This window comes from Lolium rigidum, chromosome 3, assembly GCF_022539505.1.
Source record: "Lolium rigidum isolate FL_2022 chromosome 3, APGP_CSIRO_Lrig_0.1, whole genome shotgun sequence".
Taxonomy (NCBI): Eukaryota; Viridiplantae; Streptophyta; class Magnoliopsida; order Poales; family Poaceae; genus Lolium; species Lolium rigidum.
In genome coordinates, this window is record NC_061510.1 from 239,894,205 (window position 1) to 239,965,642 (window position 71,438).

General features: G+C 47.0%; 4 protein-coding genes and 2 pseudogenes across 4 annotated transcripts in view; 5 read left to right on the top strand and 1 right to left on the bottom strand.

Annotated features, from left to right (window-relative positions):
- The first annotated feature begins 17,548 nt into the window (after window positions 1–17,548).
- Window positions 17,549–18,189, top strand: LOC124699187 (annotated as a pseudogene).
- Window positions 18,190–21,317: 3,128 nt separating this feature from the next.
- LOC124699188 (probable calcium-binding protein CML25/26) lies at window positions 21,318–21,869 on the top strand. Its single transcript, XM_047231528.1, has one exon. The coding sequence runs from the start codon at window positions 21,411–21,413 to the stop codon at window positions 21,867–21,869; it is 459 nt and encodes a 152-aa protein (XP_047087484.1). The 5' UTR covers window positions 21,318–21,410.
- Window positions 21,870–30,087: 8,218 nt separating this feature from the next.
- On the top strand, window positions 30,088–30,733 carry LOC124699189 (probable calcium-binding protein CML25/26). Its single transcript, XM_047231529.1, has one exon. The coding sequence runs from the start codon at window positions 30,150–30,152 to the stop codon at window positions 30,570–30,572; it is 423 nt and encodes a 140-aa protein (XP_047087485.1). The 5' UTR covers window positions 30,088–30,149; the 3' UTR covers window positions 30,573–30,733.
- A 17,879-nt stretch (window positions 30,734–48,612) lies between these two features.
- Window positions 48,613–51,332, top strand: LOC124696244 (annotated as a pseudogene).
- A 10,946-nt stretch (window positions 51,333–62,278) lies between these two features.
- Window positions 62,279–62,990, top strand: LOC124699190 (probable calcium-binding protein CML25/26). Its single transcript, XM_047231530.1, has one exon. It carries the CDS (start codon window positions 62,368–62,370, stop codon window positions 62,803–62,805), a length of 438 nt encoding a protein of 145 aa, XP_047087486.1. The 5' UTR covers window positions 62,279–62,367; the 3' UTR covers window positions 62,806–62,990.
- A 1,248-nt stretch (window positions 62,991–64,238) lies between these two features.
- The window catches only part of LOC124703192 (clathrin heavy chain 1), a 10,718-nt gene continuing 3,518 nt past the window's right edge, over window positions 64,239–71,438 (bottom strand). Inside the window, exons 11-30 of the mRNA XM_047235416.1 lie at window positions 71,063–71,179; window positions 70,241–70,438; window positions 70,014–70,130; window positions 69,847–69,906; window positions 69,670–69,756; window positions 69,475–69,558; window positions 69,243–69,377; window positions 69,105–69,167; window positions 68,929–69,033; window positions 68,724–68,836; window positions 68,389–68,641; window positions 68,160–68,296; window positions 67,792–68,070; window positions 66,675–67,677; window positions 66,075–66,560; window positions 65,797–65,967; window positions 65,525–65,710; window positions 65,116–65,238; window positions 64,925–65,035; window positions 64,239–64,834 (exon numbers count right to left, since the gene is read on the bottom strand). Coding sequence (XP_047091372.1) covers window positions 64,643–64,834; window positions 64,925–65,035; window positions 65,116–65,238; window positions 65,525–65,710; window positions 65,797–65,967; window positions 66,075–66,560; window positions 66,675–67,677; window positions 67,792–68,070; window positions 68,160–68,296; window positions 68,389–68,641; window positions 68,724–68,836; window positions 68,929–69,033; window positions 69,105–69,167; window positions 69,243–69,377; window positions 69,475–69,558; window positions 69,670–69,756; window positions 69,847–69,906; window positions 70,014–70,130; window positions 70,241–70,438; window positions 71,063–71,179 — 4,020 coding nt within the window. The 3' untranslated portion in view covers window positions 64,239–64,642. The remainder of the gene's footprint in view (window positions 64,835–64,924; window positions 65,036–65,115; window positions 65,239–65,524; window positions 65,711–65,796; window positions 65,968–66,074; window positions 66,561–66,674; window positions 67,678–67,791; window positions 68,071–68,159; window positions 68,297–68,388; window positions 68,642–68,723; window positions 68,837–68,928; window positions 69,034–69,104; window positions 69,168–69,242; window positions 69,378–69,474; window positions 69,559–69,669; window positions 69,757–69,846; window positions 69,907–70,013; window positions 70,131–70,240; window positions 70,439–71,062; window positions 71,180–71,438) is intronic.

The following is a 71,438-nucleotide window of genomic DNA, read 5'->3' on the forward strand; positions in this document are numbered from 1 at the left end:
CCGTCACCAATGGGCCTTTTGAGCCTGTCACTGATAGCCTATTCTGCAGTAGTGTCTGTCTTAATGATATTTTAATCCTATCAATTGCCCGACTGTAATTTGTTCACCCAACGCTTGTTATTGGAGAGTTACCACTAGTGTAGATAGCTGGGAACCCCGGTCCATCTTTCATCATCATATACTCGTTCTACATGTCAACTGTTTTCTGGTGCCATTGCTCTCATATTACTATTACTGCTGCTGTGTTACTTTTACTACTGCTCTCATATCACTGCTACTTTCACATCACCCCTGTTGCTAGTGCTTTTCCAGGTGCAGCTGAATTGACAACTCAGTTGTTAAGACTTATAAGTATTCTTTACCTCCCCTTGTGTCGAATCAATAAATTTGGGTTTTACTTCCCTCGAAGACCTGTTGCGATCCCCTATACTTGTGGGTCATCAAGACTATTTTCACGGCGCCGTTGCCGGGGAGGCATAGCTCTACTCATAAGTTCACCTGGGGAGTACACTCTACATTTCTCTCTGTTTTATTTTATTTTGTTTTGCTTAGTTTACTTTTGTCTAGTTTATTTGTGCTTAGTTTATTTCTGTCTAGTATTAGTTTGCTTAGTTTACTTTTGTCTAGTTTATTTCAGTTTTGTTTTACTTTTCCTATATATCCAAAAATCCATAAAAATTTGAAAAACCAAAAAATTAAAAACTGCTGTTATGGGAGAACCTACAACCTACTTGGAGCTTATAGAATGTTATAATTGTTATAGAGAATCAAGAACTGGTAAAATAATGAGTGCTATGATAGAAAAATTGAATACAATTGCTAAAATCTTGCTTGAACGCCATGATATAAACTGTTGCTCTCAACAGGATACTAAACATCTTAAATTTCAATGTGGCTTTAGTGAGGAATTTTTAATTAAGAACTATAATCGGAATTGCTATATTCATTATGGGTTCGAGGAGGTAGAACAATTTGTCTTATTTATGGGAGCCTCCGAGATAGAATCCTTCATGGTTGAGAATTATGAAACTTGTGTTGTTTGTAAGGGCCTTAAAGATTATGTCTCTACTATCCTTAATTCTTGCATAGAATGCTACAATAGGAATCCTTATATCCTTGATTATAAAGAGAGACACATTAATGCACAAGAATGCACTCACAATTTGCGGGAACCGGTGGAAGAAGAAATTGATGAACACTGAAAGCTCATTGGATGAAAAAGAGGAGGAAATTGATGAACCTGAAAGCTCATTGGATGAAAAAGAAGAGGAGAGCGACGAACAAAAGGAGGAAGAATGGATTAGCTACCCATGTCAACCTTCTAATGAGAGTAACTCTTTATCTCTTACACTATTTGATTGTCCTCCATGCTTACCGGAAGAGGTTGAATGTTATGTTCCTGTGGATTCTCTTGAAATAGTACCTATGAGTAATACTTGTGAGAATGATTATGCTACAGTTATCTATTATAATCCATGCTACTTTGATAAATCTTATGATAATGCTTTGTTTGTGCCTGATGTCGAAATGCATGGTACTAAAGAATTTTGCTTGGCAAATGTTTATGATAAAGCTCTAGATGATGGTCCTATGTTACTTGATAATATTAATTGTACTACTAATGAAAACGGGATTGGAGAGTTCTTGACTTATTCTATGAGTCCCATATCTATTGAGATTGATCAACTACCTTATTATATTATTAATAAAAGTAAGTTTGAAAGTTTTAATTCCACTATTCTTAAACTTGATAAAAATTATGTGTTTGGAAATCATGAAAAGTATGCTGCATGTGATAGCTATATTGTTGAGTTTGTTCATGAAGCTACTGAAAATTATTATGAGAGAGGAAAATATGGTTGTAGAAATTTTCATGGTACTAATACACCTCTCTATATGCTGAAATTTTTGAAGTTATCCTTGTTTTATCTTCTTATGCTTATCACTTTGTTCTTCATGAATTTATTTGTGTACAAGATTCCTATGCATAGGAAGCATGTTAGGCTTAAACTTGTTTTGGATTTGCCTCTTGATGCTCTCTTTTGTTTCGAATACTATTTCTTGCGAGTGCATCATTAAAACTGCTGAGCCTATCTTAATGGCTATAAAGGAAAGAACTTCTTGGGAGATAACCCATGTGTTATTTTGCTACAGTACTTCGTTTTATATTTGTGTCTTGGAAGTTGTTTACTACTGTAGCAACCTCTCCTTATCTTAGTTTTGTGTTTTGTTGTGCCAAGTGAAGCCTCTAATCGAAGGTTGATACTAGATTTGGATTACTTGCGCAGAAACAGATTTCTTTGCTTGTCACGAATCTGGGTCTAATTCTCTGTAGGTAACTCATAAAATTATGCCAATTTACGTGAGTGATCCTCAGATATGTACGCAACTTTCATTAGTTCTGAGTTTTCTGATTTGAGCAACGGAAGTATTTTATTAAAATTCGTCTTTATTGACTGTTCTGTTTTGGCAGATTCTGTCTCTGTTTTTTGCATTGTCTCTTGTGGACTTTAAGCGAGGTTTTCTAGACGTAGAGGGCTGTAGCTAATGTTTTATTGAGTTCTTGCAATGTGCCACTACAGGACCAAGGTGGATTCAAATTTTTTGAGTACTAACCCCTCTAATGAAGTTTATGAGAAGTTTGGTGTGAAGAAAGTTTTCAAGGGTCAAGAGAGGAGGATGATATATGATCGAGAAGAGTGAAAAGTCTAAGCTTGGGGATGCCCCCGTGGTTCATCCCTGCATATTTCAAGAAGACTCAAGCGTCTAAGCTTGGGGATGCCCAAGGCATCCCCTTCTTCATCAACTTATCAGGTTCCTCCCCTGAAACTATATTTTTATTCGGTCACATCATATGTGTTTTACTTGGAGCGTATGTATGTTTTATTTTTGTTTGTGTTTGAATAAGATCGGATCCTAGAAATCCTTGATTGGGAGAGAGACACGCTCCGCTTTTTCATATGAACACTCGTGTTCTTCGTTTTACTTTTAATGTTCAATGATAAAAGTTGGAAGCTATTGCACTTATTTATATTTGGTTGAAAACAGAAAATGCCTCATATGTCTTGGATAATTTGACACTTGGCAATTGTTTTGAGCTCTCAAGTAGATCATGATTAAGTTTTTTCATGTAGTTTAAGCCTATTAGTGGAGAACTACTGTAGAGCTTGTTGAAATTGGTTTGCATAATTGGTCTCTCTTAAGGTCTAGATATTTTCTGGTAAAAGTGTTTGAGCAACAAGGAAGACAGTGTAGAGTATTATAATGCTTGCAATATGTTCTTATGTAAGTTTTGATGTACCAGTTCATACTTGTGTTTGCTTCAAATAACCTTGCTAGCCCAAAGCCTTGTACTGAGAGGGAATGCTTCTCGTGCATCCAAAACCTTGAGCCAAAACCTATGCCATTTGTGTCCACCATACCTACCTACTATGTGGTATTTCCTGCCATTCCAAAGTAAATTGCTTGAGTGCTACCTTTAAACAATTCAAAATTTATTACCTCTGATTTGTGTCAATGTTTTATAGCTCATGAGGAAGTATGTGGTGTTTATCTTTCAATCTTGTTGGGCAACTTTCACCAATGGACTAGTGGCTTCATCCGCTTATCCAATAATTTTGCAAAAAGAGCTGGCAATGGGATTCCCATTCCCAAATTAATTAACCAAAATAGACACTCCTCCATGGTATGTGATTGTTGGACGGCACCCGAGGATTCGGTTAGCCATGGCTTGTGTAAGCAAAGGTTGGGAGGAGTGTCATCATCATAATGAAACTAAAATAAAAAGGCACTCCTTCATGGTATGAGATTGTTGGCGGGCACCCGAGGATTCGGTTAGCCATGGTTTGTGAAAGAAAGGTTGGAAGGAGTGCCACCCAAAAATAAAAATAATTCATGGGAGCCGCTCTTTGAAGGTTTGTCCGGCAAGGGGGTTAGAGTGCCCACTACCATTCGTTGACAACAACAAACACCTCTCAAAACTTTACTTTTATGCTCTCTTTATGTTTTCAAAACCAAAGCTCTAGCACAAATATAGCAATCGATGCTTTCCTCTTTGAAGGGCCATTCTTTTACTTTATGTTGAGTCAGTTTACCTACTTCCTTCCATCTTAGAAGCAAACACTTGTGTCAAGCTGTGCATTGATTCTTACATACTTGCATATTTGCATTCATCATATTACTTTGTGTTGACAATTATCCATGAGATATGCATGTTACAAGTTGAAAGCAACCGCTGAAACTTATATCTTCCTTTGTGTTGTTTCGATGCCTTTACTTTGAACTTATTGCTTTATGAGTTAACTCTTATGCAAGACTTTTGATACTTGTCTTGAAAGTACTCTTCATTAAAAGTTTTGCTATATGTTATCTATTTGTTAGCAACTATAGATCATTGCCTTGAGTCACTTCATTCATTTCATATGCTTTGTAATAGTTTGATCAAGGTTATGTAAGTAGCATGTCACTACAGAAATTATTCTTTTTATCGTTTACCTGCTCGGGACGAGCAGGAACTAAGCTTGGGGATGCTGATACGTCCCCGACGTATCCATAATTTCTGTCGTTCCATGCTTGTTTTATGACAATACTTACATGTTTTGCTTGCACTTTACAATGTTTTTATGCGTTTTTCGGAACTAACCTATTAACAAGATGCCACAGTGCCAGTTCTGTTTTACGATGTTTTTGGTTCCGAAAAGGCTGTTCGGGCAATATTCTCGGAATTCGACGAAACGAAGACCAAACCTCCTATTTTTCCGGAAGCGTCCGAACACCGAAGAAGAGTCGGAGAGGGGCCGGAGGGCCACCACACCATAGGGCGGCGCGGCCTGGCCTGGGCCCGCGCCGGCACGTGGTGTGGCGCCCTGAGTGCCCCCTGCGCCGCCTCTTCGCCTATAAAACCCCTTTCGACCTAAAAACACCTTACCTTTTGACGAAACTCCGAGAAAGACTCCGGGGCGCCGCCACCATCGCGAAACTCCAATTCGGGGGACAGAAGTCTCGTCCCGGCACCTGCCGGGACGGGGAAGTGCCCCGGAAGCCATCTCCATCAACGCCATCGCCTCCATCATGCTCCGTGAGTAGTTCCCCCATGGACTACGGGTTCTAGCTGTAGCTAGTTGGTATTCTCTCCCCCATGTACTTCAATACAATGATCTCATGAGCTGCCTTACATGATTGAGATTCATCCGATGTAATCGGTGTTGTGTTTGTCGGGATCCGATGGATTGTTACGTTATGATTGTCTATCTACAAAGTTTATGAAGTTATTGTTGCTGCAATCTTGTTGTGTTTAATGCTTGTCACTAGGGCCCGAGTGGCATGATCTTAGATTTGAGCTTTATAATTATTGCTTAGATTGTATCTACAAGTTGTATGCACATGTCATCGTCCGGAACCAATGGCCCCGAAGTGACAGAAATCGGGACAACCGGAGGGATGGCGGTGATGTGAGGGACACATGTTTTCACGGAGTGTTAATGCTTTGCTCCGGTGCTCTATTAAAAGGAGTACCTTAATATACCAGTAGTTTCCCTTGAGGCCCGGCTGCCACCGGCTGGTAGGACAAAAGATGTTGTGCAAGTTTCTCATTGCGAGCACGTACGACTATTATTGGAAAACATGCCTACATGATTAATGATCTTGATATTCTGTCTTAATGATATTTTAATCCTATCAATTGCCCGACTGTAATTTGTTCACCCAACGCTTGTTATTGGAGAGTTACCACTAGTGTAGATAGCTGGGAACCCCGGTCCATCTTTCATCATCATATACTCGTTCTACATGTCAAGCTGTTTTACGGTGCCATTGCTCTCATATTACTATTACTGCTTCGCTGTGTTACTTTTACTACTGCTCTCATATCACTTGCTACTTTCACATCACCCCTGTTGCTAGTGCTTTTCCAGTGCAGCTGAATTGACAACTCAGTTGTTAAGACTTATAAGTATTCTTTACCTCCCCTTGTGTCGAATCAATAAATTTGGGTTTTACTTCCCTCGAAGACTGTTGCGATCCCCTATACTTGTGGGTCATCACTATCTCATCAAGAGGTTGCACTTTCTCCCAATACAAGTACTACATGTAAAAAAATATAAAGGATAGTTAGTATATGTTGCAACAAATACAAAAAAAAAAACATTAAAGGACATGTACCTCTAAAATTGCAACATTGCCTTTCGGCCACTGCCTAACATATATTCCTCTCCGGCAAGGGCTGATCTGGTCACTGACATATGCAAGTGTGAATTGGTTCCAATTCAAGTTGTGTAACTTGTACATTGTTTCCACAAATGCATAGAACGGCTTGTAAACCGTAGCTGTCGAAGTAGGAGCTAGAACAAGCCCTATAAGAATTAAGACAGCTCTTCGAAGGAAGTCGTCATTTGTGGCTTTTGATGTAATGATTTCATTAATCATATCTTTCATGACTAAATTGCCAGTTTTTTTACTAAGAAATCTAGTAGGTATGTTTGTTTTCCATTCTTCTCCTTCCTCTTCCAAAATATCAGCAGACGACAAGCCTTCATCCTGTAATCCTAGCAAGCATTCCACATCCTCATTTGTTGCCGATATTTCACCCACCCTAGGTTCAATGATGAACCTACCCTTTTCCTCGTCATAAACCTGCATCATGTATTTGACCAATAGTGGCCGTATCTTTCTGGATGGAATTTGGATCATGCATCGGCCAACAGCACAAGTGCGTAATTTGTCTCGTTGCTCGTCGGTCATTGCTGGCAACGACTTTACGCCACCTAATTATGTCACGGAAAATCTCCCCATCCGGGTCTTGCATCCTGCAGACCAATTGAACAACATGAAATTAATACGAGGTAGGAAATAAAATTGTACAAGCTGCATCACATGAAACTAATACACTATACCCTCGGGTTTAATTACGTAATAACAGATTTCAACATCATGTGACGACAGATTCGAACTTCACGTGATAACAGATTTGAACTTCATGTCATATCATATATGAACTTCCTGTGAAAACACATCTGTACTTCGTCTGCTAACATGTATGAACTTCATGTGATAACAATGATGTATTCCGTCTTCTAACATATATGAAGTGCAAGCTAGCAATATGAATCACGTCGTAAGTACCTGAGGCTGGGTAAATACAAATAAATTAACGACTCAGTTACATAGACAAACATGCATGATTTCGTGGAGATACATGACTATCGGGATCGTTCATTTGTGTTGCATGTGATGAGGACTATCTATACCGCATGTGGTGAGGAAATTAGGGTTGAGGGAGGAGGATGCGACCGTGAGAGAGAGTATGGTCGCGTCACAGATGATGGTGGCCGCGGCATACCTGCGTTTGTCGAGGCAGAGACGGTAGCCGCCCTAGATACGAGGATGTCCACGGCAGAGACGATGATGGCCGCAGCAGACACCCACGGTGGCCGCGGGAGAGATCTTGATGTCGATGCACAGACGACGGTGGCCGCCACAGAGATGTGCGTCCCAGGGTCGGTGATGTGCGGGGTGCCGGACGGTGGTTCAGCTCGGGGGCGGCGGACGGTGGTTCAGGTGGGGGGCGGCGGACGTGGGAAGATGGAGGTTGAGAACTAGGTCAACGAGTCCACGACCGGCACTATTTCTACCCAATCACCCCGCACTACTCGCACGTAATGTACCTGTCAACGCATTCATGAATCATTAAATGGGCCGAAAGCCCATTAAGTTGTCCCAACTCATAATAATGCAATTTAAGTCCCATATTTGTAATTATTATTTTCAATGCAAAGTTTCAAATTGCATTCTGGTTTTTACAAATAATAATTTCCAAATTTTATTTCATGCACATTACATCTATGTCTGTAAACTAAGATCTATCAAATATGAAGAAAGTTACCCCCTCTTTTCGTCCGGAAACCCCTGTCTCGACACATCTACACCATGGGGCCACCATGGAGCCAACTCCAAAATGGGAAAACACTGAGCAACCAAGGTTTCACATCACAAGGTTCACAAGTGTTCCAAATCTTGGCCCAATCCATGGTGGTTTGGTCATTTTTCATGAACTTCCCCCTCTTTTCGTCCGGAAACCCCGTCTCGACACATCTACACCATGGGGCCACCATGGAGCCAACTCCAAAATGGGAAAACACTGAGCAACCAAGGTTTCACATCACAAGGTTCACAAGTGTGCCAAATCTTGGCCCAATCCATGGTGGTTTGGTCATTTTTCATGAACTTCCCCCTCTTTTCGTCCGGAAACCCTGTCTCGACACATCTACACCATGGGCCCACCATGGAGCCAACTCCAAAATGGGAAAACACTGAGCAACCAAGGTTTCACATCACAAGGTTCACAAGTGTGCCAAATCTTGGCCCAATCCATGGTGGTTTGGTCATTTTTCATGAATTTCCCCCTCTTTTCGTCCGGAAACCCCTGTCTCGACACATCTACACCATGGGGCCACCATGGAGCCAACTCCAAAATGGGAAAACACTGAGCAACCAAGGTTTCACATCACAAGGTTCACAAGTGTGCCAAATCTTGGCCCATTCCATGGTGGTTTGGTCATTTTTCATGAATTTCCCCCTCTTTTCGTCCGGAAACCCCTGTCTCGACACATCTACACCATGGGGCCACCATGGAGCCAACTCCAAAATGGGAAAACACTGAGCAACCAAGGTTTCACATCACAAGGTTCACAAGTGTGCCAAATCTTGGCCCAATCCATGGTGGTTTGGTCATTTTTCATGAACTTCCCCCTCTTTTCGTCCGGAAACCCTGTCTCGACACATCTACACCATGGGGCCACCATGGAGCCAACTCCAAAATGGGAAAAAACTTAGCAACCAAGGTTTCACATCACAAGGTTCACAAGTGTGCCAAATCTTGGCCCAATCCATGGTGGTTTGGTCATTTTTCATGAACTTCCCCCTCTTTTCGTCCAGAAAACCCCTGTCTCGACACATCTACACCATGGGCCCACCATGGAGCCAACTCCAAAATGGGAAAACACTGAGCAACCAAGGTTTCACATCACAAGGTTCACAAGTGTGCCAAATCTTGGCCCATTCCATGGTGGTTTGGTCATTTTTCATGAATTTCCCCCTCTTTTCGTCCGGAAACCCCTGTCTCGACACATCTACACCATGGGGCCACCATGGAGCCAACTCCAAAATGGGAAAACACTGAGCAACCAAGGTTTCACATCACAAGGTTCACAAGTGTGCCAAATATTGGCCCAATCCATGGTGGTTTGGTCATTTTTCATGAATTTCCCCCTCTTTTCGTCGGAAACCCCTCGTCTCGACACATCTACACCATGGGGCCACCATGGAGCCAACTCCAAAATGGGAAAACACTGAGCAACCAAGGTTTCACATCACAAGGTTCACAAGTGTGCCAAATCTTGGCCCATTCCATGGTGGTTTGGTCATTTTTCATGAATTTCCCCCTCTTTTCGTCCGGAAACCCCTGTCTCGACACATCTACACCATGGGGCCACCATGGAGCCAACTCCAAAATGGGAAAACACTGAGCAACCAAGGTTTCACATCACAAGGTTCACAAGTGTGCCAAATCTTGGCCCAATCCATGGTGGTTTGGTCATTTTTCATGAATTTCCCCCTCTTTTCGTCCAGGAAACCCCTGTCTCGACACATCTACACCATGGGGCCACCATGGAGCCAACTCCAAAATGGGAAAACACTGAGCAACCAAGGTTTCACATCACAAGCTTCACAATTGTGCCAAATCATGCCCCATTCCATGGTGGTTTGGTCATTTTTCATGAATTTCCCCCTCTTTTCGTCCAGGAAACCCCTGTCTCGACACATCTAGACCATGGGGCCACCATGGAGCCAACTCCAAAATGGGAAAACACTAAGCAACCAAGGTTTCACATCACAAGGTTCACAAGTGTGCCAAATCTTGGCCCATTCCATGGTGGTTTGGTCATTTTTCATGAACTTCCCCCTCTTTTCGTCCGGAAACCCCTGTCTCGACACATCTACACCATGGGCCCACCATGGAGCCAACTCCAAAATGGGAAAACACTTAGCACCAAGGTTTCACATCACAAGGTTCACAAGTGTGCCAAATCTTGGCCCAATCCATGGTGGTTTGGTCATTTTTCATGAATTTCCCCCTCTTTTCGTCCGGAAACCCCTGTCTCGACACATCTACACCATGGGGCCACCATGGAGCCAACTCCAAAATGGGAAAACACTAAGCAACCAAGGTTTCACATCACAAGGTTCACAAGTGTGCCAAATCTTGGCCCATTCCATGGTGGTTTGGTCATTTTTCATGAATTTCCCCCTCTTTTCGTCCGGAAACCCCTGTCTCGACACATCTACACCATGGGGCCACCATGGAGCCAACTCCAAAATGGGAAAAAACTTAGCAACCAAGGTTTCACATCACAAGGTTCACAAGTGTGCCAAATATTGGCCCAATCCATGGTGGTTTGGTCATTTTTCATGAACTTCCCCCTCTTTTCGTCCGAAAACCCCTGTCTCGACACATCTACACCATGGGCCCACCATGGAGCCAACTCCAAAATGGGAAAACACTGAGCAACCAAGGTTTCACATCACAAGGTTCACAAGTGTGCCAAATCTTGGCCCATTCCATGGTGGTTTGGTCATTTTTCATGAATTTCCCCCTCTTTTCGTCGGAAACCCCTGTCTCGACACATCTACACCATGGGGCCACCATGGAGCCAACTCCAAAATGGGAAAACACTGAGCAACCAAGGTTTCACATCACAAGGTTCACAAGTGTGCCAAATATTGGCCCAATCCATGGTGGTTTGGTCATTTTTCATGAATTTCCCCCTCTTTTCGTCCGGAAACCCCTGTCTCGACACATCTACACCATGGGGCCACCATGGAGCCAACTCCAAAATGGGAAAACACTGAGCAACCAAGGTTTCACATCACAAGGTTCACAAGTGTGCCAAATCTTGGCCCATTCCATGGTGGTTTGGTCATTTTTCATGAATTTCCCCCTCTTTTCGTCCGGAAACCCCTGTCTCGACACATCTACACCATGGGGCCACCATGGAGCCAACTCCAAAATGGGAAACCACTGAGCAACCAAGGTTTCACATCACAAGGTTCACAAGTGTGCCAAATCTTGGCCCAATCCATGGTGGTTTGGTCATTTTTCATGAATTTCCCCCTCTTTTCGTCCGGAAACCCCTGTCTCGACACATCTACACCATGGGGCCACCATGGAGCCAACTCCAAAATGGGAAAACACTGAGCAACCAAGGTTTCACATCACAAGCTTCACAATTGTGCCAAATCATGCCCCATTCCATGGTGGTTTGGTCATTTTTCATGAATTTCCCCCTCTTTTCGTCCGGAAACCCCTGTCTCGACACATCTAGACCATGGGGCCACCATGGAGCCAACTCCAAAATGGGAAAACACTGAGCAACCAAGGTTTCACATCACAAGGTTCACAAGTGTGCCAAATCTTGGCCCATTCCATGGTGGTTTGGTCATTTTTCATGAACTTCCCCCTCTTTTCGTCGGGAAACCCCTGTCTCGACACATCTACACCATGGGCCCACCATGGAGCCAACTCCAAAATGGGAAAACACTTAGCACCAAGGTTTCACATCACAAGGTTCACAAGTGTGCCAAATCTTGGCCCAATCCATGGTGGTTTGGTCATTTTTCATGAATTTCCCCCTCTTTTCGTCGGAAACCCCTGTCTCGACACATCTACACCATGGGGCCACCATGGAGCCAACTCCAAAATGGGAAAACACTAAGCAACCAAGGTTTCACATCACAAGGTTCACAAGTGTGCCAAATCTTGGCCCATTCCATGGTGGTTTGGTCATTTTTCATGAATTTCCCCCTCTTTTCGTCCGGAAACCCCTGTCTCGACACATCTACACCATGGGGCCACCATGGAGCCAACTCCAAAATGGGAAAACACTAAGCAACCAAGGTTTCACATCACAAGGTTCACAAGTGTGCCAAATCTTGGCCCATTCCATGGTGGTTTGGTCATTTTTCATGAATTTCCCCCTCTTTTCGTCGGAAACCCCTGTCTCGACACATCTACACCATGGGGCCACCATGGAGCCAACTCCAAAATGGGAAAACACTAAGCAACCAAGGTTTCACATCACAAGGTTCACAAGTGTGCCAAATCTTGGCCCAATCCATGGTGGTTTGGTCATTTTTCATGAACTTCCCCCTCTTTTCGTCCGGAAACCCTGTCTCGACACATCTACACCATGGGGCCACCATGGAGCCAACTCCAAAATGGGAAAACACTGAGCAACCAAGGTTTCACATCACAAGGTTCACAAGTGTGCCAAATCTTGGCCCATTCCATGGTGGTTTGGTCATTTTTCATGAATTTCCCCCTCTTTTCGTCCAGGAAACCCCTGTCTCGACACATCTACACCATGGGGCCACCATGGAGCCAACTCCAAAATGGGAAAACACTGAGCAACCAAGGTTTCACATCACAAGGTTCACAAGTGTGCCAAATCTTGGCCCATTCCATGGTGGTTTGGTCATTTTTCATGAATTTCCCCCTCTTTTCGTCCGGAAACCCCTGTCTCGACACATCTACACCATGGGGCCACCATGGAGCCAACTCCAAAATGGGAAAACACTGAGCAACCAAGGTTTCACATCACAAGGTTCACAAGTGTGCCAAATCTTGGCCCATTCCATGGTGGTTTGGTCATTTTTCATGAATTTCCCCCTCTTTTCGTCCGGAAACCCCTATCTCGACACATCTACACCATGGGACCACCATGGAGCCAACTCCAAAATGGGAAAACACTGAGCAACCAAGGTTTCACATCACAAGCTTCACAAGTGTGCCAAATCATGCCCCATTCCATGGTGGTTTGGTCATTTTTTGGACATTCCCCCTCTTTTCGTCCGGAAACCCCTCCGTCCAAACACTTCCCTTTGCTCTACTATATTTACAGGCAAGGACTGTTGCTGATCTGCTCTAATATTTGGATGATTTCTTGCTGATGTGCTCCAATATTTCTATGATTTGTTGTAATATTTAACTTGGATTAAATTTAAATTTGCATTACTCATAGTGTGCTAGCATATCAGTAAATCCACAGCCATGTTACCTAACCATCTATATGCAAATTTGTCACTACTAATACACTAGGATTCAGAAACGCCCTCATCATGTTAATGAAAGACATGCATATTTTTGTTTTCAATTATGGATTACGTTTTTTTGTTTATGTTTCAAACTTGTGCTAAACTTGAGCTGTGCTTCCATTCACAAATTAATGCAACATGCAACCACCATCATTCCAAATGAAACACAGAGCTAAGCATCATAACCTACATAATAATTCAACACACAACATAGATCCACACAGATTCAGTAATTAAGACCATCACTATAGTAGATGGTCTGACAACTCAGTTCAAAAGCAAACCAAACATTGTTCAACACAACATGCAGCAGTTGTTCCAACATCATAAACCAAAAGCATATCTACAAAAGCAACCAGAGCAACCACCATCCACGGGAGCTAGGCTTCAAGCATCCTCCATAGCAAGCACCAAGAGAAGCCCATGATGCTCCGCCCTAATCCGCTTGGAGGTGCCGGTCCGGGCTAGCTCTCGCGGTCGCTGCCTCGAGCTATTAAGCTTCCCATCCCTGGGCTTCACCTTGTGCCATGGACAGAAGTACTTCCCCTCTTCTTGAAAGGGAAGGCCCCGACATCCGGCTTCTGCAGCAGACTTGGTCTTGAAGGATCCAATGTTCCTGCTGTCCATGGACTCGGCTGAATCTCGGGAGTCATCTTGCACAACAACAAAATGTACAAGTTATGATTACAGATACAAACCAAACACAATGAAATACATGCAATGGTACAGAACAACTTGTATAGCTCACCTCCAGGGAGCCATCTGAATCCTGCAACTCCTCATATGGAGCAGGGACAGGTGGAGCAGGCACTGGTGGAGCAGGCACTGGTGGAGCTGGCACTGGTGGAGCTGGCACTGGTGGAGCTGGCACTGATGGAGCTGGCACAGGTTCTTCCTCCTCCTGGATTGGAGGAGGGACAGGCTCTAGCTCCTGGATTGGAGGAGGCACATGCTGCTCCTCCTCGCGCTTCCGCTTCCTGGAACCTTCACCAGCCTTCATAGAAATAAGATAAGTCACCACAGTAATCACCTTAAGGAAAATAACATCCAAATACTATGCATACCAAATAGATCATCTTAATTATTCTTTCATTATATCTTATGTATACTCCAAACTACCTGATCATGCATATAAGGGAATTATATTTATAGTTACATTATGCTAGCACCTAGCCCGATCATGCTTTGACAAGGGAATTATATTGTCTGCCTCATCATGCAAAGTTATCATTGACAAGGGAATTATATTGTCTGCTCTGTTAAGCAATGCATCAGAACTACCTGATCATGCAAACTTACATTATACTCCAAACTACATGATCATGCAAAGTTATCATTGACAAGGGAATTATATTGTCTGCTCTGTTAAGCAATGCATCACAACTGCAATAAGTCAACAAGCTTCATTTTGCTAATTGGTAGTGCCCCATCAGTGCTAAAATTTCCCTTGTCAAATAAGAAAGGAATTTGTTCTTATTGGTAGTGGCCCATCAGTGCTAAAATTTGCTACAGAGTAGCATCACTTTGTCAATGATAACTTTGCAAACATGTATGCTCATACAAGCAAGTTATCTATCACTAATTTTTCTAATTTCAAGCTATTTGTACCAGGCAACATATGAATATCAAGCTTTAAAATGTAGTTAATGATATCTTAATCTAGATAGGAGTTGACAAAGCATTGAATAGATCAATTTAATATTTCTGTCTCAATAATTGTGAGTCTACTAAAATTTAAGTTAATTCTTATGTCACCAAATGTTACTTGTAACCCACATTGCAACTCATAACTAGCATAAATCAGGAAACAAATCAACAATACTGGTTTTTCTCACTTACAACCCATATTGCAATTCATATCCACCATCAATCACGAATCAATACAACGGGCTAGGTTATTTATTGCATTCACAACCCAATATAAACCTACAAAAATCTCTGTTGCAACAAAAATCCGATCATAGGTACCAACTATTTCTTTCTTACATATTAACCGGCATAGCAAGATATCTCTACAGCAAAATGACTACGCCCAAGATCCATCGATGTCCAGCATTTAAAAAACATACAAAAATCAATCGTTCTTCCTAGGTCATTCTCATCTCCAAGGCACTCCCCCATGCATCTCGTAGACCCGCAATCGAAAGCAAAAACAAGGGACGAGAGAACTTACCTCCATCTGCATGTCCGCCTGCACCTCACTGACGTCGCCGGCAGCCGGCGCAGCCACCAGATCCGCCACCGTCTTCACCGCCGCGGAGGATGAAGCCTCCTCCACAAGATCCGACGCCACCTTCACGGCTGCGGCAGCATCTCCGCCCGCATCCACATCGGCCGTTGCCGCCACCACCGTGCCGACGACCACCGACCCGATGATGGAGGACTCCACGGCGGTGGTCCTCGCAGCGACCGCCGACCCTCCGAGCACCGCTTTCCCTCCAACCGCTCGCGCCGATGGATCAACTTCCACCACCGCCACCGTCTTCACATCCTCCGCCGCAGCTCCCCCGAGCATCCATCGCGTACGGATCTACTGGATCGCCGACGATCTAATACCTAATCTACCGGCGGGCGGAGTGAGGGAGAGGGAGGCGGGTTTTTTGGCGGAGTGAGCGAGAGGGAGAAGATGGGGAACGGGGGGAAATGGCAGCGGGCGTGCCAGACGGAAGGCTTTTATATTCCCCGACGATTACGCTCCCTAGCCACGTCTGACTACACGTCACCGACGCCTCCTCTTCCTTGCCACGTTGCTGGCCACGTCGCAAACCGTATACGTACAGAATACCGTACAAATGCATCCGCGCGGCCCGCTATACACAACGCCGAAGGGGTATCGGGTAATCTTGACCGTCAATGTGTTTTTCACCCCAACGTCGTTCGCCAGGGGGGGGACACCGGAGCACAGGCGGTTCAGCCATCAGTGTAGGCCCAGATAGACTGACGGCAGCCATCAGCGTACAAAAAACCCTCGACGCAACACTAGCCAAGCGGTCGCCGTAGACTTAGCCGTCATGGCGAAGTGACAGCATCACACCTACGCCGCCGACGGCCTAGTTATAAAAAAAGTTTTTGTCCCACGCACCCCCATAGGATCGCCTTTCTAGTTTTTTAAAAAATAAAAAAGAATTGATAAAAATGCAAAAAAAAAAATCCTTCGACATGTCTATGTGTTATGTCATCTAGTTGCAAGGGAAATTAACAAATATGAATTTTAACTTGTTTTGCAAAATGGCGTCATGTTTCGGTAAAACGGCTTTTCTGGTTACATACGACCTTCGATGAAAACGTTTTTTATATAAAAATGTATCTACAGAAATTTATATCAGATTTCCACCGTCTACGGACATTTTAATATTTTTTAGATTCCTCAGAATAAAAGATAGGATATTATTCAGGTTTTGGATTTCGGTAAAAAAATTAAAGTCATTTTATTGTTATTTGAATTCAAGATTATTATCACTTATTCATTGTTGCTTAGTTAAATAATTTTTTGGAATCAAAATAATAAAGAAGGTGACATCGTGGTCCAAGGATTAATAGGATTGCTAGGGTACTATTATCAACAAAATATAACTTCTCTGCCGAAAGCTCACCCGGAAAGAAAGTGTGCTGCGATGGGAGCAGTTTGAAGATAGATGACTGAGTGGGAAGTTTAACTATTAATAAGTAATCCGACCTTATATTAAACATTCTTAGAGATAAAATTATTAAACAATTCAGAAAAATAAAAAAAAATAACTTTTTTGGAAAAACTGACAAACGGCCGTTATCCTCTACGACGACGGCTTTTTCTACGCTGACGGCCAGCCTGATGATATGCCAACGTTTTTTTCTATGCCAACGACAAACTCGCCTATACCGATGTCGTGAGATGTAAATGGGCCGTCGGCATAACCCTACGCCGACGGCCAAATGGGCCTATGCCGAAAGCTTCTGGCCGTCGGTACATTGAGTCATTGACTGTTTCGTGTAGTGTGTGGCGCGCGGTGACGCATCGCCGACCGGCCATTGACACCGCGTATATATCAGCTTCATTTCCATCTCATATCCATCCTTCCACGGGCTGTCATTCATAATTATATTGGGTTTATTTCACTTCCATCTCATCTCCTAACACTTGGCTATAAATTAGTCTTCTGGTGCTTAACTTATTGATACAAGATAAGGAATTAAGGTCGACGGAAAGCACGATACCACCATCGTCAAGGTCCTTATACGCGGAGAAAACACGGAAGATCGAAAAATATGCATGTGCTGTGGAAAATGACACGGAAACTAAGTTGTCGTCGCTGACGCATTCCTTACATCGATCCCAACTAACTTTCATATCGCCTCCATGTTCGCCTCTATATATATAAACCACCACACACGCCGTATCATCAATCCATTCAAGGTAGACAAATCAAGTTGCCCGCTTACAAGTCAGCTAGCTGCAAAGTTTAGTGAAAAGCAAAGCAAGATCCCCGTGACCATGGAGGCAACCTCGGTGTTCGCCGCCTTCGACGAGGACGGCGACGGTAAGTTATCTGCATCCGAGCTGCGTCGCGGCATGGCTGCTACCCCGGGAGAGGACGTGTCAGAGGAGGAAGCGGAGGCAATCCTAACGGCGGCGGACGCCGACTGCGACGGGCTGCTGAGCCAAGAAGAGTTCTCGAGGCTAGCCGCCGGCGCCCATAAAGATGACGACGACGTCGTCATCAGACAAAGGTGCCTAAAGGAGGCGTTCGGTATGTATGCATGCTCGTCGACAAAAGACACGGCGACGACGACGATCACGCCGGCGAGCCTGAGGCGGACGTTGAGCAGACTGGGGTCGCACGAGCTGGGCGTGGAGGACTGCAGGGCCATGATCTGCAGGTTACGGCGCACTCTCATTCGACGAGTTCAGGGTCATGATGATGGCCTGATCGATCGACTCTCACATATCATCATTTTTTCTAAGGCTCGCTTCGTCGATCATATATGTACAGTGCGGTGATGTGTTCATTCTTTCATTGTTTCACTTTCTCGACATTTGTTATGTTATGGTAGATTTAGGTTGAATGGTTTTTTTGTCTAAGTGATGGGACATGTATATATCCAAAGCTCGACGAACAACTGCATCTAGAATTGCTACTCCCTTCGTCCCAGTTCATAGGGCTTACGCGTGTTCCTAGGTTTTAAATTCTACAATGATAATGCAATATATGTATTACAAAATATATATCATTAGAAAGCTTAGATGTTCTACTTTCTAATGATATAATTTTTATATTATATAAATAATATTATGTTAGTCAAATTGACAACCTAGGAATACGCTGCAAGCCCTATGAATTGGGAGGAAGTAGTATATAATTAGAGGTAAACCAGGTGAAAACGAAAATGGAGTAGAATCAGGACTGAAGGCAGGAATAAATAATCGAGGGCAAAGCACAAAATTCAAAAATTGGGGGAGGCAAAGCACAAAAATATGTAGCACTTAAGGTAAATAAGAGAGGACCAAAGAGAAAATATTAGAACTTAGGGGGGAGGCTAGGCCCTGCTGGTCCCCTGCCTCCGCCACCGAATAGAATGGGAAACAATAGTCTCACACACCTACCCATGCCTCGTTGCATTCCTCCAACATTGTTGTCTCGCCGAGGGAACTATCTTACGGCATGGCCACTACAGTGGCGGCCTTGATTGGTGGATGTTAGGGCACCATGGCCATCAGAGCAATGCGCCGACGCATTGAGGTCCTTTAACCGGTTTCAGCAAGCTACTTGATAGTCGATGCTCCTTGCACGGCTTGAAGCAATCACCTAAGAAATGATATGAGAAGATGACTCTAGGCAAAATCTTATCCCCCACTACCTCCCCTCCCCTCCTTTAGCCATCCCTCCTTGCCACCGCCAATGGTGCTCCTGGGCAAACTCGTGCAACATCGGTTGAAGGTGGCGGAGGGGACATCACCACTTTGCCTCGTGTGGAGGTCTTTGGGAGATAGGGTGGGGGATTCAAGCAAACAAGGTGGTGTCGATCATTCTGTGGGAAACTTAGGTGGTCCTTGATGCCTACTTCACAACCACATGGGTGGCGAGGTGACGGCGGATGGAGGCCATGGACTGGAGGATGCTCTGCTGGTACTAGCTCTAGATCCAAAGAAAAAGATTAAGCTCCCTCTCCCTGTTACTTATGCTCATTCCCGTGCTAGATCTAGATCCTACAAGTCTTTCCTCACCACATCTGGGTACTTCGCAGCCACATGGGGAAACTCTTGGTTGACGGTGACGGACAAGACGGTGATGATGTGGGTGTCGTTTTTCTTCTTGAGACTTCATCCGATTATCTCCCAATTACAACCCCTCCTCTGCTTGAATAATAACCCTTTGTCCTCCAGTCGCACGGTGGTGGAATTTTGGCAGTACTCCCCTTCCTAGAGATGCGGCCTTGGTACTGTAGAGGCAGTAGACAAGCAGTGGTATGACTATAGGTGGTTGTTGTAGCTCGATGTGTTCTGCGACGACAATACCTCGTACATGTTTGTTGGGTTCCTGGTCTGGTGCCCTCGAGCCTGGGCGAAAGGGGATAGGGTTCCCTCTAAGGGAGCATCCCCGTGTGATGTTTCTAGTTCTTTGGTTTTCCCTGATAATCTGCAATGGTGCAGTTGTTCTCTTTCGCCTGTTCTTCTTCGTTGTGTCTTTGTCTAACAACTTTTTTCTGGCGATATGGGGTGAGACATGGGTGGCGGTTGTCATCATGTGGATCTCTCTGGGCATTCATGTTGTCTCTTCCCCATGGTACTCAATGTTCTTTTGTGTTCCAGGGTGAACTTCTTTGCCTTTCGACGATGTGACACCCTTCGAACTAGGGTGAGAGGGCAGGGTCCTTTTTCGGAGGAGAAGACCACGGGATTTGGCCATTTGGGCCTAGGTGTTGTCTTGACGCAGCAGACGAGAGGGCGAGATGATTCGGTGGTGCCTCCCTAAGACCTCAATTGCCTTGTTGGTTTTGGCCGCGGCGGTTGACGATGGCCTCCCTATCTCAAGCTGTGTTTTTTATGTTTTATCTTATGTGTGTTTATCTTGTACGTTGAGTCTAAGCTGATCGTAAGCACAATGTATCTACCATTTGGGCTATATTTAATCAAAGTTAGGTGTAGTGTTTTTTTTTTTTGTCTAAAAAGAGAATTGGCCCGGTTGGAAGCTATACACAAAAGCCTCGTATACACATGTGAGATTATGGGAATCTGCCCATGAATTTACCGTTTCAGGTTGACGAAAAAGGCATGGAAATAATATGTTTGTCCTTGCCAGGAAGGACATGCTTCGAAATAGCGGCAGCGAAGAAAGAAAGACTAGGCTCATGTACATCGATCACACTCGCACACGGATTTTACATTGACCATGTTTTCTTCGTCACATGCATAGGGAAACAAGATATTGATCCATTCGCAAGTCTAATGTGCTGACGCGCAATGCATGATCGACCAATCTCCATATGGGACAATATTGATTAGTAGTATGGAGTAATTCTCTAGAAGCTTATTACTGGAGTAATTGGCAGTTGACGTGCAAGTCTAATGGGCTTCGATCGCTAGCTAACCGTTCACGCCTCCTTTGGCCAGCTCCATCGCCATCTCATATCGATCGATCCTCTGCTGCCATTAACACGGTTATTAATCTTGGGTTATGGCTATTTTTCTTGCGCCACATGCATGCATGAGCTAGTATTTGACTTTTTTTCCTTTTCTTTTTCGGGTAGCTGGTATTTGATCTTTAGTTTTGGCTATTAATATTAAGGGTGTGCCTATGTCTAAGTTGACTGAGATTTTCTTAAGTCTCAGTCAACTCAGAAAAGTGCAAAGAAAAGTGCAACTCGGTTTAGTTGCACATTTCTATCAGAAAAGTGCAATTGCACTTTTTAACAGAAAAGTGCAACTCAAAGCATATTTTTGTAATTGACTTAGACTTAAGATACATAGCAAAACCTTAATATTAATGCAATGATTGATAAATCCAAGGGTGTAGAGGTGATCCAGAATAGTTTACGCGTAACTGAACATGGCATGTGTTGTTCGTACAAGACGCGGAAACTAAGGTGTCGTTGCTGACGAATTTGCTCCATCAATGCCAACGTATTACCTCATATAAATACCTCAACACGCGCGCCATATTATCATCCTCAATCGGTTCAAGGCACACATTAAGTTGGCAACTCCAAATACGGTTACGTGCCTGCAAAATTTACGGAGCAGCAAGCAAGATCGAATAGTACTCCTAGTCTCCTACACTCAATCGATCATGCTGGTAATGGAGGCATCGTCGGTGTTCACCGCCTTCGACAAGGACGGGGACGGCAAAGTGTCCGCCTCCGAGCTGCGGTGCGGCCTGGAGTCGATCCTGGGCGAGGACGTGGCGGAGGAGGATGCGGCGGCGATCCTCGCTGCAGCGGACGCCGACGGCGACGGGCTGCTGAACCAAGAAGAGTTCTCGAGGCTAGCCGCCGACGCCCACGAGAACGACGACGACGTTGCCAAACGAAGGTGCTTGATGGAGGCGTTCGGGATGTACGCAGCGTCCTCGTCCACGGAAGACATGGCGACGACAATGATCACGCCGGCGAGCCTGGGGCGGACGCTGAGCAGGCTGGGTTCGCACGAGCTGGGCGTGGAGGAGTGCAGAGCCATGATCTGCAGGTTCGATCTCGACGGCGACGGCGCCCTCTCATTCGACGAGTTCAGGGTCATGATGATGGCATAATCGATAGAGTCTCGCATCTCATCACAATTTTTTCTAGATTAATGTTCACTTCATCGACCGCATATGTACAGTACGGCTATGCCTTCATTGATTCATTCCTTCGTTCATTGTTTCACTCTCTCACGAAGTCACGATCGTTATTATGTTACTATATGGTAAGCTAGTTTGAATGGGTTCAGTTGTCTAAATGGTGAATATATATAGTGAATCACATGTTGCACTTTGAGCTCTTCCTTATGATGGCCGTGATAATGAAATAGGTTTTCGAAACATACACACAAAAAAAGCGAAAAAAAACACACCCGCTTGACCCGCGTCATCCTCGTGGGGGTGATAGGGTTGTAGGCCTGGAATTAAAACTCGCGAGCTAAACGAGTAACTCGCAACTCGCCTCGACTCGAACTCGGCGTATAACGAGCCAAACCGAGTTTGATATTTTATCGTTAAACGAGTTCAAACTAAACGACTAATTCGTTTAGCTCGATAAAACAAACAATATGTTGTATGATATGACCAAACTAGTTAATCCAGCCCAAATAGCAAGTTCGTGTCGGCCCAACTGCCCAAGCCCACCAAACCCAGCGCCTGATTTACACTAATTAACTTCGTAACCCTAACTCCCTAAGGCCTAAGCGATTCCCCAAAATCCTAATCCTCTCTCATGCCGTACTGAACAGAGGAAGGCAAAGAGAGGAGGCGGCGGCGGCACCCACCGCTCGGCGCTCGCGCTCCTCCCACCACGACACGCGCCACCCCGTCCCCGACTACCCCGTCCTGGCCGCCAGCCCGCCACACCATGGGGAGGCAGCCCAGCCTGGAGTCCAAGGCAACGGCGAAGAAGAGGCGGAATATATTTGTGGTTCTTGACTTAGCTTGAATGTTGCTGGTTAAGGTTAATCGAATGTGTGAATTATGCCCTGTCAAATGAGTTGACACGGACAAAGTTATTCTCCTGATATACTACTTCTTAAATATTTATGAAAAGTGTATTGTACATGTTTCATTTGACTGTTTTAAACGAGCTACTTGTGAGTTGCTCGCGAGCTTTGCGAGTCGAACGAGTTTTAAATCTAGACTCGATTGTTAAACGAGTCGAGTCGAGCTAACTTGACTCGTTGACCGAGCTTTCGCGAGCGGCTCGAATTCCAGCCCTATAGGGTTGCCACCGCCAGACCACTCCCTCGTCATTGTCGTCGGCAGCTAGCGGACGGCTTGTGGTGCCGACGGTGGCCTCGGTCTCCTGTTCGGGTGTTGAGGTGTGGTCAACCTGGTATAGGCCGGCGAGGTCTGCCACGTCATCATCTCCCTCGGTGTTCAACTTGGTTCTCAGTCTCAATGGGTGGATATCTGGGCGGCGAGCAAGGCTGGTTCTTGCGTTATATCGTGGTGTCGGCCCCAAGCGATGGACATGGCGGGAGGCCTGTCTAGTGTTGGCTAGCAACCTCGGTGTGTGGAAGTTTGAGTTGACCATCCCGAGTCGGTCGTGCTCGGGGGCTGCCCTGATGTTGTCCAGATGGTCCTGGACCTTGATGTTTTAGACGATGAGCTAGCCGGACCGGGGATATCATATGAAAAACCGTTTCACTCTCCTCGCGTCGCCTCCTCCAGGCGACCAAGGAGGCGAAACCCTAGGTCCGCCACCACCGCTCCTCCCTCCGCCCCCCACCCTCCTCGTCGCCCCTAGAGACGCCGTCGTCCAAGCTCGCGACACCGATGAAGGGGTGGCGGGGATCTGATCTCTCGGCTCCCCGCGTGGTGTCTAGATGGAGGCCCTCCGCGCCGGGCTCGCCGCGGCCGTAGCTGCCGCTCGATGGGATCCCCTGCTCCGATGGCTGGCCTCGGCTCAGCCTTAGGTAAGGGTGGTCTCTTCCGGCAGTTCCCCGGTGGGGGCTCTCTCGGGCGACGAGGCGGCGGCCTCGTGTGGTGAGGCAACGTTAACCGTGCGGCCGGTGACGCTCACGGATGTAACCGGTGCTTTGGTCGTGCGGACGGCGGGGCAACGGCGGGTGCGAGCTGGGCGTGGGCGGCTCCGTCTGCTCAGGTCAGATCTCGAAGGTCAGATTTCCTCCTCCCTTTTGGGATCTCTCCTCCCCGCGGATCTTGGTTGTCGGTGGCTTCGGCGCCGGCGCAGATGCTGGCTAGGGAGCCGGTGGGGTGCACTGGGGCCGGGAGAAATCCTTGGTCATGGACCATAGCGATGGCGACGCTGTGGGCACCGTTCACCTTTCTGGAGGCACCGCTGAGGCCCTACCTCCCCACCCTACCTCCGTCCCGGGTGAAAGCTCAAAATCCGTCGGATTGGAAGGCGGCGGCGTCACGGCATCGCACCCTCCCTGGAGGCGCCGTCTGGGGTCGTTGGTAGCTGGTGAGTGCTGCCCTGTTTGGAGGGATCTATGGCTGCTGCTGTAGCTGGTAGGGATGCTGGGCTTGGGGCCTTCCGTCCTCGCTCGACTTCCCTGCACCTCCGTATTCAGTGGCTACCCCCAAGCTTTCCCTTTTCTTCTCGGCTATCCCGGTTGAGCTGTTGTTGCAGGTGCGTGCTCATCGCTGCGAGAAGGCCTGCGAGATCGAGCCTCATGTGACTATCTCTTGGACAACAACTCTCCTTGTTCAAGGGTGAACAGATCCTTGTCTGACGGTGCGGCGCTCTTCGATCCAGGGCAGGGGCCCTCTGCAGCAAGGGAGGAGATTTGTGCTCTGCCGGAGTATCCTTGGCGTTGATCTTGTGGTGTTGCGATCAAGGTCGATTGGCTGGTCTTCTGCTGCTGTTTGTTTCTTCCAGAAATCGAGCGTGAAGGTCTTCGCCTGTTTCAAGCTGGGCTTGTTTCATATATATGTGTGCTTGTGACGTGCGTGGTGTTGTAAGCTGTTATCAACATCCTTGGTGAAAAGCTTGCCCGGCGGTTGCTGGTACGGGGGACGGCAACACCTTTGCACGTTGTGCATCTCCTTGGAGGCATCGTCGTAGGTACTAGTCTATTTGGTCGCTTGACGTTCATCGGTGGTGCTCTCTAGTTGTGGATTTGGCTCCGGTTGGGCAGTTGTGCTCACCGTCTCTCCTGTCTTGACAGTCTTGTTGTCTCCTATCTATTCATTCTCACGGTATGGCGCTCTTTGAGGCAGAGCGTGGGGGCAGGCCTCTCTTCCAAAGTGGAGGCGAATGGTGTCGGGATTTCATGAAGCCATTGTTGCAGTAGTCGTGGACCTCCTCCAAGCTCCAACAGCTCGTCTTCTCTGAAGTTCTTGCTTCCGCTCCTTCTTCAACCAAGCAATTGTTGCGGCTGGCAAGGCTCTAAAGCATTTTCAAGCGGAGGCTCTACTTTTTATCTTATATTTGTTTGTTTTTGTTCTTTCTTGTAAGATGATTTCCTCATCACCGGGAAACTCTGGTAGCATATGGATTTAGTAATTTAAAAACGGGTGTTATCCCTTTTATTTCAAAAAAAAAAAGGGGGGGAAAATTACACATGCGCAGTATAGCCGGGTCGACCGCTTGGAAGCCCGAAGTCTGTAATATTTATCTGGAAACACCTGACGATATTTACTCAGCCTTTCGAGAAGAAACTTTTACTCCCTCCATTCTTGAATACACGGTCACTATCAAAAATATACATTTTGTATATATACAACTATACAAGACCACTAATACCAATCGAGAAAAACTAATTGTATTTTTACTTTCTAGGATGGTTTCTAGGATGGTGCTCATCAATGTGAACATTGCATGTAGATTTAGAAAAGAGTCATCGCATACAATATATTTAATTAACCTGAAACACAAGAATAATTCCATAGAAATAAGAAATAATTGTGTTATTTATCACTTTGTTTTATTTCTTTTTTTTATAAAGAGAAAATATTAATATCAGGAAGATACAAAATACACTCCATCTCTACAACAACGTAATACCATAATAGTAGTACAGATGCAAATAGTCAAAAAAGATAAAAACAAACTAAGAAATAAATGTCCCGCTACAGTATTCCGTCCCTATCAACAACTACACATCCACCACGAAGATAAAACCTAAACTTCAGGCTCTCTAAAAGCGACGCTTGTAACCTGGAATATGTCTTCGTAACCTTGTATACAACAACAGGTGGAGTATAATTTGTAGTCTACATCATTCACGAGTGGTGCAGCACCAATGTTCTCAAACGACCTACTTGCATACCTTTGTCAAGTGGAGAGCGTGGAACAACCGAACAAGGATGATATTGGATAAGACCACATGAGACGCACGTTCCGTCCAAAGAAAAGATGATAATAGGACAATGCTGGAGGTGGGTTTTTTTGGCTCATAGATACATATGAATCTAATTTATAATTCATAAAAACAGAATTTAAAATGTCCAGAAATATTGTAATAAAATTTCGCATGCGCATGCAGACATGCTACGTACGTACAAAAGTTTCAGAAAAAAGTAACATTTTATTTGCCTATGTAGAAAAGGATAAAGAAAATGTTCTGTGAATAGTCGCGGTGCAGCATCAAAATTTGTCCTTTTTATTTGGGATACAAAAAATGTTATTTCTTTCCGAAAATTTCGCAAGGATATAGAATGCCTTGATGTACATGCGGAATTTTATTTCAGAATTTTTGAAAATTTAAAAATATGCTTTTACATAATGGGTTCATATGCATGTATTAGCTAAATTTAATTTTCCCCGAAATCAGCACCTCAAACTTCTGTTCACGGGCTTCGTCCTCGGGTCGCTCCCCCGCGGGCGACTCCAGGATGCCAAACCCTAGCCTTTCTCCACCCCGTTCACCCGTCCTCCCCCGTAGCCACCGCCGGTGGAAGCCGCCGGGCAAAGCCCGGGCGGCACCGGCGGTGGTGGCCCTTTCTTTACCCGGCGCGATTCCTCTCCAGGCGGGACTGGCAGCCAGGCGGCGGTGCTCCCAGGTCGACGGGGTTCCGGCGGCGGCGCTTCCTCCCAGGCGGCGAGTGGCAACGAGATGGAGGCGTGGCTCCTTGGCCGCGGGACAGCGCGGTGGCTCGGAGCGGCGCCTGCCTGGCCAAGATCTGGGCCCTTTGGGCTCCATCTCGGTCCGGGCCGGTCGGCACCCTGCCCGGCGGTGCTCCACGTCGCGGATGGAGGGGCGGCCAGAGGGAGGGGTGGCGATGCCGGCGGCGCGTATGCTGCAGCGCGGGGATCGGAACTTCACGAGCCCGCTCGGGCTCGGCCGGGCCAGGCAGGCCCGATGTGATCCGGTCGACGTGTCCGGTCGGTGTCCGCAGGTGGCGGTGGAGGCGGTTCCCTCCGACGTGGCTGCCGACGTGCTACCTCTCGCTCCCAGATGGCCCGTCTTGTTTGTGATGACCCCGGTTTGTTGGTCACGGTGAGACGGCGGTGGTGCCTGCAAGGCAGTGGTGGCGCGGGGTGGTGGGCGGCGAGCGTGGTGGAGCACGATGGAGCGTCCAAGGCGGGGTTATGAGGGTCGAGAGAAATCCATGTCGGGTTCGCTGACACCGACACGGTGACGCCCGCGGGCGCCACCCTTCCTTCTTGAAGGGCGTTGGGTGAAGCCATGTTTCCCTCTCCTTGCGCGTACCAGGGGGAAACCCTAGGACCACTCCGGGCAGCAGCGGCGTCGTCGTCGCATTCCTTCTTGAAGGTGCTGCTTGGTACGCGGGGCTTCCAAGTGCTAGGAACGTGGTGGAAATTCTCCGACGAGCGCAGCTGTTGCGAGGCATTTCTGTTTTCGTCGATCCGACCTTTTCGGCATTAGTTTTTCTCTTGTCTTTCTTTTGTGTTTTGTTTTGGGCATGCTTGTGCTGTTTGCCCCAGCCATGGATCTATGTTGTATCCGTCATGTGTTATATTAATATAGCGGGGCGAAATCCTGTTTCGAGAAAAAGAATTAATTTTCCGGCAATGCCACCTATATGTAATAAGTATTACCTCCGTTTGAAAATATAAGCCTTTTGGGAAGCTAGTTCAGCTTCAGAAAAAAAAAATACTCCTTCTATTTAAGGTTGTGTGAGATTTATCAAAATTTGAACGTATCACATCTAAATTTTAACTTTCAGACAGGGAGGGAGTATTTAGGAACGAAGGTAATAAGTAGCGTATATCCATGTGAGATAGCGATAAAGAATCTCGCGCATAAAGTTAAGACATGGAAAATTAAGAGCATCTCTAGCTGCCATCCCTCAAAGCATTCTTCAAAGGGATTTAGGGCGCGCCGATATTTGACTCTCCCCATTCGCGAATCCCAAATATCTTTTCCATCTGGTGCGACCTAATACGGTATCTGACATCCCGAGCTCATTCCCGCTACATAGGGGACGTTGTGGCGACGGCAGACGCAACGAAAAAACATGTTGCGAGTGGCAGACCAACCTCGTTAGCGGCACGAACCGAAGTGGTGTAGCTTTTCCTTAATGGCGACGCCGGTTTCCATGGCGCTGCAGGCGAGACTTCCTTTCGGCGTTGCGCCTCCTCCACGTGTCGCCGCAGTCCGCATTCCTGCGCATCTTCCAGCTTCTTCTCCACCGCTTCCCGCGCTTTCTCCCCGCCGCTTCACGCGCTGCCACTTGCTATAAAAAGCCGCCTCCTCTTAACATCGCCACCACAACCGCCGGCATTCTTCCCTCCACCTCCATGAAAACATGCCTCGTCGCCTAGCTACCACCTACTCAAGGCTGAGCCGCACCAGCGGTGGTCAGGCACCTCCACCATTGTATCCACCTCCGCCTCCACCTCTGTCTCTACCTTCCCCGTTCGACATCCCCGACATCGACGAGTTCAACGAGAACGCCGACACCGATGATGACGTCATTGAGGTGGCAATGAACGCGCAGTTCATGGCTGGCGCAGAGCGGGGGGCAGAGGAGGAGCAAGCGGGCCACGCGGTGTTCGGCGTGAAGCAGCGGTAGCGGCGGGAGGCGGAGGAGGAGGAGGACGACGATGATGACTGGAGCAGCGCAGGCCTGACCCGGAGGAAAAGTCGGCGGGGTAAAGGGTCATCCTCACGTCCTTCGAGTCACTGGAGAAGGCCGAGGATGACGCCCATGCCTGCGAGGAAGCCAACGAGGCGCTGCGGCAGCGGGTCCTGGAGGACGCGGCGGTCCACAGCGCATCGAAGGGAGGCGGTGGAGAAGCGGACGAGGGAGGGAGGCAACGACGGAGCGGGGCCGTCAAGCGTCCCGAGTATACATGTTTTGCGGGCTCGGTTGGGGAGGGGGGAGGAAACGAACGTCCCCCCAGAAGCGGCAGCACCTTATGACTTCCTCAAACGCTTGATTTGGCGCTTTATCTAGATGCGATTTTGGATTGCGACTAAAGATGCTCACAGGGCATAGTCAGTACTATATATAGCCCAATTTTTATAGCTACTAATAAAATCAGACTAAAAACCAAAAATCATATTTCTCATTTCGAGAAAGGACATGGAAACAACGCCAAGATAGAAATGGAGACTGGTACTGATGTCACCGCACACCATTTGACCTTGACTTTCGTCACACGGGAGAAACAATAAATTTGCTTGCACAGAAGATACGTCCATCGATTTGTATGTCTGACGGGGTGATGTGCTTTGCATGACATCTCTCCGTACAACTGGGACAAGAGCGGTTATTTAATTTTCAAGAAGCTACTAAATGATTATATTTGTCGTGAGGCAGTTGAGAATCTGATTTCTTTCTCCTGCTAAATAAGCTATATAGATGGTTGCTATGCCGTGCACACCACAGCTAGCTGCGTCGCGTCGGCGTCGATTTCTTTTACACGTACCGCGCGCGGCGGTGCCGACCGGCCGTTGACGTCGGCGTTCTCCCTGCTCCATTTCCATCTCATACCCATCAATCTACGTGCTGTCATAACTAACAGCGGGTTATTTCATGCCTACATGACCTAGGGTTTGACTTTGACCCCTGGCTATAATTCAATTTTCTGGGGGCAAAATATAATGATGCAAAAAACTGAGGGCAACGCCTGCACGATACACTCCATGACCGTCATGAATTTCGTCAAGGAACTTAATTATACGCGTAGCAAACTCGGAAGAAATATAGAAATACGAAATGACACTTGGATGTGTGGTGTAGAAAAAAAGGACACGGAAACTAAGCTGTTCGTTGCTGACGCGCGCGAACCAGCTTCATTCCTCTCCGTCCCGTTGCCTTGTGTTCCCGTGTGCGTATATATACCTCGCCACGCGCGCCACACTACCATCGATCCGTTCAAGGCTTCAAGCACACAAATTAAGTTGCCAGCCGCGAAACTTTGTGAAAGTAAACCAAGATCATCGGAGAACAGTCACTCACCCCATGGAGGCACCGACGGTGTTCGCAGCCTTCGACAAGGACGGCGACGGCAAGGTGTCCGCCTCCGAGCTGCGGTGCGGCCTGTGGTCGACCCTGGGGGAGGACATGTCGGAGGAGGATGCGGCGGCGATCCTCGCTGCAGTGGACGCCGACGGTGACGGGCTGTTGAACCAAGAAGAGTTCTCGAGCCTGGCCACCGGCGCCCAAGAAAACGACGACGTCAAACGAAAGTGCTTGATGGAGGCGTTCGGGATGTACGCATCGTCGTCGACGATGATCACGCCGGCGAGCCTGAGGCGGACGCTGAGCAGGCTTGGGTCGCACGAGCTGGGAGTGGAGGAGTGCAGGGCCATGATCTGCAGGTTCGACCTCGACGGCGACGGCGTCCTCTCATTTGATGAGTTCAGGGTCATGATGATGGCCTGATCGATCGACTCTCACACCTCATCACATTTTTGTATATATACGATGTTCACTCCATCCATCACATATGTACAGTACGGCCATGATTCATTCATTCATTCATTGTTTCACTCTCAAAATCGTTACTATGTTATTGTACATTTTGATTGAATGGTTTCAGTAGTCTAAATAGCGGATATATATATTGAATCACATGTTGTACTTTTAGCTCTTCGTTGTGATGGCTGTGAATCTTTTTTGGAAACATAGAGAAAAAACAGCAAACACGAAAATTAAAACTGCGCATCCTAGCCGAGGTCACCGCTAGCTCACATAGAAACTCACGGTCTGTTTGGTTGCTCGGAACGAGGTTTCTTGCTTTCATTGGACCGAAAATCATTTGATTGGTTGGCAAGGTCGCATACAAAAACCGCATCGCACGATGTTTAACGTAACCCAAAACTTGGTCCGCGAGAAACGTTCAATTTGGCCGTTTTTCTGGGGATAGGCGCTGACGAGCGCAAATCGCCCGCATTCCTACGCAGAGAAAACGCGGTGGAAAAGGCGGGAGCTGCAAACTTTCTCCGCGTTCAGGCGCGCAAAGTAGCCTCACCGCCCTTCATAGTCGGTCACCACCTACGAAAACGAGATCTCCTAAGACGAAGGCGGTGGTGGCAGCGGTGATCTAGATATGTGACGGCGGTGGCGAGCTAGATCTCTAGCGGAGATCTCCGGGAGATCTCCGGGACCTTCTCGCGAAATCTCTCCGTCGCATTGTCCAGCTGGTTCGCGAGTTCAAGATCTCCTGGAGCAGCGACCCGTCCCTGCCTCCATCCCCTTCCTTTCCGGTTCCGGCAAGATGAGGACGCCTTCCAAGAAGATTGTAAGCTCTAGCAACCTGCTCCCGCCCCTACTGTTACTGATTCAGTGTAGATACATGACGATTTAGCCTAGATTCGTGTCAATTTAGCTCATGATTTTGCCACATCAAAATGCCTAGGCTAACCTGCATAAGATGTTTGTTCAAGCGGGTGCCCTCGTAGATGTGATTCAGGCATGGGTCAATGGGTGTTTTGTATGCACGCGAGAGCCATTCGTCGCCACACTAGGCGTAGCATGAGATATGCACCAATGTTTGTCCATGACAGAGAGAGGATGAATAATCTGAACTACATCTACAACAATGGTGATGTGAAATCTGTGAACATGCTGAGGATGAAAAAAGTTGCTTTCAACCAACTCGTGAACACATTAAGGGGTAGGCAGTTTCTCAGGGACAACAGGCACACCTGTATAGAAGAGCGAGTGGCTATGTTCCTTCATGTTATTGGGCACGACCAACGATTCCGAGTAATCCATAGCACATGGAGGAGATCAACTGAGATAGTTTCTAAGTACTTTAAGGAAGTCCTCTATGCTATTGAAGAACTAAGAGGAGAGATGATCAAGCATGCATCTTCCAGCACTCCCAACAAGACCGCTGAAAGTCATCGCTTGTTTTCATATTTCAAGGTGAGCAACACATCGTACAACTGATTTACACATTTGTGCATCATTTTTTAGGGTAAACCTTGTGCTCTTCACATTTGTACAATACAAATGCCTTAACATTTGTCCATGTTCATGTCAGGATAGTGTTGGGACCATTAATGATACTCATACTGCAAAAGTGCCAAGAAGCCAGTCTATTGCTTACAGGGGATAAAACACTACACCATCCAAAATGTGCCTGCCGCTGTGGACTTTGATATGACGTTCACATATGCGCTTGCTGAGTGGGAAGGATCAGCCCAGGATGCTACTATTCTGGCTGATGGCCAGAAGATCCTTGAGGTTAAGTTCTACCTAGCTCATGCCGGCTATGCGCCTATGCTTGCCACCCTAGTTTTCTCCCACCCTTTAGGTTCACAAGGTACCACCTCAATGAGTTCTCTGCAAGGTTCTACCCCAAGAATACCAAAGAACTTTTCAATCCTAGACACTAGCCTCAGGGTCACTGTTGAGAGGGCATTTGTAGCTCTGAAGAACAGATTTTAAGATCCTTGACCAGAAGCCTTTCCGCACCTTCTCAACTCAGGTTAATCTAGTTCTATCTTCTGCATTCTATATAACTGGATCTTAAGCTGGGGTATTGATTCATTCTTCCTGGCCAAGGATGAGGTCCAGCCCGACGAGGTATATATTGGTCATGGTGTTACTGCCACCGATAGCGTGGCCTGGAAGAACAACAGGCAGGAGTAGGCGGACGATATGTGGGCTGACAGAGGTCCCAGGATCTGAAGAAGAAGAGACGCCTTTCCATGATGTGCTATGTTATGAACTACTCATGTTTGTGTGTATGACTTGACTACTTGTGTGATCTGAACTACCATTCGTGCTTAGCTAAGGCATAACTTGTTGTGTTAAAATGATATTTGGAAGTAGTTAGGACTCAACGATGTTATAATAGTCTTGCTTGTTAATTTGACTAGTTGAATGCCCGTGCGTTGCTACGGTTCCATATATTTGTTTTCATCACCACATATGTCACACATGTAAAATGCACATACAAACTATAGCACAAGTGAGGTAGTTGTACATGATCTAATGGCTGAAGCAAGACTTGTCGTAACACCCTGGAGCCTCCTCGCCTTTTACCAGTGGGAGTGCATGGAGTAGTATGCGAGGACAAGGATCTTGCTTCCTCCATTGCCGACGGTTCATTTGAAGGGGAGCACTTGAAAATTGTCAAAGCATCAAAGTGATGAAAAAGGAGGACAAGGTTCTTGCTGTCTTCATTGCCGACGTTTCATTTGGGGGGAGCACTTGAAGATTGTAAAAGCATCAAAGTGATGAAAAAGGATCCTCTGGAAACAATAGATTTGAGAGCAAGCCTGAAAGAACATAAGACATAGAAAATTGTATGTCACATGAATCCCACTACTATTGCAGACTCCGGATGTCATGCCATCCTTCTAACTTTTGGACTACAATCTCACCTGGAAATATATCAAAAAGTTTAGTTGCAAGCCCAAAGCTTGTAGCACCAAAAGTTTGATAAATCAACGCCTTTAGGCTCATTTAATTTGTAGAACTAATAAATAGAGCCTCATGGCCAAAGTTCTAGCAGAATATAAATAAATTGCAAAGTCAAATGAAGCAAAAAAAAAAAGGTAACATTGGTGCCATACTTGAGACAGGGCACTGATTATGCTTGAAAATTGTCACAACCTTGGTTCGTGAATCTCAAATTTGCCTCATTATTTGACTTACTTGCAATTAGAAAAATCAAATTTAATGCACATTGGCATTATGCTATTTGTACAACGAATGCATCAGCAAACATTTAACATGATTGTCACGAAACATTTCTCATGATGAGAAATTGATGGAACAGTAGCTATGCTACAACTTAAAAAATTAAAACAAATGGTAAAATAACCTACACAATTGCTTATGATTATTTTATAATTTTGTGAACAATACTTATTTCAGCTCTGGTCTTGCGAACTGTGCATCCCTGGATTTGGATGACAAATGTTAATGTTGTATTCCCATTCTCGACGTGTCTGAGTTGTTAGAAACTTATTAGCGTAATAAAAGAGGTAATGATGTTAGAGTTAGAAAATATAAAAAAGATTATGATGTTATTAATGTTGATGAACCAAAAGAAAATATTGAAAGTTCAGAAATGCAACATATTAACGTGTCATAGTAGTTATAAACTTATCACCTGAAAAGTTACCAATGAATTTTTGGAGCAGAAAATAAATGGCCAAAAAGTAGCACCTAATCTGAAGTCTTAAAAAAAACATACTACATCAATAAATTGAACCATCTGCACATCTAAATCCTGGACAAATATGTGTACATCAATAACTTGATCTAGGCATGCACACGAGCATAATAGCCACATGTAAATAAACTTGTGACCCCATAGGAATTTACATACTTGAACACAGCTTCATATCTTATACCATTGTATGAATAGATTGTAAACACTCATCGATAAACATGAATAGTCGCTAGAACTCGAAGTAGATCATTATTTCACCTTCTGAGCAAATCAAAGCTAGTTCAAGATTGAGAATAAGAACCAAACGATGAACATAATTTAACCACAGTATGATAGCATAGAACTTCATGTCATCAGGCATAGTCCGAAAGGTAATGCCAAATTTTAATCGTCAACACAAAAGGGTGCACATGTAACCTCATTCAGAAAAAGTACACCGACAGCCATGCATAGGAAATAGCCAAATTCAATAATAGACCAATTAAATATTAGAGTTAAGCTTACAGTAATGTGATGAGTGATCTATTTGATGAGTAAGAAAATAAATGCAGAGTTTTAAGTATGCGTGGCAGAGAAGTTTTGCATCTCCAAGTTAACCTTGTCCTTGACAATTCTCCATCATCTCAGGCCCCATACATCATGGACCACGGTACCTTGGAGTCCCTCCATTGTGAATCCTGAAAAAGAAAATAATAATGCAACTGGTGATCAAAGTTTGTAGAATGCTGAGAAGTCTCGGATGTCAATTTTTTTCCAACGTCGTGGTGCATAAACTGTCCAACATGCTTCCTATTTAAATAACACAAAAACAAGCAGATAAATTCTGGCAGGTGGACATGGAGCTTCGCGGGGAAATACTTCATTGCCTGAAACATTGTGTATTCTATATTAGAGTATACTTGTTTTGCAATGACTTAATTTTTGTAAGGTCGAGAATTGATTAGACCATTTGATAGACTGTGTTATCTATACTGTATGCTCCTTGGCATAGATATTTCAGTGACATTACGGGTAAATCCAGCTCCTTAATCGCTTTAAAAATTCATTGAATATGAACATGTTACTTTTACAGTCCAACACGTGATCATCCGATTCCAGCGTCTTGATGATGGGAGGTCCTTCCTCTCTTTCGTTGTGAAGCTGTTCATTCTCTAGGTAGACAAGCTTCCTACGTGTATCTGTTCATGCATAATACACATTCATCAGACATACATCTGAAAGATGCTTCCTGCTGACGGAAGAATCCCTGTTATACGAGGGGATAGAAGGACGGCACCCTAGCGGCAGCGGCCTGATCTCGAGGCGGCGAATTTTTGGAAGCGGTAATCAAAGCTGAGGGAGGTGACCTTGGGGCATCAGCCGTCGGATCTCAGGGCAGAGAGCGACGTATGAGCGGTGGCGGGCGACGTATGAGTGGCGGCAGGCGACATGGGGACATAGGGAGACCTCAGGACGGTGATCGAGGATGGCGCATGGCGGCTGCTAGCAAGCACATATACTCCCCTCCCGCACGTCTGTAGTGCTGAGAGATTGTTTCGTGGACATGTACGAGTAGAAGTGTAGAACCAGCCCGAGAGATTTCTTTTTCTGGCAAGGAACGGTATCTTTCCAATGTGATTGATTTGTTTCCTAAAACGCTTGACATTGTTTCCTTCATAATTAATTTTCTAATTGATTCATACCGTGATGACAAAGAAAATGAGATTGTTTCCTAGTTAATTTCTATCGTGATTGATATTCTATTAGCATTGACAAAGGGAAGGAGGCAACTTGCAATGAAATTAGATCAGACGAAGCAGAGACCGTAAGATTAGATTGGATGGATAGGATGCTTCCAATGATGACCACCAAAGTGCGTTGAGTGTCAAACGACCAATTCCCATTTAATAGTAAAGATTCGTTGTCATGCTGCCTCTTTAATCAAACTCATGAGGGATAATGTAACCACTTTGAAGAAGTGGTAACTAGAACTTGGTCTTGTAGATTACCAATCAGTCCAACATGTGTAGTTCAAACGCAAATTGCAGCTTAGTTGGGAACCAAACAAGACACACAAACAAGCTAAAAATTATTAGGAACAAAACAAACTCACATTCATGTATATGGACTTGACCCAGTTAAACATGGCTCTGGGGAGAAGATCCCGCCCAATACAGGAAAGTGCTGCTAGCAACCAATCAGGCCCTCAACGTACTGTTGTGCAAGGGACGTTGCAACAGTATAGCTTTAGGGTGTGTTTTTGGTTATTCGCAATGTTTTTACTTGCATTTACTAATGCAAAAAATTCTGCAAGTTGGCTGCCAACCGTTCGAACTTTGAAGTACCCTCGGACATGTATCCGAAGGAATGCTCGAATCGACCGATGTGGCTATTGCACTTATATAGGGGTACACAAAAGTATATAATAAGATCACAGAGACATGTACATATACTACTATAATATAGTTTAACACCCTCCCTCAATCTTAACTTTGTCCTGGAGTACATAGCAATTTAAGATTGTGTCTACAACCTTTAAACTGAGGTTGCGACAACGGCTTCATGAAGATGTCAGCAAGTTGATCTTTCGAAGATATAAACTTGATGTTGAGTAGCTTGTGTGCAACACGTTCTATGAAGAAGTAATCAACTTCGATGTGCCTTCATCACTACGCAAGCTCTCTTGTTTCATATTCATTGTTGTTTTTTATCCTCTGGATTTGTGATGTGAGCTCATTTTTCTTATTTTAGTTTTGTCTTGTTTCTTAGCCCGTTGGTGGAGGTTTGAATTTCAGGCAGTGCATCCAAAATTATGCCTAATTGTTGGTTGCAAAGGGTATTGTCCCAATGGGAGCCTCATTTGTTCATTCCCCATGAAGAAGTGGTGGAGGGAAAGGAAGTAGGTGAGGCTGAGCGGAAGGGTTTTAAGCTGAAGGACGTGATGGTCAAGTTATTTGAAGAATGCAAGAAGCTCCTTGTTTGTTGAGATATGAAGATTGCCGCACTAATGTAGTTACTGGATGCATTTCTGACCATCGTAATCATATCAAGATTGCTTAAGAAATGAAACTGGTAGTGGCCATTGTAATTCTAGTGTTCATATTTGTGAGATGAATTTGGCATTGGCAATGACGCGGAAGATTTTATGGTGTTTGAATGACACATATTTGACTGTTTCAATAGCAGTTGACTGTTTAAATGACAAATATTTTAAAAATAAAAGATAGGTGAACGACTGAGTAATTCATTGGGATCTATGTGACCATACATGAGAACATCAATCTTGCTTCTAGCTGGCCAAAAAAGTTGACATGGTCAACATAAACTTTAAGGCGCATGCTTGTTGCAACTACATTGATAATTTCAACGAAGTCTACATCTTTATTTAGTGCTTTCAATCCATCACCTTAAGTATTTTTTAGCATGGTCCAGTACAATACACCAAGAGATCTCTCTATCTCGATTCCAACAAGTTCAAAAAAATGCCATCTATAACAATGGACATGTGTCACACACACAATTTTAAAAATATTTCACATGAAATAAATGTAGGACATGTTCTTCCCAGTTCCACAAACAAAACCTTTGTGGTGTAAATCCACACTAACCAAATCATCTCTAGGATAGGCATTTTCAACAATGTAGTGGAAATGCTCATAAGCTAAATCTCCCCAACCATCGCCTAATCATTTGGAAAACGCCAAAACAAAGCTAATGGATGGTTTCCAATGGGGATATGGACATATAAAGGATAGAACATAGTACATTCATGTTGAAATTTTGGGTAAGTTAACTAATTAATTCTCATTATTCACCTATGAAGGATGTGCTTAAAGAATTGTGATGATGAGACTTAGAGAAGTGCATCATTCATGAGGAGAAACTTCACCGTCTCCAAGGAAGGAATGTACTATTTTTTCGTGTACGAGTTTTACAAAATTCTTGACACATGATTTTTAATGAGGCAATTCATGCACTGCAGGCTTAAGCGCACCTATGGTTTCTCCGTTTACTATGAGTAGCAGTCTATTAAGAAAGGATATGTGGACTTTTTCTCCAACATGACTGATAAACCTACATATATTTAAGGTAGGGCACCACATTTATTCTCATGTTTTCTCTCCAGAGATCTAAAAGAAGATTAAGAAGATAATCCTACTATGCATCTTATGTCTATTTCTTGTATACTTTTCGTGTTTATTTTATTGTGTTCTCAATAAAACGCTTGTACATACTACTATGCTCCATTCTAGTTGTACACAATAAAACTTATACCTTCTTAAATTTATTGCTAAAACACCTAACATCTCCATGTAATTTTCCAAAGTATTGTAACGCACAGAATGCTATAGAAAGGGACGGTTATAACTTACATGAGTATTCGCGTGTAAAGGCCAGATGTTATCTTGGTATTATGCAGAATGTGAGGATGTTTTCTTGGCACATTTTTCATTCATCAACGTGAGTGATTAAGCCCATGGGTCTCCTTTTTTGGCCCTCGCAGTGTTCTCCTGAGGGAGACTCAGAGTCCGACTAGGGTTTCCAGCAACCCAACCCCATCCTCCTTCCCAGGTGTTGCCTGAGGTGGACATCATGCTTTGTCGTGTGGTCACTGGTGATGGCGGCGGTGAGGATCTCATCCTTTCGTCTCTCGCAGAGATGTCGGGGCAGCGGCTATGGAGATGTGGGTCATACAGAGATTTAGAGAAGCTTTAGGCTATTTTACCATGTACTGTGTGAAAGGGATTGTAATAGTGTTGCTCGTGAGCTTGCCAAATGTAATAGATTAGAGGGAACTGAAGGTATTTGGTTCAGGTTTATACCTGCCCAGATCAGGCCCTTGATTAGGCATGAGTGTAACAAGCTCTCACATATATGAAATCTCTTTTGACGTCAAAAAAAAACCTGGCGGTAGGCCGGTGATGTCTACGGGTGTTTATCGGTTTTTCTGGCCATGGGTGGAAAGGAATCGTTGGTGTCGGTCGTGGATGGAGGGTTGTGTCAACGGTTCTCTTCTCCCGATCTGAAGGTTAGTCCCATTTCCTCTCGCTCACTCCTTGTTGGATCTATAAGATGGTGCGCGTCCCTGGTGGGGTGTCGTTGTTGTTAGCTTCGGGCCTATGGAAACCCTTTGGGCTCCAGTATCCTACGTTTATACGAAGCTGAGGTCCTTTGGACCAACCCCTTCCATGTTCCCAGGTAAAAATGCAAAATTCACGGATTGGGTAGCAACAATGATGTAGGTCTTGCTTCCCACTTAGGCGCGCCATCTAGGTAATGATAGATCTGTGAATACTGGGTCATGGGGTGGGTGGGCGGTTGTCTATTTTAAGCCTAGTACAATGGTGGTGATTTTCTAGTCCGGTGGGTCGGGCGTCTATTTGGTAAGTGCTTGCCATAATCTAGAAGTTTCTCCTCACCGGTGGGTCAGTACCATCGGTCCTTGTGCATGTTGCATTTTCTAGGCCTCGATGCTTCTTATTCTTCAATGGTCAGACCAAGCTTCATATTTTCCCTTGGGCCTCCATGGGAAAAAGAGTCGTGGCGAGCATGGTGTGTTTCCTGCGGCGAGGCTACCAAGTGCAGTGCATGCTCTTTGTTGGTCATGAGAGTAGTTCCCATCCTAGCTCTAGTTATCGGCTCTACCATCTAACAGTACAGCACCCTTCGATCTAGGGTAGTTGGGTGAGAGGTTAGAGCGCTCTGTTCCTGGGTGAAGAAAGATTGGGGCTGCAGCTCCTCAGTTCCGTAGAGCCCTTGTATGTGCTCGTCCACAAGGTGGTGGTTGATCCTCTCCTGTTTCGTCTTCAATCGCCGTCTCAAGGAGCCTGGGGAAGAGGGCATCATCCAGTGCAATATGAGCTTTTTTTTATATGGTTTGTGTGTTTGTTGTGTGTGCCGTGTTGTAAGTTAGAAAACATGAATGACTAGTTATCATGGCATGTGTAAAATGCGCTTAAAGTCTATATCTTGGTCAACCTGAAAGACTTGGAAGTCGAGAGTCTGTAATAATACTACTCCTCTGTCTATAATAAAAATATGTCTCAACTTTGATAAAATATGCATGTATGTAGACGTATTTTAGTGTGTCGATACTGTAGAAGGAGATGCAATGCTCGATGTATTGATCGGATGCATATGGCGGTACATATATAGGCCACGTCCTCGACTATACAAGGAAGGAGGCGGACCCAATAGTAAATACAAGGATATGTATCGCTATACAATAACTACAGAGGATACACATCCAGATATACAAGATATGTATCTCAACACCCCCTCAGCCGAAGCGTCGCCCGGTCGAACGCATAGACTGGACCGGAACTCCTCAAAAGATGCTGTAGGGAGACCCTTCGTCATGATATCCGCAAATTGTTGGGAGGTGGGCACATGAAGTACTCGAATGTGTCCAAGCGCCACCTGTTCCCGAACAAAGTGGATGTCCAGCTCAATATGCTTGGTGCGGCGATGGTGAACCGGGTTGGCGGAGAGGTAGACGGCGGAGACATTGTCGCAAGTAGACCACGGTGGCTTTGGCGACGGGACATGAGAGCTCAACGAGGAGTTGCCGCAGCCGAGGAGACCTCAGCAACCGCGTTAGCAACAGCCCGGTACTCCGCTCGGCGCTGGAGCGAGATACCGTGGGCTGTCGCTAGACGACCAGTGAGATCAGCGAAGGGCCGAAGTAGACGCAGTAGCCGTGACGTGGAGCGACGCGTGTCGGGGCAGCCTGCCCAATCGGCGTCCGAGTAGGCGACGATGTCCGTGGCGGTGGAGGCGTGGAGAGAGAGACCGAAGTCCATGGTACCACGAATGTAGCGGAGGATCCGCTTGACCGCAGCCCAATGAGGATCCCGCGGAGCGTGCATGTGAAGGCACACCCGCCGAACAGCATACCTGCAGCTCGGGGCGAGTTAGGGTGAGGTACTGCAGGGCACCGACGATGGAGCGGTAAGAGGACGCGTCCATGGCCAAGGAACCTTCTGTGGCGGAGAGCTTGGACTTCGTGTCGACAGGCGTGGCCGTGGGTTTGCAATTAAGCATACCGGCGCGGTCCAGGAGCTCATGGGCGTACTTGCGCTGATGGAGGAAGAAGCCGTCGGTGCGACGGACGACCTCGATGCCGAGGAAGTAGTGCAGAGGCCCCAAGTCCTTGAGGGCAAACTCAGCGCGAAGACGGTCGGTGAGCCGGCGCAGTGAGGTCCGTGGAGCTGGCCGTTAAGATGATGTCGTCGACGTAGAGCAGCAAGTACGCGGTGGTGGCACCGTTGTTGTACACGAACAGCGATGCATCGGAGCGGGTGGAGCGGAAGCCGAGTTGGTGAAGAAACGCTGCGATGCGCCGGTACCGGGCGCGTGGGGCCTGCTTGAGTCCGTATAACGAGCGCGAGAGCAGGCACACATGGTCGGGGTGGGCGCTGTCGACGAACCAGTGGGCTGCTGGCAGAAGACCTGCTCCTCGAGATGGCCATGAAGAAAGGCGTTGGAGACGTCCATCTGATGCACGGGCCATGCGCGGGAGACCGCGAGCTGAAGAACGGTGCAGATCGTCCCGGGCTTGACAACCGGGGCGAAGGTGTCGGTGAAGTCGACGCCGGCGCGCTGGCGAAAACCACGAACCACCCACCGCGCCTTGTGGCGGTCGAGGGTACCGTCCGAATGGAACTTGTGCTTGAAGACCCACTTCCCGGTGATGACGTTGGCGTGAGGGGGGCGGGGAACAAGCGTCCATGTCTGGTTCCGCTGCAGGGCGTCGAACTCATCATGCATGGCCGCAAACCACTGCGGGTCGCGGAGAGCAGCCCGGGCAGAGGTGGGCATAGGCGACGGCGTGGCTGGTGAAGCCGCGGAAGTCGACGCGGTGCAGACGTACTCGTCCGAGGGGTACCGCGTGCTCGGGACGCGAATCCCTGCACGGGCGCGCGTGAGGGGGCCCGTCGCCGGCGGCGGAGGAGGCGGAGGCAGGGCCGGAGGCGAAGCATCGCCCGAGCTGGGGCTCGAGGGCGACGCGGTCGAGGGCGCAGATGACACGGCGGTGCCCGAGGTAGTGCTCGAGGGCGACGCGGGCGGTGTCGAGGGCGAGGCGGCGGCGCCCGAGGCGGGGCTCGAGGGCGCCACGTGTGAGCCCGAGGCAGGGCTCGAGGGCGTCACGGAAGGCATCGCAGCTGTAGTAGAGGGAGCGCGCGGAGGCGCTGCCGAGCCAGGGACCTCCACCAAGGTAGGGCCGCGACGCCGCGGACTGTCAGTCGCGGGAGGAGAAGTCCTCACCTGTTCTCGTGCAAAGGGAAAACAGTGCTCATCAAAGTACACGTGCCGGGATGTGATGACGCGGTGAGAGACCGGATCATAGCAACGGTAGCCTTTGGTGTTAGCCGGGTAACCGAGAAAGACACACGGAATGGAGCGAGGTGCGAGTTTATGAGGGGTGGTGGCAGCGGTACTAGGGAAACAACGACAACCAAAAATGCGGAGACCGTCGTATGAGGGGGTGAGCCAAACAGGAGGTTATGTGGTGTGTAATTCCAGCGAGGGCGACACGGGCGTAGGTTGACTAGGAGGGTGGCGGTAGAGAGGGCGTCCGGCCAGAACTGAGGGGGCATGTGGGCGTGGAACAAGAGGGTACGGACGCAGTCATTAAGGGTGCGTAGGACGCGCTCGGCGCGGCCGTTCTGCTGGGAGGTGTACGGGCAAGTTAGGCGGAAGATGGTGCTTTGGGTGGAGAGGAGGGTGCGGATGGTGGTGTTGTCGAACTCCTTGCCGTTGTCAGTTTGGAGGGCGAGGATGGGACGACCGAACTGTGTAGACACATAAGAATAAAAGGCGGTGAGTGTTGAAGCGACATCAGATTTCTTACGAAGAGGAAAAGTCCAGACAAAGTGAGAAAAATCATCGAGAATAACAAGATAATAAAGAAAACCAGAATGACTCGGTATAGGGGACGTCCATACATCACTATGAAGTAATTGAAAAGGAAGAGATGCAACTGTGGATGAAGTACTAAAAGGAAGCCGAACATGTTTGCCTAGTCGGCAGGCGTCACATGAGTGAGCCGCCATTTTATTACATGAAAAAGAAAAGCCTCTCATTATTTGACGGAGCGAGGTGGAGCTGGGATGGCCAAGACGAGTGTGCCAAAGGTCGACGCCGGCGAGAGCGCCCGAGGTGCAGCGTGAGTGGAGGAAGACGGCTGAACGGGGTACAGGTCGCCGGGACTCTCACAGCGGTGCAAAACCATCCGGGTACGGGCGTCCTTTACGTAAAAACCAAACTCGTCAAATTCCACAGTTACAGAGTTATCGCGAGAAAGAGTTTTGACGGAAACTAAATTCTGAACAAGATGTGGTGAAACTAAGACATTATTAAGAGACAATGGTGTGGAGTTAGAAGGAAAAGGAGTGGAGCCAATATGAGAGATGGGAAGACCAGCACCGTTACCGACGATGATGCGAGAGGAAGTGGATGTTGGAGATGAAGTGGAAAGGTTACCCGGGTGAGCAGCCATGTGTGCGGAGGCTCCGGTGTCCATGAACCAGTCTCCACCGCCAGGGTAAGCGCCCAGCGAGGGGGCGTGCTGAAGGGCGGTGTACAACGCGGGGTCCCAGTGGGCCGTCGGGGCCTGCGGCATCATGCCGCTGTAGACGGGAGCGTAGGGCAGGCCGGCGGGAGCCTGCGGTGGCGCGGCTAGGAAGGCCTGGTGCGTCGGCGGACGGGGGCCGACGGTGCCGGGGACGGGGGGCGCGGAACGGGCATGGTGTAGGCGTGCACGACCCCCGTCCAGGGGTTGTGTCCGCCCGCCCACGGCGGAGTGGGGTGTGAGTACCCGGGGCGCGGACCGACGATGCCAGGGCCGCCGTTGTGGCCACCGCCACGGCCACCACCACGGCCACGGCCACGGCCGCGGCCACCGCCCCCTCCTCCTTGGTGCTATTGCGGCTGAGGCGCAGAGTGTGGAGGGGCGGGGGTGGGCGCCGGTGGAGCTCCTCCGCCATGAGGAAGAACGATGTTGCCGCTGGCCCATAGAGCGGTGTGAACCGCCCGGGTGCGCACACCCTTCAGCCGGCGTTCCTCCAGCCCGGAGGTAGTCGACCGCCCGCTCGAACGTAGGGTTGGTCATGAGGGTGAGGTTGGAGGCGGCGTTGCCGAGGTCCTCGCCGAGGCCGGCGGTGAGGGTGGAGAGGAGGAGCTCGTCGCCAATCCGGAACCCAAAGTCCTCGGAGCTCGTCGGAGATTGCCTTGAGGCGCGAGCGATGGCGTCCAAGGTTTGATCACCCTGGGGTGCGCCAAAGAATTCCTGCTGCAAAAAGACAACACGTTGGAGCTTGTTATTGGTGAAGAGGCCGTTGATCTTTCCCCACACCGTGCGGGCATCATCGCCTTCCCGAACGACGGTCTTGAAGATGTCCGGCGAGACGGTGAGGAAGAGCCGGCGGATGATGGTGGCGTCGATGGCCAGCCGGTCGGCATCGCGAGGCGAGGAGGTCGGCGGTGCCGTCGATGTGATCGCGCAGGTTGTACTCGCGGAAGAGGAGGTAGAAGTACGTCTTCCGGGCGAGGTAGTTGGCGGCGGTGGTGGACAGCTTGACGGGGACATGGTCGGTGATGGCGACGGCGCGGAGCTGGCCGGGGTCGGGGATGGAGGAGTCGGCGAAGGGGTTGGAGCTAGGGGTTGACATGATGAGGAAGGGGAGGCGGCGCGCGGCTGGAGAGGGAGGAGAGGCGGCGCTGCTAGGATTTAGGGGTTGGGGGAGGGGGGGTGCGGCGCACGGGGAGGAGAGGCGGCGCGAGGCTAGGGTTTAGGATCTAGGAGGTGTCTGATACCATGTAGAAGGAGATGCAATGCTCGATGTATTGATCGGATGCATATGGCGGTACATATATAGGCCACGTCCTCGACTATACAAGGAAGGAGGCGGGCCCAATAGTAAATACAAGGATATGTATCGCTATACAATAACTACAGAGGATACACATCCAGATATACAAGATATGTATCTCAACAGATACATGTAAATTTAGACAAAGTTGAGACATACTTTTATGGGCTGAGGAAGTAACAAAACACTTAACAAAAATACTCCGTTTGGAGGAAAAATTGTTTATAGTTCGTAGTCTGCAGCATTCACAAGTGGTGCAGAACAAATGTTCTTAAGCAACAGCCTGCTGACCTAGATTGCCAAGTTATGAGGATGAAAAAAGATGACAAATCGACATGAGATGCACGTTCCCGTCCAAAAGAGAAAATGGGAATAGGGCAATGTCGCGTATATGTAGGTAGGTAAGTAAGTATATCCATGTGAATGAAACGATGAGAATCTCACACCTGAGGTCAAGACAAAAAAATATACTTTCTCTTCGCCAGAAAGGACGTGGAAATAACGTCAAGGTAGAAGGGAGACTAGTACTTCTGCCACACAGCATCTGACCTTGACTTTGTATTTTCGTCTTAGAGAAACAAAAAGGATTTAGCAGCTGATACGTCTCCATCAATGCATGACATCTCTACATACATATCCAAGCCGATATTAATTAGTTAATAGTGTTCTAGAAGGTTCCACTAATTGATTCAGATATCTTGTGAGGAGGTTGAAGATCTTTTTTTTCTCCTACTGATTAATCTCTAGATACCCAGACAAACATCTTGGCAGAAATTGTTACATCGTCTTGAATTAGTTCAATTGACGCAGGGAACGGATGTGTTTCGCTGTAATCTTACCAGGAATGGTTCATTCTCAGTAGCTTCCATGTACAATGCTCTTATTCAGCCTGATATTCCGATCGATAATAACGCAAAAATTTGGAAGATGATGATACCGCTTAAAACAAAAATATTCTTGTATCTTCGTCGTGGGGTTATTCTAACTAAGATAATCTTGCCAAACGCAACTGGCATGGAAGTAAAAAAGTGTGTTTTATGTCATCATGATGAGACTATCAAACACTTATTCTTTCAATGTAAGTTTGTTAGATCATATGGTCAGCCGTTTAAATAGGGTCTACCTTATACACATCCCGTAGTGTCGCCAATATATTTGGCAACTGGCTCAATGGTGTGGATGTAAGGTTCAAGCGTCTTATTAGGATGGGAGCGATTGTAATTATTTGGTGGTTGTGACTATGTAGAAATGACAAGATTTCAATAATATTTCTTCCTCTTTTATGCAGGTCATTTACCGGTGCACACCTACACTCCGCTCTTGGGTGCCATTGCAGAGGGTGGAGCATCGAGACCTCTTTACGGAGGTATCTTCATGGTTGGAGGACACGGTGAGTGATATTTTTTTCCAAGATGGGTGGCAGCGTGATCTTCGGCTGGATCCACCTAGCTAGTTTTTTATCTCCCTTGAACCTTGTTGTCGTTTTCGAACATCAATATGATTTTGTAACAGATATTTGTGCAGTTGTGTGCATCTTAGAGTTGTGTGCATCTTAGATATGCAGAGGCCGGGTCTATTGCATTGAGTAATAAAGTGCACCGCGGCGCCTGCGCGGTGCCGAATTGCCGACCGGCGAAGGGCTGTTGACGGTGACACGACTATCCCAGCTTCTTCAGTTGACGGTGTATGGTGAGAGTAGTACTCCTCCTTCCTAAATTAAGATGTCTACAATTTTTATTTAAAGTTTGAGCAACTATATATAAAAAAATATTAATATCTGCAATTTTGATTGCACATAATATAAAAATATATTTTATGATGGTTCTGAAAATATTAACTTCGGATTATAAATGTGGACACTTTTCTATATTGTAGGTCAAACTTTGAGAAGTTTGATTTTATCCAAATATTGTAGGCATTCTATTTTGGGAGTACTATAAGAGAATTTTGTACTATATGTTAATTTGTGATCTTGTTATTATGTATAAAAACGAAGGAGAACTACTAGAAGATAGGGAATTAAGGTCGACGCAAAGCACGATATCTCCTCCTCGAAATAGGCTTTCGCCCCGCTATATTAATATAGCAAACGACCCGTTACAACGAACGCGCTGGGGCCGCAGCACAACCAAGCCCAAAAGAAAAGAAAAAGAAAGGAAAGAAGAAAAAATGCCGACACCGGCAGATCGACGAAAACGATGATGACCCGCAACCGCTGCGCCCTCCGGAGAAGTACCACCACGCTCCTAGCACGCCGAGGCACCGCATACCAAGCAACACCTTCACCAAGGAGACGACGATGACGCCGCTGCTGCCCGGACTAGTCCTAGGGTTTCCCCCGGTATGCGGAGGGGATTGGGGAGGAGGTACACCCGACGCCCTTCAGGAAGGAAAGGTGACACCCGTAGGCGTCACCGCGTCGGTGTCGAGCATGCCGACAGGGATTTCTCCCGACCCCCACACCGACCACCCCAGACGCTCCGACGTGCTCCACCTAACATGCCGCCCACCCGCACACGCCACCACGGTCTTGTAGCCATCCTCGCCGCCTAACTGTGGTCACCGGAGCAAGGCCTAGACGAAGAAAAGGGATGCATCGGGGACGGGGTAGCAGCACCGCAGCCACGCGGGAGGGAACCGCCTCCACCGCTTTCGCGGTAGCCGACCGGACGAGGCTACGAGGCGGACCAGGCCCGGACCGGCCCGGCCGGACCCAAAAGGGCCCGTAAAGCCCCGCCGCTACGCCGCAGGCTGGCCGGCCGAAGTGCCGCCGCCGCCCACCCACCGCCGCCCTGCCTACTCTTCCTCCAGGGAGCGCCGCCGGCGTGCCAAGAGCAGAGCCACCGCCGTGCCCCTCCGGGCCCCGCCTGGGCCCAGATCTGGGCCGAGCGGGCCCTGCCATGGCGCCGCCTGTGCAGCTCCGCCGCCAACGGCCGCGCCGCCACCCCTCCTCCCACCCGACGTGGGGATCTCACCCCGCCACGCCGGACCGCCGCCGGCCGAGGAGCACCTCCCGGCCGCACCTACCCCGCGCAGGCGCTGCGCCGAGAGGGGAAAGTCGAGGGGCCGCCGGCGCCGGCGCCGCCCGGGCCTTGCCCGGCGACGCACGCCGACGACGGCGGAGGAGAAGAGGAGGAGGGGGGAGCTGGACGAGGGGGGGTGGCGGCGTGGCCCCGTCGCCCCCCGACGCGGTCGGGAGAGCGTTTTTTTTGTGTTCAAAAGCACGATACCTCAATCGTCAAGGCTGCTTATACGCGAACAAAACACGGAAACTAAGTGTCGTCGCTGACGCATTCCGTCCACCGAATGCCAACCAACTTCATGCTTCATATTGCCCACCACACGCGGCGTACTATCAATCCATTCTAGGCAGACAAATCAAGTTGCCCGCTTACAAAGCAAGATCGAAGAGCACTCCGTCGAGATCCCGGTGACCATGGAGACATCCTCCGTGTTCGCTGCCTTCGACAAGGACGTACGGCGACGGTAAGTTATCTGCATCCGAGCTGCAGTTCGGCATGGCGGCTACCCTGGGAGAGGACGTGTCAGAGGAGGAGGTGGCGATCCTAGCGGCAGCGGACGTTGACGGTGACGGGACGCTAAACAGAGAAGAGTTCACACGCCTAGTCGCCGGCACCCATAAAGACGACGACGATGACGTCGTCGAGCAAAGGTGCCTAAGAGCATCTCCAACCGGGCGACCCAAACCGCGCCCGCGCGTCCGGATGGATCCAACCGGACAAAAACGCGGCCCAGCGCGCGGACCCATCCCTAAAACGGATGGCCGCGGCGTCCGGCACGATCCAAACCCGGTCCAAATCTGGTACGAGTTTGCGTGGCCGCGGACGCCGAATGCTGGTCGCTCGCGTCCTCCCCTTGTCCGCCCCTGGTCCGCCTGTCTGTCTCCCAAAACATAAACCGCTCGCACACATCTCCCGCCGCTCCGCCGCCAGCCAAGGACCGACGATTTGGGAGCGGCGTCGACGCCAGCCACCGTCGTCGAGACGCCGGCAAGCAGGGCGGAAGCATAGGTCGCGGCCCCGCGCTGCTTTCGCCGCGTCGTAGCAGAGTCGGAGGACGCCGTCGCCGTCGATGTTGTCCTCCCACCGTCGCGAGACCTCCCGCCGTTCGCAGATGCGTCGTTGCCGCCGGAGGTGAGCTCTCGTGCACCGTGTTTGCAGACCGCAAGTCGGCCGAGACGGCCATGGCCTGCAGGTCCCTACGGGCGCATTGGATGGCCTCCGCCTGCGAGGTGTTCGATGAAATGGGCATACTAAAATTTGTCCCTTTTCATCTGTAGATCATGGTGGACAGCGACGACGACTACTTCTTCAAGAACTTCATCGACACGTCGTCAGACGAGGACTCCGACAACGAATTTTTCACGGATGCTGCGCTGATCATCCACGAGCACATTGTCTCGCAGATCCCCGTGCACCGGGGGTCCTTGCCGGGGGGCGCGGTCGCCTTGGACCGCAAAAGAGAACGCGGCCACGACCAGCTCTTCGCCGACTACTTCCAACCCAAGGCATTATTCACGCCGGCCTTGTTTCGCCGTCGTTTTCGGATGTCCAGACCGTTGTTCCGCCGGATAATGGATGGCGTCAAGCTCTACGACGACTACTTCAACGCGAAAGTGGATGCAATTGGCAAGGTAGGCCTCTCTTCGTACCAGAAATGTACGGCAGCGATTAGGATGCTCGCATATGGCGTTGCCGGTGATTTCGTAGATGAGTACACGCGCATGAGTGAGTCTACCGGCTTGGAAGCGATGCAGGTTCTGCAGAGCAGTGATCGGTTCGTTCGGAGAACAGTACCTCCGGCAACCTAATGCAGAGGACACAGCTCGTCTGTTGTCAATCAACGCTTCCAGGGGATTTCCTGGGATGCTTGGCAGCATAGACTGCATGCACTGGGAGTGGAAGAACTGCCCCTTTGGTTGGCAGGGGGTATACAGCGGTCATTCTGAGGGGTGCACAGTCATTCTTGAAGTTGTTGCTTCACAGGATACATGGATTTGGCACTCATTCTTCGGAATGGCTGGCTCGCACAATGACATCAATGTGCTGCAGCGCTCTCCGGTGTTTGATAGGCTAGCGTACGGTCAGTCCCCTGATGTGGATTTTTGAGATCAGTGGCCACCACTAGACCAAGGGGTACTACCTTGCTGATGGTATCTATCCACCTTGGTCTACACTCGTGAAGACAATCCGAAAACCAAACTTAGAGCAGGAGGCAAGGTTTGCCAAAGAGCAAGAGGCAGCCCGGAAAGATGTCGAGCGGGCGTTTGGCATCCTCCAAGCTCGTTGGGCTATCGTCAGACACCCTGCCAGAGCCTGGGATGTGCAAACTCTGTGGGAGGTGATGACCGCTTGTGTAATCATGCATAACATGATTGTTGAGGTAGAGCGGGATGATTCACTGTATGATAATGACTGGGAGGGCCAGGGAGAGTTGGTTACTCCTCAAGGTGGTCCGGCATCATTCCAGGACATTCTTCATGCACACCATGAAATTCGAGATCTAGCTGTACACAACCAGCTGCAGTCTGATTTGATCGAGCACGTATGGCAGCATGTAGGCAACAATGCTGCAAACAACAATGATGAAGGAAATCCGGAAGCCTAGAGCATTTGTATCGTTTTTTCATTTTATTTGAATAAACTTTATCCTTCATTACGTGGACAATGTAATGTGTAATAAATTTTGAGCATTTAAACTATTTTATATATTTTCTATAATTTATTTTGTGTTTTTATAGTGAATTTACAAGAAAAATGTACCATACGGCGCCGCGACCCAAATCTGCCGCGTTGGGCGCAGCGCGCGACCCAAACGGACGCGCGGACGCGGGGCTCCGTCCGCGCGTCCGCTCGGCCACCCAAACGGTCCAAAACGGACGGCCCAGCGTGTCCGTTTGGGCGCTCGGTTAGAGATGCCCTAAGGGAGGCGTTCGGGATGTATGCATCCTCGTCGATGGATGACAAGACGACGAAGGCGACGACGATCACGCCGGCGAGCCTGAGGCGGACGTTGAGCAGGCTCGGGTCGCACGAGTTGGGCGTGGAGGAGTGTAGGGCCATGATCTGCAGGTTCGACCTCGACGGCGATGGCGCACTCTCATTCGACGAATTTAGGGTGATGATGATGGTCTGATCGATCAACTCTCACATATCATCATTTTTCTAATGCTCGCTTTGTCGATCACGTGTGTACAGTGCGGTCATGTGTTCTTCTTTCATTGGTTCACTTTCTCGAACGATGTTATGTTATGGTACATTAAGGTTGAATGGCTTTTGAATAAATTATCTAGAGGGAAATGCGCAAAATTTAACAATTGGGGAGGAAAAGCACAAATATACGTAGCATTTAGGGTAAATAAGCAAGGACCAAAGAGCAAATATTAGAACCTAGGGGAGGCATGGGCCTGCTGATCCCTCTGCCTCCGCCATCGAGTAGAATGACAATCTAGCAACAATCTCACACCCCTCCCCAAGCCTTATTGCAATCCTCTCCAACATCGCTGTCGCGTTCCCATGCCAGAATTGAATCTTGGAAGTCTTTGCTCAACAAATCTTGGTACTTTGCAACCATATGGGGAAGATCTACACAGATTGGTGCACGCGCCCCTCGATCTCTAGAGCGGATGGGATCTGCTTGTGCACGCTCGTAGAACATCGGCTTCAAAAGGGTGTGGTGTGAAGGTCTGCTTTATGTCGCCACCATGGGACATGTCTAAGCCTAGATTTCCATGGTGTTGACATATGCGAAGAATAGCATGCGGCTGCAATTCGAGGGCCACAAGGTTTTCGTGGATCGGTTGAGTTCATGACTGCTAAATGGGGGCCTTGGATGCGATGAAGAGAGCCTCGTGTATGGTGACCTGCAATAGCAGCATAGGCCAGTGGAGGCGGCAACATTGGGGCATTTATTCTACGCTAGAGCTCTTCGAGTATCAAGTCTCGGTTTTCAGGGTGAAAACTCAAGATCTGACCTTTATTGGTTGTACTTGCCAATGACCTTGTTGAAGACATTATTTTGGAACGGTAGATATTCTCCAGGGTGAAAACCAAAGATCTATTGATCAGGCGACGGGGTGCTTGAAAATTGTTCCATTCTTGAAGGCGTGACTTTCGGAGAACCTCTTTTATAGTCCTGGTGATGTCTTTGGTGGTGGTTTGTCTGCTGCTGTTGTTGCTGCTGCGAGTGGTTGATCACTGTGGCAGGCCTTGTTCCTTCTTATTTTTATTTTTGGTTGTGTGCATCATTAATGTTTTTTGAACATTCTGTGCAGAGGATGATTGTAATTGGTATCTTTGCTTTGTCAATAAAAAATATGGGGAAATGCTTGGTTGACGGTGACAGACACGACGATTATCATGTGGGGGTCGTGTTTCTTCTTGATTCTTCATCTGGGTACCTTCCCATGACCCCCCCCCCCCCCTGAAAAACAACCAGAACGTATGGTAGGGGTATTGGATCGCACACCTCCTCAAGGGCGGCGTCCTGACTTATATATTAGCTGAGATCACGTACAATACATGGTAGGTATTAACAGCTAGCTAAATAGGTGGGATTCTAATCTAGATATACTAGATACATAACTATACATGTTAGACGGTACAACATAATGTTTAACATCCTCCCTCAATCTCAACTGGTGACAACATGTTGAGATTGTGTCGACATGCCTCAAACGCCGGTAAAGGAAGTGGCTTTGTGAAGATATCTGCAACCTGATCCTTGGAGGAAATAAACTTAATCTGAAGTTGCTTTCGAGCCACTCTCTCGCGAACAAAGTGGAAGTCAACTTCAATATGTTTGGTACGAGCATGAAACACAGGATTTGATGACAAATATGTAGCTCCAATGTTGTCACACCATAGTATAGGATTTCTGTTCTGAGAGATACCAAGCTCTTTGAGAAGTGATTGTACCCATATGATTTCGGCTGTTGCATTAGCCACTGCCTTGTACTCGGACTCCGTGCTTGAGCGAGACACAGTCGCTTGCTTCCGAGCATGCCAGGCGATCAGATTTGGACCATAGAAAACAGCATATCCCCCCGTGGATCGCCTGTCATCAGAGTCGCCAGCCCAGTCAGCATCAGAGAATGCTGATAAAAGAGTATCGGGGGAACGAGATAGTGTAAGCCCATGACCAATGGTAAGCTTGACAAACCGCAGAATGCGCTTAACTGCTGTCCAATGAGGATCTCGAGGAGCATGGAGAAACTGACAGACTTTGTTGACAGCAAAGGAGATGTCTGGGCGAGTAAGGGTAAGATACTGAAGCCCTCCAACTATACTGCGATATCGTGTAGCATCAGAAGCACTAAGAAGTGACCCCTCGTGAAGAGAAAGCTTATCAAGAACTGCCATAGGTGTAGTAGCCGGTGTACACTTGAGCATATTAGCACGCTGTAAGAGATCCATCGCATACTTCCGCTGAGTAAGGAGTAGACTAGTACTCTGCTGACGAACCTCAATCCCAAGGAAAAAATGAAGAGGGCCAAGATCCTTGACGGCAAACTCAGCACGCATGGCACAGATCAGTCGCTCAGTAGCAGCAGCAGTGGAGCTGACAACAATGATATCATCCACATAGACCAGCAAAAACATGGTCAGACCAGGCTTGATGAAGATGAACAAGGAAGTATCAGCAGTAGAGGCACGAAAACCAAGCGAGCCCAGAACAGTACTCAAACGTGCATGCCAAGCACGAGGGGCTTGCTTAAGCCCATAAATAGCCTTGCGAAGATGACACAAGTGTGAAGGACGGGCAGGATCTTCAAATCCTGGAGGCTGACGCATGAAAACCTCCTCCTCAAGAATGCCATTTAAGAACGCATTCTGAATATCAAGCTGTCGGAGATGCCAGCGGCGAGAAACAGCAAGCGATAATAGCAAGCGAATGGTGGTCGGTTTAACCACCGGGCTGAAAGTATCCTCATAGTCCTGTCCATAACGCTGCCGAAAACCTTTCGCCACAAGCCGCGCTTTGTAGCGCTCAATGGAGCCATCAGAATTCTTCTTGATTTTGAACACCCATTTGGAGTCAATAATATTCACGCCAGGACGCGGAGGAACAAGCCGCCATGTACCATTTTTCAGAAGGGCAGAGTACTCAGTATCCATCGCAGATTTCCATTGAGGAGCAGCAAGAGCTTCGCGAAGATCACGAGGTTCAGAGAGAGCACGCTCAGCTGCATGAGCCATGCAGACAGTGTTCCAGGCTACCGTACCATCGGTACGTTGCTTCGGCTGGCGTATTCCACGCTGAAGGCGAGTAACAGGACGTGGTGCAGCAGCAGCAGTATCTGGTGCAGGAGGGTGAATTTGGGCCGGTGGCCCAGTCGAAGAGGAGACATCGGCAGCGGGTGAGAGATCCAGCCGACGCGGTGTAAGACACCAGGCTTCCTGAGCCGCAGGAGTGGATCGGGCCGGAGTAGCCGGATCTCCAGAAAACAGATCCGAGCTGGCAGCAGTACCCGACCCGGCATGAGAGGGCACGGAGGGCGAGGCATGATCAACGTGCACTGGATCGACGTGCACGCCTGGCTGATCTTCGGGAGCCTCTGGTACAAGCAGCTCAAGCCGCGCGCCACGACCGGGACCTGCACCATGGTTAGACAAGAGCAATGGGGTATGTGCAACATCATCAAATTGGCCAAAAGAAGGAGATGCATGAGTAGTGGAATTTTGTGGTTGGGTGGGTAATTGGGAGAAGGGAAAATTTCCTTCATCAAACACGACATCACGTGAGATATACATCCTATTGGTTGGAACATGTAAGCACTTGTAACCCTTGTGTAAGGAACTGTATCCTAAGAACACACATTTTTTCGACCGAAACTCCAACTTGCGATTGTTATAAGGGCGAAGGTGAGGCCAACATGCGCAACCAAAGACACGAAAGAACGTATAGTCGGGAGCCTCACCAAGGAGACGCTCTAATGGAGTTTTCATATGAATAACACGACTAGGAAGTCTATTAATGAGAAAGCATGCCGTAGAGAAGGCATCACTCCAAAACCGAAAAGGGACTGAGGCATGTGCAAGGAGTGTTAAGCCAGTTTCAATAATGTGGCGATGTTTGCGTTCCGCTGTACCATTTTGTTGATGTGTGTGAGGACACGAGACTCTATGAGTAATACCAATGTTACCAAAAAACTGATTGAGTTTGATGTACTCGCCTCCCCAGTCTGTTTGAACATGAATGATTTTCTTGTTAAGAAGGCGCTCAACATGGCGTTGGAATTGCAAGAAAATATCAAAGACATCATTTTTTCGCTTAAGGAGGTATAACCAGGTAAAGCGACTGTAGCCATCAATAAAACTAACATAATAAGTGTGTCCACTGACAGAGGTTTGCGCAGGACCCCATACATCAGAGTAGATTATTTCAAGCGGTGATGAGACTACATGACTAGAAAGGGAAAAAGGCAACTGATGACTCTTGCCTTGTTGGCAAGCATCACAAATTACATGATGACTCAAATCTGAAGAAGGAAGCTGGTGATGACGCAAAATGTGTTGAACTATTTGTGTAGCTGGATGTCCTAGGCGAGAGTGCCACTGATCCCGTGACACCTTTATTCCACTGAAGATGTGTTTGAAAGGAGACTCGTCAAGCCTGTAGAGACCACCATGACACCGATCACTAAGAAGAATTGCCCTCGTGTCCCGGTCCTTAACAAGAAAAAAATTTGGGTGAAACTCAATGAACACTCGATTATCAATAGTGAATCTACGTACTGCTAGAAGACTACGAGTAACAGAGGGTACATGCAGGACACCTTTAAGATGCAAAGACTTGGAAGGAGTAGGAAGTTGAGAATGGCCAATGTGATGGATGTGCATACCAGTGCCGTTTGCTGCATGAACCTGGTCGGTGCCAGTATAGGTGTCCTTCACGGTGAGCTTGTCGAGATGGTTGGTGAGGTGATCAGTCGCCCCAGTGTCCATGTACCAGCCAGAATCAACATTGTAAGCACCGGTTTGGCCATGGCCATGAGTAGTTGCAGCAGCAACCTGGCGCTCCATGTATCTGCCATCATTGTCAACTCCGAGGTAGTCTTGCTTGAACCTTTTGAAGCAGCTAGATGCCTTGTGTCCAGGCTTGTCACATATCTGGCAGATAGGTCTGCCCCCGCCTCCTTCACCAGACGGGCGTGCGCCGCGGTTGCCATCTCCGCGGTTGCCGCGGTAGTCACCGCTGCCACGGTCGCCAGATCTCTGTCCTCCACCAGAGTATGAGCCACCACCAGGATTGGGTGGCCGAGGCGTGAAGTTTGGGCGCGGTGTATACCGCGGGTCTGGGCTACGGTAGTCCGATCGACCACCTGTTTTGGCTTGGCTGCGGTAGGAGGCATTGGCAGACTGAAAACCACCTTGATTGCCACGCAGCTCGGCCTTCCTTGCCTCAATTCTCTGTTCAGTAGTCAGGAGTTGGGCATGGAGATCACGCACTGAAATTGGTGTAGTCCTGTTGGTAACAACCTGAAACAGGGGATCATAATCATCATCCAGACCTCCCAGAACGTATGCAGTGAACTCCTCCTGGCGAAGGGGAAAACCGATCGCCGTCAGTGTATCAGACAGGCTCTGAATCTTGTTGAAGTAGACTTGCGCCGACAGATCGAGCTTCTTCAGATCGTGCAACTGTCCACGAATCGCCATGTACCTCGCCGTGGATTGTGACGAGAAACTAGCTGCGAGCGATGCCCAGGCTTCAGCAGCAGTAGAGGCAAACAAGATCATCCCTTGGACAGACTCAGTGGAGGTGGACATGATCGCTGATAGGATTGCAGTGTCTTGTTGATGCCACGCGGAGAACTCAGGATTGTAAAGACGACGGGGAGCCTGTGCGTCGTCCGCCAGCTTGGGATTGTCGATCTCCTCCGACGGGCAAGCGAACGAGCCGTCAACGAAGCCGAGCAGGAGGTGACTCCGAAGCACCTGTGTAACTTGGGCGCGCCAGTAGAGGTAGTTGTCGCCGCTGAGGCGAACGGTGATCAGGGGCGCGAAGTTGAACGGGCCAGCTGAGGAGGAAGCCGATGACGCGGTGTTGAAGTTCAGGCTCGTGTTGGACAGCCTGGTAACGCTGCCCTTGGAGCCGGAGGACGCCATGCTCGAAGCTGGAGAAGTCATCATCGTCTAGGGTTTTGAGTAGATTGGATCGGAGGTAGGCTCTGATACCATGAAAAACAACCAGAACGTATGGTAGGGGTATTGGATCGCACACCTCCTCAAGGGCGGCGTCCTGACTTATATATTAGCTGAGATCACGTACAATACATGGTAGGTATTAACAGCTAGCTAAATAGGTGGGATTCTAATCTAGATATACTAGATACATAACTATACATGTTAGACGGTACAACATAATGTTTAACACCCCCCCCCCCCCCCATGCTCGAATGATAACCCTTTGTCCTCCAATCGGATGATGGTGAAATTGCAGCGACATTCCAATTCATGGATCTTGGTAGTGTAAAGGTAGCGATGAGAAATGGTAGACTAGAGGTGATCGTTGCAGCTCGATGTATTCTTCGATGACAGTACCTCGTACATGTCATTGGGTTCGTAGTTTGGTGCTCTTCGCCACATGTGGTCACTACTCGCTGATGGGTCGATGCCCTCGAGCGTGGGTGAGACTGGATAGGATTCCCCTCTAAGGTAGCATCCCCGTGTGAGGTTTCTAATAGGTATTTCTTTGGTATTCCTGATAATCTGTGGTGGTGTGATTGTCCTCTTTCGACGCTACTTCTTTGTTGTGACTTTGTCTAATAGCTTTGATCTGGCGCTATGGTTGAGACATGGGTGGCGGACTAGCGATGGTCATCTTGTTGGAGCTCTCTTGGCATTCATGTTGTCTCTTCCCTTGCCAACACGGTACTCAATGTTCCTTTGTGTTCTAGGGTTACTCAATGTTGCTTTGTGTTCAGGATGAACATCTTTGCCTTTTGGCTATGCTCCACCCTTCGAACTAGGGCGGGAGGGTAGGGTCCCTTCAACGAGGAGAAGACCACGAAATTTTGGTCTAGGTGTGGTCTTGATGGAGCAGACAGGAGGGCAACATCATTCGGTGGTGCCTCCACAAGACCTCAGTACCTTGCTTGTTTTGGCCACGGCGGAGGATGATGGCCTCGGCGTCTCAAGTTGTCTGTTTTCTCTTATGTTTGTTTCTGTTGACCATTGATTGTAAGCTCATTGTAAGCATGTTATATCTACGTTTGGGCTTTATTAATTTAAAGACGGGTGCATTATTTTTTTTATCTAAAAATGGAGTTGGCCCGGTTGGAAGCTATGCACAAAGCCGTGTGTATATGTGACAGATTATGAGAACATGCCCATGAATTAACAATTTCAATTTCAGGATGAGGAAAAGGCATGGAAATAATACGTTTGTTCTTGCCAGGAAGAACATGCTTGGAAATAGCGCCAACAAAGAATGAAAGACTAGGCTCATGTACATCACACTCGCACACCGATTTTGCATGGACCTTGTTTTCTTCGTCTCATAGAGAAACAAGAAATTGATCCATTCGCATGTCTAATGGGCTGACGCGCAATGCATGACCAATCTCCATACGGATATTGATTAGTACAGTAATTCTCCAGAAGCTTGGTGGTAAGTTTCTTGGACGTAAGGCAGTTGACGTGCGAAATCGTTAGAAAAAGGCCGACCTTTGCGAAGGAAATACAACTCGCTCCGCATGCGACAAGTGGCGCGCTGTGGTGCCAGAAAATCCTTGGGAAGTAGTCTCCCTGCTCGCCACGTGTCGCAAGGGGAAGCAAGGTGGGGATGAGGGAGGGGAGAGAAGAGCTGGGTTGTGTCAGTTTTTCCCTTTTTTGATAGATTCGTTTTTTTTTAAAATGAAATATCTTGAGAACCGTAAGTCCAAATGACGAACCGTTTTCACTTTTGAGATCCTCTCGTCGAGATCTTCAAAACTAGATCCCATGTTGATAGGTTTCGAGATACTTTTTTTTTGTACTTCCTATACTACTATGGTTGTACTCGTGTTGTGTATCTAACTGTACTCGTGCATGAACTGATAAGTACTTCTGTTTTGAAGGTATTTAGTGCATTTTTCCCTTTACTCGTGTGAGCAACTGTACCTGTACTCGTTCGTGTGCGCGACTGTACCTGTCTTATGTGGATGACTGTACCTGTACTCGCTCGTGTAGGCGACTGTACTTACTCGTGTGCGCTACTGTACCTGTCTCGTGTGAGCGACTGTACATGTACTCGTTCGTATGCGCAACTGTACCTGTCTTATGTGGACGAGTACTCGCTCGTGTAGGCGACTGTACTTACCTGTGTGTGCGACTGTACCTGTCTCGTGTGAGCGACTGTACCTGTACCCGTTCGTGTCCGCGACTATACTCGTGTGGTGCACGTAACTGTGCTCGTGTGTTGCATGTAACTGTACTCGTGTCTTCACTAAGTTGTACTCGACTTTTCACTAAATTGCATCTGTATGCATGGCTGAGATAGATGGGTGCTAGCTATTTGATCGCTGTTTTCTGCGTGTACCTACTCAGGGTGGGCATTCGGTTTTAACCGAAATTTCGGTTCGGTTTTTGCGGTTTTTGAACAAATTCGGTTTCCAAAAATGGTAACCGAAATTGGCATGAAAATTTAGGAAACCGAAGATTCGGTTAACCGACAAATTCGGTTCGGTTTTCGGTTAAAACCAAATGAACCTACTCACTTGAACAAATAGTAGGCATCACCGAAGAAAACAAATAGTGATTGACATATCAACACAAAAAGCATCAAGCTACGCAAGAAATCGACAAATGAGCACCAATCGTGGAGGGATGCTATTTGGTAGGCTCGCGGCACTCGTGGTACAAGTGCATCACTCGTGAGCGATTAAAAGGGGTAGCTAAGACTTCGAGCGACGTGTTCTATTATGCGAGGCTTCACGCTATATTCGGAAAAAGCTAGTACATCAAAGACCAAAGTCATACATTGAATGAACAATTTTTGGAACATCAAATGCAATTGGGCTTCTATGGAATGATCGGTTTATGCACAAATTGATGGTAGGTTACTCAATTCGGTCTATTCGGTCTTGTTCGGTTGGTGGGGCTAAAAACCGAATTCTACCAAATTTAATTCGGTTAGTATAAATGGAAACCGAAAAAATAGCGGTTAATGGAAAAAACCGAGATTTCGGTTAGTTCGGTTTCGGCTTCGGTTCGGTTTTCGGTTTCACGGTTTTTATGCCCACCCTGAGTACCTACGAACTGTACTCGTCCGGGATGGAGCACGAGTACGCGCGTGCGCGCGGCCTTCGCCGAATTGCCTACCCGCGTACGCGTACGACGATCGCGCGGGCGCTCGTGATGATTGCGTACTCGCGTACGACGCTGGCGTGGGTTGACTCGCTCGTGCTTTGACACGTGTCGATCGGTCGTATGTTCTGCGGAACGGAGTTTTCCCTTCGCGAAGGTTGGTCTCTAGCTAGTGGTACCCGTTGACGTGCAATTAAGATCTAGCTAAGCTAATCTAATGAGCAGTTGACGTGCAAGTCTAATGGGCTCGATCGCTAGCTGCTTGTCGGCGTCAAAGGCCGTTGACGCAGGAGTTGGCCAGCTCCATCGCCATCTCACATCTTAGTGCATCTGCAGCAGGCCGATCTAAATAGTCCGTTTTTGTTCGTTTGGATCGACGCGCGGACATAATGCGCCTCGCGGTCTGGTCGGTCTGGATAGAGCGTCCAGCGGCCGATCCATTCGGTTTGATGTTGGGCAAATCTTACATGGAAATTTCTCAAAACGCATACATACTTGAAGATTTGTTTGAAGCAAATTGATAGAACTTAATAAAAAACATAGTAGAAGACTACATCGTCTTCATCTTGGCATCTCCTAGTCGTCCTCGTCGGAGTGGTAGTGGCGACGGCACATGGTCTCGTAGAAGACCTTGATGCTGAAGTCGCCGTGACCGTACGACGAAGTGTCCGGCCTTAATGGCGTGCGAGCAGGCGGAGCGCCTCCAGCCATTATGAAGGAACATATGCCCTTCGTCGTCGAACATCACCTCGGCGGGCCATAGGCCAGTCACAGCTCATGCCCCGGTGGATGGTCACGCCAAACTCGACGCCGGAGAGGTCGATGGCGATAGGGTCGGACAACGATGGTGGCGATGGCGACGGGGATGCTGGTGGCTGACTCTGGCCTCTCCCGCTACTCCCCTCAAGCATATGCCGCCTACTATTGTTGCGGAGATGCATGTGGTGGTGGTGGTGGGAAATGGAAAAAAGTGAGGTTGTGGAAGAAAATGGCCGCCGCTGGTTTGCTTAAAAAGGGCCATACCATTGGATGCGGGCACGTAGAACGAAATGTCGGCATTGATGAACGGCAGGCGACGCGTCCAGAGCAGGAGCGTAGGCATCGGGCGGCGTGGCCAGAGTAGAAGCGCCAGAGTCAACCTACTTCCATTGATAGCCAGAAGGCCGTTGTGTCGCTTCCATGAAGGCTGTAAGTCCACGTGGGTGGACATAAGAGGACACGCGTGTTTTCCGTGCCGACACATCGATTTTCTAAATTTGGTGCGCCGATAGGTCGAGCCAGATAGATCGGTCCGTTTGGGTCGTCCAGCTAGAGGGTGTGCGACCAGTCCTTCTATCCGCGCGGACCAATTTGGACGCGCCATGACCAGATGGGTCAGCGCGCTAGAGATGCCCTTATTAATCTATGGTTATGACTATTTTCTTGTGCAAACGACACATTTTCTATGGCTCAAACAACTACTTTCGCCAATCCATATTACTCAACGGTAAAATTGATGTATTTAATATGAATTGGAGGGAGTAGTATTTGGCTTTTCTTTTTCTTTTTCTTTTTACGGGTAGCAGAGGTGGACACACGGTATACTTCATGATCCATCACGGTTTACGCGTAGCTGAACATGGAGGAAATGACTTAAACATGTGCATCTGTCGTCGTACAAAATGACGCGGAGACTGGATGTCGTTGCTGACGCGCCATTGCTCCATCAATGCCAACAAACTCCTCCTTCGTATTGCCTCCATATAAATACCACGCCACAGGCGCCATATTATCACCAATCGGTTCCAGGCATTCAAATTAAGTTAGTACTCCAAATACGGCTAGCTAGCTGCAAAATTCAGTGAAAAGCAAGCAGGATCGAATAGCACAATCAATCGATCATGCTGGTCATGGAGGCATCGTCGGTGTTCGACGCCTTCGACAAGGACGGGGACGGCAAGGTGTCCGCCTCGGAGCTGCGGTGCGGCCTCGGGTCGACCCTGGGCGAGGACGTCTCGGAGGAGGATGCGGCGGCGCTCCTCGCTGCAGTGGACGCCAATGGCGACGGGCTGCTGGACCAAGAAGAGTTCTCGAGGCTAGCCGGCGGCGCCCAGGAAGAGGACGACCTCATCAAAGGGAGGTGCCTGATGGAGGCGTTCGGGATGTACGCGTCGTCATCGTCGACGATGATCACGCCGGCGAGCCTGAGGCGGACGCTGAGCAGGCTTGGGTCGCACGAGCTGGGAGTGGAGGAGTGCAGGGCCATGATCTGCAGGTTCGACCTCGACGGCGACGGCGTCCTTTCATTTGATGAGTTCAGGGTCATGATGATGGCCTGATCGATCGACTCTCACACCTCATCACATTTTTGTATAGTATATACGATGTTCACTCCATCCATCACATAACACATATGTACAGTACGGCCATATTTCATTCATTCATTGTTTCACTATCAAGATATGATTCATTCATTCATTGTTTCACTATCAAGATCGTTATTATGTTATTGTAAATTTTGATAGAATGGCTTCATCAGTAGTCTAAATGGTGGATATATATTGCATCACATGTCATACTTCGAGCTCTTCGTTGTGAACTTGTGATGGTTGTGGTAACGGAAATAAAAAAATTGTATATAGAGAAAAAACGGCGAAAACGAAAACTGAAACTGCACGGCCTAGCCAAGGCCATCGCTAGTTCACATGGCCACGATAGGATAACCCTGAGGGGCAACTTGGGTAGGATCTAACTTTGTACCGATATGTGAGATCAAAAAGAAAATTAACAGACAAAATATGTTCAAATATTTTTAAAAAAAATTGACAACATATATCTATGCTATATATGCAACCCTTAAAAACGCAGCTTCCAATTTGTCCTACACTTAAGGATGTGAATTAAAAACTGACACTGTTCACAATACAGTTTTTTTAATTCTCTACCTATAGATGGACTTTTGAACTGATTTTTATTTGGAGTTGTAGATACAGCTCGTAGTATGTTGTATACAAGTTCCATTTTTTTGCAATTTCCACAAATAAAAAAATTATGAGCTGATTATATGATCTCATCTAATGGAACGATCCTCTAAACCTCTAACTTTATTAATTTAAAGTCGGACATTGCATGCCTGTTATCTAAAAAAAAATGGAACGATCCTATGCAAGTCTTCCTCGTATAAACCCAACGTACGCGTTGTGCCCACAACAACCAACGCAGCAAACACAACCGCCGCATGTCGTCCTCCATGACAAGGCTGTCCTGATTTCACAAGGACACGGCAAAACGGTGCACAAAAGGCATCGCCGACCTCTAAATAAATGCACCAGCGTCCCCTGCATCAGTATCTAGTTTTACGTGTGTGACAAGAGAGGGCATATAGCTTTGACGTGCAAGAAGGAACCGACTGGTTTCCGATTCCATCGATCAAGTTTCTTCGGTCAGACAACCATCAATCAACATCATTGACCTACTCTCTATAAAATTACTCCAATTGAAAACTTCATACCATTCAGCACTTCTAGCTAAAGCAAGGAAAATTGGGTCAGGGTAGATCAATATTTGACAGAAGCACGCGGTGGTTCATGTCAACGCACTTGAAAAGACCACGAGTAACTTGAACAAACGTGTTAAGATCGATAGAGCAACAACGTCAGGTCATGCATACATGTATCTGACGTCAAGCATGGGGGGCAAAGGTACAGCTTACACAAGGTAACTATAAACCATTAACATACAAATACAGAGTGTTGTTCAACATTCCAGGTACAAAAATCAAACCTCTGGACATGAGGCATTAACATATAACATACAGGGCAGTGTTTATGTTCATGGCTGGCAACACCAACGCTGCCAAGTGTACATTCAAAATGTCTACAGACTCTTTTATCACAACCTATACAAATGGTACCAGTCCTCCACCTCTCGCTCTTCAGCTGAACCTAAGCATCCTCATCCTACCCGACCATAATATACTGTAACCAGTAAATTAACTCAGTACCTCGGCTAGGGATATTGCTCGCCAAAATTGTCCTGGTACCAAAAGAATATTAATTGAAAAACCAATAGCCCAAATCTACAACTTCAAAGATACCTCAGGATCATCGTGCATCCCTGTGTAAACTGAAACAATCGACAGTCATCTATGTTCTTCAAATGCAAACTGTAAATCCCTCAGTAGCTTCCCATTGGAGGCATCCCGTATGCAGGCATCGGACCAGGACCCATCGGGGGCATACCCATTCCACCCATCGGAGGCATGCCCATCCCGCCCATCGGAGGCATGCCCATTCCGCCCATCGGAGGAGGACCACCCATACCAGGTGGTGCAGGCAAAGCGAGAGGGAGCAATTGAGCATACATGTTCTGTATAACAAAATCCAACGTGTCATGCTGGCTCTTTAAGAATGATGAATAGCAGGATATAACACAAAAAAGAATAGTACTCCAGATTACCTGCTGAGCAACAACGTCCTTCTGTTCCTGCTCTTTAGCTTTTTCTTCTTTCTGCGACTCGATCCTATCCTTCACCAAGTCATCTACCTTGCTTGTGTACTCACGGATGTACTGCATGCATAACAAGAACGCTATTACAGCAAAATGTATGTAACTGAACATTTCCAAACATACAGACGGAAATAAGATACCTGTAACAGGTAGGGGAAAGCAAAGTCCAGCATGTTGTTCGTCCATGCAAGCTCAAGGGCAACATCCGCGCGTATCAAGTCATAGCAGATAAAGAGGCAAGAAGCAAAGCATTCTTTCTTTCCCTGCAACACACAATCGGACGTGCTTAACCATTAGAAATGCAATGCTGCACAGATAACTGGTGCTGCCAAAACAATACAATCCGGTATCAAAGTGAGATGATTTTGTTGGTATGCCGACTACAGACGTGTATGCAATTTTATGGAAGGCAAACAATATCATTAAATCAAGCAGGAAAAAATCCATTGCAATTATCTAGAAAGATGGTGATGCTATTGGCACATTTTGCATACTTGTTACTCAATTGCGAAAAAAGTAATCCAAACAGAACATGTTCTTTACACAAACCTGCTCGATAAAATAGACAAGCAAATCCTCTGAAAGCTCGCGGTCACCAGACTGTGAGCATGTCTCCATGCAATCCTTGTACATGTTGTCTTTCTTCGATAGGGCAATAGATTGCTTCCATCTGCCAGCTTTCTTGTAAATGTAGGCAGCAATCCTCCTCATCTCAAGCAATTCATGCTTCTCAAGCTGATCCAGCATTGAAGACACAGATTATAAAAACAGAAACACCAACAACAAGCATTACAAAATCATCTAGTTTTCTTTCTTTTTACCTTCTGGGCAAGACCTATCTGATCAAAGTTATCATGCATGTCAACTGATTCCCGGAGCCTCTCATAGTCCTCCTCTTCAACATATATCTCATTCAAAGCTTCATTGACAGCAGAGACATTGTTGCTCTGAACAGCCACCATGTATGGTTTCACAAGATGTAACTGGCCAGCCTGTATAAGGAATAAAAGAGTAGTTGAGGATTTAGTATAGAATAAGCCTATACACCAGAAGAGACCCTTCCCATAATACAAAACAAAAGATCTTTCTAGAGGCAAACCTTGCGCATTATGTCGACGACTCTTGTGTGATCCAAGCGAAGTGCAAGCACATTGAGAAGATCATTGATGAGATCAGGGTGTTCTTGCAAATAGAAGTGCACGGCCTTGTAATATATCTCAACATTTGCAACCTTAACAGCAACATCCTTAAATTGCATATGCTCCCATGCGTCTGGAGAATGGTTCATGATAGTGGTAGCAGCATTGTCAAACTCATCATATTGTATGTATAGATAAGTAAGTTCTTTCCAGTGTTGCTGTTCATCACAAGCACGGATAAGCTTAGGAATATTGAGACGGGTGGAGAAAAGCTTGATGTGTTCCATGAGCTTCTCATAGCGGTATCTAGCATAAAGGACTCCCAGTTCTGTAAAGATGCCCATGTGTGCACGTTCAAGTCCAAGACCACTCTCCATGAGAGAAATGAGTTCACTGAAACATCCCCTGTTCTGGTAGTACTCACTCACTTCTTCCAAGTCATCAACCTAAACAAAAAAGGAATGTCAGAAAGGATTAGTTAACAGCTCCTCAAGAGCTACGAACATAGATTGATCACAAACTTTGCTTCAAAGAATAATAATATTCCAGCTTATATATACCTGAATGATAATGTTGAGACCACATATTTGTGCTAGACGGAATTCCTCCGCGTCAACACAAGCAAAGCATACTTCTTTCCATGTTTTAGCGCTATTAGCCTTGCGAGCAGCATCTACAGCTCCTTGGAACTGCTTCAACTTGACTAGGGTGACAGCTAACTTAGCCCAGTTCGAGATGAAGGCATAGATAATCTTTGCAGCTTCATAAAGTTCTTCATCATACAGCCGGTCACCAACATTTTGGAGATTGGCAACATTTGGCATAAGAATAAACTCCTCAATGTCGCTGAGCCTATCGATCTTAGCATATGCAAAGATGAGTTCTCCATCAACTTTGGGCTCCCTTGCCTTTTGCCTTACCATCAGCAAGTACTTGACTAAATCATGGTATACATCGGCTTCCTCAGCAGCACGGATGACATCAAGGAAATGTGTTGCATCATCTGCACGGATGAAGGACTCAATAGCTTCGCTGACTAAACCTTCACGTAACTGGGCCTTAGCAACTTGGCTCCAAACAGCATCCTCTTCAACACGGAAAGCAAACTCTTCAGCTCTTTCTATACTCCGGATGTTATCTAATAGGACATTGACAGCCTGCACATTTAAGTTGAACTTCTTGAATATGGCAAAAGCCTCCTCGTAAAGTTGTGCATCAACAGCTACTTCTCCGACAGCAGGGCCATCAAAGTTTTCTAGTCTGTTAACATAGTCCATGACCCTGGACGGGTCCGCCTTAATGGCTGTCAAGATGAGCAGGTTCTGAAGATTGAAGTTTCCACTGAAAGCAGAATTCTGAAGGACAATCTTCTCAAGAAGTTCAATCAATTCATGTGGAAGGTCAGCTTCCATGAAAGCCTTAACAGCAGCAGAAACTTGCTCTGGGCTCTTGCTTTCAGGTAATGCAGTAGAAACAACTTGGTCAATAAACTGCCTTCTGTATTCATTTTCAGGGAGTAGAACTTTATCCCACAGATCACTGTCCATTCTTTCAACCACATACCTGATAATTTAAAACACAGTACTGAACATGTAAGCAATGGCCCAGCAGATATAATAATTTCAAACAATATTACATGGCATCAGACAAACAAGTAAACAACAAACTTAAACTTACCTAGCTTGCAGCTTGAACAGTGAGTTTTTGTTGGTCACATCAATAAGTTCATCATCACATTGTCCACGCCTGTAAGCAACAACAGCAAGTGTAGGATCCCGCTTTTCACAGTATTTACCGACCACACGTGAGTCATAGAATGGGTTGGTAGTAAGGAAATGCTCTGGGTTGTTGTTGCTATCAATGATAATTTTCCCAAGAGCATTATGGACATGCACATCTTGGCTACCCTCACTCACTAAGTGCTCCAAGAACTGTGTAAGCAGACGTAGGCGGTTCCTGATTAAAAGATCAAACAAATAAGACAACAAGAAAAGGTCGGAACCTGCACATGTACACAATTATAACTACTTTAAATAGAATCACACCTCTTCTCGCACTCATCAACTAGTGGCTCAACAGGAAGCAGAGAGCGAACAGATAGAATCAAACCCTTAATGAAATCTTCAGGGCACTCATCATCAAGTAGCTGCCCAACTACCAAAGGAGCATTTCCAGGGTTCACCTACAAACCAGACAGAGGGAAACAGCCATTCATATACTCAACATATCAGAAAAAACGTACTCAAACAACACTGAGCCCAAAGATTCACATACCTTCTGTACATAACCTTCAATGTACCTGAGCATGTTATTTGTGTACAGATAGTGAGTCAGATCTGGAACAAAACCAAAGCGATCACAAACATTAATCAATGGGCGGGCATCAGGTAGTTTTGCTTCCATCAGATAGTTCTTTGTCTTCTCAGCATCATAGAAATTAGACTCTCTGGTTACACGCTCAACTTCCTTGATCTGTCCAGTCCTTGCAGCTGATTCTATATACTTGAAGTGAATATCTGGATCCTCACTGTTGCAGGCAAAGAAATATAATGTTAACATGTGGTGCATGAGAACAATGTTTGAAAGATATTAACATGTGGTTTAAGTACCTGGAGCTCAAATAGGATCCCAAGAAAAAGTAAAGGCCCTCGTAAGATTTAAATTGCTCAAATAGTTTTATGCAAGCATCAACTCCTAGCTGCTCAGAGTATTCTTTGGCAGCCTTCAGAGGTATTTGCAGGATTGGACACAAATTAGAATCAATAAAAAATAAACAGCAAGAATGAAAGTTATAAGGAAACTGAAAAGAATTACCTGCACAACTATTTGAAGGTTTCCTCTCAGATTGACCAGCAGAAGGTCCTTCATGCACTCTAGTGCCCATTCTTTTGAAAGGGTGCCAAAGAACTCAACGAGTGCCTGCGAAAGGATGTTCTTAATGGACAAGATAATAGTTGATTAATAGTCAAACATAACTGAATAGCACAAACCTGTGGCTCAATGGCGTGGGTATTTACAATGACACGTTTGATATCAGGCAACTCTGCATAGTGCTGTATCACAATAAAGACTTAATAAACTGTGAGACAAAGAGAATATGTCAACAAAAACCATGCAAAGATACAGACCTGGAGGGCTCGCAAGTACAACCCAGCCTTTTCACAGAGCTGAGCGATGCGAGGGCGGTCGTAATGACTGAACATACCATTAGCAAGAATGGCATCAGCAACATTAGGGTAAGTCACCAAGTTGATTTCCAAAACCTAAAATGAATTCAAACACAAGCTACTGAGCAACAAAGGAGGTAAAGCCATAAAGGTCTAGGGCAGTCATTCATATTTAAACAAATTATATGTTAACCTTGGTTTGAAGAAATGCATGCTCTTCCAAGTTTGGTTTCAGAACATCCAGCAGAAAAGCCGTTGCCTCTCGTATCATATTTCTCTATTAACAAAAGATGCATGAGGCAAGACATACAGCCAAACTTACAAAGTAAAAATATGGCGAAAAGAATATTACAAACCAACAAAGCATCGATATGAATAGAAAGGATACCTGAAGGAACAGATCAGTTATTGTATTATAATCTAATGGGCAACCACCTTCCATTTGTGACATCATGAGAGCAAAGTTGACAGCACCCTGGCCAAGAATATATAGGATATGCAGTTAGACAAGGATGTATGATATCAAAGCACGGCACTGTTTGGCTTAAAGCATTGAACCTATTACCTGTGGATCTGTACGTAGGATGGTCTGGAGGAGGAAGAGGTAATCAGGAGTGTATCCAACCTGGAAACAGCAAAAGGTTTAGACAAGATGATCAATGTCCAAGGCTCCAAGCTAAGCTCGGGACTAACTATTGAAAAGAAGAATTCAGCAGTACCAAAGCAATATACCTGCTTCGAATATATAAGGATTTTGTCGAACTCCCTCCTTTCAGCAAAAGCAGCAACTACTTTAGGGGTTGCCCTAGCCTTTATGTATATTTTTAAGGCAAGGTCATTGTCTACCGTCTACACCAAAGCACCGGTTAGTGAACAATCCACACATAGTAGTTAATGAAATTTATGGAAGCACAATGAAATCTGTGCAATCGAAAAACGTCGCACAACACCCATATTACCTTAACAAGATCTCCTAGCTCTTCACTGCACTCCAGCTTGTCTTCTGCCAGCCAGTTCTCTAAAAGGTTCTTTTTGTTCTGATTGACAACAAGTCGAGACAACTCAAGAGACTCGTAAGCATTTAGCTTCCCTCGAGTTAGCAGTGTGCCAAAGTACTGCAACAGTGGAGGTGTTTGCCCAGCTTGAACAGGAACACTCTACATTTGAATCACACAAACAGCACGTCAGCCCAGCAAAAGAACCAACATTTTAAGCTAAAAAGGTGTATACTTGCAATACGTGAATTTGCACTGAATCTCTTATCTAGTAATATTTCAAGGAACTAGAAGTGCACACCTTAAGCAGGTTAATAGTATAAGCGTAAATAATAAAGACAGGACTGTGTAATCATATCACTCTTACCTAATCATTCTTTCCATTAAGGACCAACAGCAACAAGTAAACACAAAAAGTTTCTCTTACATGGTAAAAAACTAACTGGGTTAAAAAAAATTAAAAAAAAAGGCCATGGTGTTTTAAACATATTAGCACATTAGTCTTGCTGCAAATTCCGTAAGAGCAAAATGATCTGTAATGTCAGATATCAACCACGCTTTTGTAGTTCACACAGTTTGGGCTATGAAGAACAGCTGACTTATTAAAGAAGTACTACCTCTGGCCGGATTTAATCGACGCGGCTCTACATATACATACAGGCTAACCTTGCTTCAACTCCGCGTCAATTTATTCTGACCGGAGGGAGTACATAGGTAGGAACCAAGCTATGAAAAAGAGGAAAATAAATATTAACAGCTTCATATGCAACAAAACCAGAAAGGCACCTGAAATTTTGCAACAGTCTCGGGGGTTCGCAGAAGACCCTGAGGGGATTCTGCAGCCAGCTCCGCTGCTTCCTTGTATTTTGTTTGTGAAAACAGTTCCTGGAATCTTTGCACAACCTGCAATTCAGAATAATTAAAATAGCTGTTAGTCTCTCCACATGTCAAATGAGATTGGCAATTAAATGAATACATGAATTTCCTTGAATTTTACAGCATATAAAGCGCTGAAATTCATGACTGCTAGGGTAATGGTGCATGGTGTTTGGGACACTGAAATACCCACACCACAAGCATTGGGCACTGGAGCAAGATACGGGTGAAGAATGATAAGCTCAAATTCAGAAGTGTGCATTCAGCAGGAACGCAAAGTGGAAAT

Bases quoted from the DNA above. Each gene is read 5' to 3' on its own strand.
- LOC124699189 (XM_047231529.1), top strand. From the start codon at position 30,150: ATGGAGGCACCGACGGTGTTCGCAGCCTTCGACAAGGACGGCGACGGC.
- LOC124699188 (XM_047231528.1), top strand. From the start codon at position 21,411: ATGCTGGTAATGGAGGCATCGTCGGTGTTCACCGCCTTCGACAAGGAC.
- LOC124699190 (XM_047231530.1), top strand. From the start codon at position 62,368: ATGCTGGTCATGGAGGCATCGTCGGTGTTCGACGCCTTCGACAAGGAC.